Raw genomic sequence first — 72,089 nt, 5'->3', positions numbered from 1 at the left:
TATTCTATTAGGTTATTCTATTTAGTTGTGTTGCTGTAGTGGTTAGGAGTGCAGACTTCTAATCTGGCATGCTGGGTTCGATTCTGCGCTCCCCCACATGCAACCAGCTGGGTGACCTTGGGCTCGCCACCGCACTGATAAAGCTGTTCTGACCGGGCAGTGATATCAGGGCTCTCTCAGCCTCACCCACCCCACAGGATGTCTATTGGGGGGAGAGGAAAGGGAAGGCTAATGTAAGCCACTTTGAGACTCCTTCAGGTAGAGAAAAGCGGCATATATGAACCAACTCTTCTTCTTCTTCTTCTTCTTCTTCTTCTTCTTCTTCTTCTTCTATTCATCACTGGCTACCTATTCAGTCACAAACAAAGGCAAACTGAGGCATTCAACTTAAGTATATGCTTATGATATAATTTATTTTTTTAATCTCTCCTGTCATCTATGGAGTTCAAGATTGTGTACATCATTCTTCACCTTTCCCATTTCACCAACCTTGCAAGGTCAGTTAGAATTAGATTAAGAGATACCCCAAACCATCACATGATTTTCATGGTAAAGTGGGGATTTCAGCCTAAGTCTACCATAGTTTAGTCTAGGTCTTCCTACTGTGGCCTGCTGACACATTTTCTGGGGCTCACCAATTGTTTTTAGAAAGTGGGTGAGGTTAGGTGGATTTTCACTATATGACTGAAGGTAAGATGTGTGAATGCACTTGTATGTGCCTGTTGTTACATACCCTGAGCCAACCAGAAAGGACGGGCTAGAAAAATACAGTTGCTGTGACTAAAAAGACATTATGTTAAGTAGACCATGTGCCTGAAATGTTGAAATATTTCTGTTAGAGCGACATCTAACTTTATCTCCTGACATTCGGTGGTTGGCCCTGCCTCCTGCAGTAGCCATTTTGTGCCTGGCTCCACCTCCTGCAGCAGCCATTTTTTAGTTGCACTCACTATCCTGTGTCAAAACTCCAAAGTTGCCCACAGGCTGAAAAATTCCTTCTGCTTTCCACTACCCTTATCTCAACATCATGAGATCCCAGCATAGATTAATAAAATGCAAATAACCAGACTGGGGGAAAAATGAATACTGATTGAAGAAACGATTGTCCAAATGAAATATGAGAAAGGAATCTTGCATTCACTTCTTTAAAATGTGAACATATACTTGTGCTATCAAGACAAAAATGGAACGGTTCTCAGAATAGTCCAGCACGTCACTTTGAGCAATGAGATAAAAGATTTTATCACAGGGTAGTGCTAAAGAGAAATCAGTGGTGCCAAAACAATTAAGTCAAAGAACTGGAAATGGTTTTGATAGTTCATATAGTCTGAACAAAGGAAAAATTATTGTAAGTTAATTGAAACACGCACCATAAGCCAGCAAGTATCAAATTCAAAAAAGCTAACCCTGTCAGCCAGAACTCATGTTTGGAAAGCAGAAAGAAAATTTAATGTGTACAAAATGAAGTTTTCTTGAACATCAGCTTCTGGATCACAGTGTTTAGCTCAGTGGTTCACAACCTGGGGGTCTGGACCCCATCCACACAACAGCCTTGCGGGGTAGATCGAGATAGAGCGTTCATCTGTCTGGAGCAGTGGGAAAGAATGAGGTCGGCATGGTGGGACAAGAGGCAGAACTGAACTGGGAAACCCTGGGAGGGGGGAACCAATTTATATACAGTCATGAACAATGGATCTTCATGCCATTAAATTTTGGTTTAATTTCTGTGAAAGAACACTTGCATAATTTTATGATTGGGGGGGTCACCACAACATGAGGAACTGTATTAAAGGGATTAGGAAGGTTGAGAACCACTGCTTTAGCTTGACAGGAGAAAGCCTCACATGTGTGTATATGAGAGTCTGATGTGACAGGAGTGAGGAATACTTCCCCTTTCACACAAAGGAGACCTCTTCTTGTTTCTTACATTTGAAGCCTCAAGACAGGCCTCAAGACCTGTAGCTATGGCACATGCTATTACTGATTTGTATTGAACTGCACTTCAAGGAGAAAAGGGTTTTCATCATTACATGACATCTCTCCCCCTGCTAAAGGTCTCCTCCTACCACTCGCTCACCATTCCTATCACAATAAGGATCTCTCTAACAATAAAGAGTATCCATTTATTTTCAAAGGTCTTTGTATGGACATTAATTTTTAAAGCAGCTCTCACTTCTACTAGTCTACATTCAGCTCCTGCTCATATTAACGACTGGAGCAGTGGTGATCAGCAAGAACATTAGCAAAGAGTACTTCCATTCATCTTCAGACCATAGTGGTTTTACAGTCCTCATCTTTCTTTCTCTACTGTCAACAGATTTCCCTCCAGGAACCTAGGTTTGTTATTGAAGGTTTTAACCTCTGAACCAGAGTAATTTTGTTTCCTATTACTTAACCTCTAGTGATTTAACAGTGGCAGTTTCAGATAAAATGGGCTTTGACTCCTGTGGAGACTCTCAAGTTCTGTCTCAGCAGAGTCATTAGAAGAGGTCATTCTGAGGAACTTCAAAGTATTATTTTGTCATAGAAATATCTTATTTACACTATTTATTGTAAGCTGCTTTGAATATCTGTGAGAAAATTTGGGGTTTAAATAATTTAAGTGAAATAAATCGATGATTTCCCCATCCATAGAGTATGACCTTTATCATAATCCAGTTTTTAAGACCAAGGTGCTCTCAAGTCATCAGTTGGTGGCCTGTCACTTATGAGGAGGAAATGAGAATGTTCATCATCAGGGCCAAGTCCCTTCAGAAGATTCCACATTAAATTCCTGTATTATGGAAGCCTATCAGCATTTAAGTGTGTGTGTGTGGGGGGGGGGGGCTGCCATTCCACAGCTTCCTGAGCCTTACAACCCCCTAGAGCAGGTTTTCTTAACCAGGGTTTCATGACACAGTGAAGTTTCTTGATGGCCCTGGAAGGGTTTCCCAAATGGGTGGGAGTTATTTATATATATACTAGCTTAAAAGCCTGTTCCTAAGAACGGGCCTTGAAAGGGTTCCCCTCCCCTAGACACCCAGCCAGGCAGATTAAGGTGGCCTTGGGTGGCAGCTCACAGCCAGACCAAGTAGGATGGGTGGGGCTGGGCAGCTCGTTAGCAGGGCCAGGACAGAGTTCCCTAGCAGTCAGCTAGTCAGCTCCTTAGCAGTCCTTAACAAGCAATCAGCAGGCCCGGGAGGCCCTCATCAGTAGGCCCAGCCTAGTAGGCCAAAAGGCCCTCGTTAGGAGGCCCTTCACCACGATGCTTTGCCCAGGGCCTCTCCCCTTAACTGCTGCTGGCTCCAGGCACTGAGGCATCTGAGAGCAAAGGGGCTAGAGTCCAGGGACAGAGGGTGGGAGCTGCAGGGGCAGGGCCAATCAGGGCAAAGCTGGCTGCACCCAGATTGGCCCTATTCAGACTTGGACAGCCAGACATGTCCCACCCCCTAGGCTGTTTCATAAATATATAGAGGAATAACAATGGGTAAGGATAATTTGCTAAACATTTAGTGGATTATATGATCATATATGGTAATGTTGACCAACCCACTCCTCTCCCAAATGGCCAGTGATGGGCCTTGAGGGGATGGGAAGGGGAGGGGTCCCAAGTGAGCTACCCAATGGTATTCTGCATGGTGACACCATTTCTGGGTTTCTCAAAGCCTGAACAATGTTGAAGGGTTTCTCAATAGTAAAAAAGTTGATAAAGGCTGCTTTAAGGCATTCTCCCATAATGCATCTACATCTCTGAGACGCTGTAAAATAACTTTGTACAATGCCTTGAGCAGCAAAGGTAGACTTCATGTTCCAAGTTGCTGTTGGTAGTCTTGAACTGTTTAAGTTCTCTTGTATTCTCTCTAAGATTCTCTGTGCTGTCCAAATTGTTCCTCAAATTCTAGCTATACTACTTTGGAAGAAGGCAGAAGGGATAGTTGGCATGTGAGAAAGGGCTGGTTAGCTATGAAGAAGAATTGGGTTTTATACCATGCTTTTTTCTACCCTAAGGAGTCTCTATGTAGCTTAAAACTGCCTTCCATTCCTTTTCCCCACAACAGTCACCTTGTGAGATAGATAGGGTGGAGAATGTTCTAAGAAAACTGTGACTAGCTCAAGGTCACCCAGCAGACTTCATGTGGATGAATGAGGAATCAAACTCGTTTCTCCAGATTATAGTCTGCCACTCTTAACCACTACACTATACTGGCTCTGGAAATCAGGAAGTATGCTTTTCTGAAAGTATGTGACTGTTTGTTTTCTGTGCACCTTGAACAAAAAAATCTCACTTGTGCAAAATATAGGGCAATATGGGAAGCAAGGATGGACTCTTTCCATTATTCTATGTAGTTGTTTTTGAAATTCTAAAAGTGTTTAGTTATTTTGTAAAAACAATGGATAACACTTTAATACAAAAAAACCCCTCTGCAGCAAGATAAAGATAATTAATTCTATCATATTTTATGTCAGCATTCATTGTATCTTTTAATCAGAGTCTTCTTTTTTGAAGACACTTGTTTCAATTCTTACTCTAGACATACCACAGGAAGTTTTAAATAAGCAAATCATGTGGGCATTCAAACTCACCTTATCATGAAATATGCATTAAGAGGCAATGCAAATGAATTATAAAATGTTACAAATATTTACATTTCTACTGTCCTCCAGAGTGGTTGCATTTTTGATTGACTGGAAAAACAAGTATGAACTTGTTTGTCATACATAATAATGTAAAAAGCTATATGTGTTTCTCCAAATGTTAATAAATGGTGTTTTTTTAACATGCCTCACAAAACTAGGGCAACGGTGTCCTCTGTATCCGTTCTGTGACATGAAACTATATGATGGAAGCAGCTGAACCTTGACAATAATCTGCCTACCACATGTTGTGCTAATTGAAGCTTCTGAAGCCATCTTTATAGGTATCCCTAATTAGAACATGTTATAGTCAATTAACAACAAGTCCTCTAACTTGCAGGAATATTTTGCAAGGCATGAGGCGGACCTGGCTTGTGTGACCGAAAGCTGGGTGCGCAAAGGCAAGACAGTTGCCTTGAAAGAACTCATGCCACCCAACTTTTCGTTCCTACATCAACGCTGGCTCTAGGGGAGGGGATGGGGGATAGCAATCTTGGTCAGAGTGTCTTTCTCATTCAGGGCCCTCCTTGCGCCTTCGATCTCGGGGATTGTGTCGGCCTAGAGTGGGAATTGGTCGAGAACATGGTGATCTGGTTGGTGTACCGAGCACCCACTGCCCCTCCGGATTCCCTGCCAGACCTGCTGGAGGCGGTGACTGCCTGGACGTTGCAGTACCCAAGACTTCTGGTCCTGGGGGACTTCAATGTCCATGCGGATGTGCCACCAGGACATGGCCTGGACCTGGTGTCTGCCATGGAGACACTAGGGTTCTCGCAATTTGTTGCTAGTCCCACTCATCAGACTGGTCATACCCTCGATTTGATCTTTGGCGCAGGAGTAGCAGTAGATCTGGTGGCGAATAACGTCGTTCCATGGTCAGATCACCATGCCCTCAAGGCTCGACTTAAGATACCACCCCCTCCCTGTTTGGGTGACGGACATATTTTGGTCCACCCGTGGAGACTTACGGAATACCAGAGATTCCTGAATGCCCTGCGGGACCCGATGCCCTCCGGCAACTCATTGTCAGCCTTGGTGGAGGACTGGCAGTCCCGCCTGACGGCCGCTATCGACAGGATTGCTCCTAGGTGCCCTCTCTGCCTTTGCCTCAAACAGGCTCTGTGATTCTCCCAGGAGCTTCTGGAGAGGAAGAAGGAAGTGAGACGGCTTGAGCGAGTGTGGAGGAAGACTCGCGACGAAGTGACAAGGACAACTCATCGAACATTTATGAAGGGTTAGTGTTTGATGGCTTTAGGCGGTCCTCTTTAACCGAAGTGCACAAGTTACTAGGATCAGGGAGGGCTACCACGTGCCCCTTGGATCCTTGTCCATCCTGGTTGCTTAAACAGGGTGACCAACAGATAGGAGGCCCCCTGAGGTAGATTATCAACCTCTCTTTGACATCTGGAGAGTTCCCCAAGGGGCTTAAGGAAGCCGAGGTTCGCCTTCTGCTGAAAAAATCATCACTGGACAGGCGGGACCCCGCCAGCTACCGTCCTGTCTCACATCTTGCATTTCTAGGGAAGGTAGTATAGCGGGCTGCAGCAGACCAGTTCCTAGTTTTCTTGGATGAAACTTCGGCCCTCGACCCATACCAGTCTGGTTTCTGTCCTGGCCATGGGGTGGAGACCGCACTGGTCACTCTGACAGATGATATCCGACGCTAGCTGGATCTAGGCGGGTCCGCCATTCTCGTGTTATTAGATCTGTCAGCCGCATTTGATGTGGTCGACCACAAGCTATTGGTTCACTGCCTCGCCGGGACCGGAATTAGGGGGACTGCGCTGCAATGGCTAGTTTCCTTCCTCCGGAACCGGATGCAGAGGGTGGCAGTGGGGGATGAGATGTCAGATCCCTGCGAGCTCCCTTGTGGGGTTCTGCAGGGGGCGGTAATCTCTCCCATGTTGTTCAACATCTACATGCGCCTTCTGGCCCAGCTGTTCGGGGTTATGGGCTAGGGTGTCACCCATATTCAGATGACACCCAGCTCTATCTCCTAACGGCCGGCTGGCTGGACTCCCCCCCAGATACATTCACCAGTTGTTTGGAAGCAGTGGCTGGATGGCTCAGGCAGAGTCGCCTGAAACTCAACCCCTCCAAGACGGAGGTCCTGTGGCTGGGAAGAAGGGAACAGGATCAGGAAGTGCATTTCCCATGCCTGAATGGTGTACAATTAACATCTACACCAATGGTCAGGAATTTGGGAGTGATTTTTGATGCCTCCTGTCTATGGAGACTCAGGTCACAAAAGTAGCCCAGATGGCTTTTTTTCATCTTCGCCAGGCCCGACTACTAGCGCCCTACCTGTCCTCAGAACACCTAGCCACTGTGATCCATGCAATGGTCACTTCCAGACTAGACTACTGTTAATCGCTCTATGCAGGCCTATCCTTGACTCTGATCTGGAAGTTATAGCTGGTACAAAATGCGACAGCTAGGGTCCTCACTAGGACACCTTGGAAGGCCCATATTCAGCTGGTACTTCGTCATCTCCATTGGTTACCAGACTGTTTCTGGGTCAAGTTTAAGGTGTTGGTATTAATCTTTAAGGCCATATGCAGCTTGGGTCCTACCTACCTGCGGGACTGTTGGGTTGCTTATGCCCCCCGCAGGGCCCTCCGCTCTGCAGCTTTGAATCTACTGACTGTCCCGGGCCCCGGGACATATGCCTGGCCTCAACCAGGGACAGGGCATTTTCAGTCCTGGCCCCAACCTGGTGGAATGAGCTCCTGGAGGAGCTAAGGGCCCTGTTGGAACTACCATCTTTCCACAAGGCCTGTAAGATGGAGCTCTTCCTCCAGGCATATGGTTGAAGCCAGGGCAGAGCCCAGGTTCCATCCAAGATTCCTAATCCATCAGCCAGTTCTTCTCTCCTCTCTCTCTTACGGAACTAACGTCTGACCTCTCTCTGAACAAGCAGGGAAAGTGGGGAGAGATAGAATAGAATGCCATCTTTTTATTGTAATAATGGGCATTTATGGGGTTTCATGTTATTTTACTGTGATTTTATATTTTATTGTGAACCGCTGTGAGACCTTTTGGCTAATGGCGGTATATAAATACAACTATAAATAAATAAATAAATAAAATAAACAGTAGTCTAATCATGACCAGCTAGTAATGTGGAACATCAGTAACGTGGACCAGCATGGCAGCAGAATCCAAATGAAGGGTTCAGCTAACAAAATAGATGTAATTGAAATAATGGTTCTAGCAACTGTACTGATCTGTTTATTCATTGACAAGGCCAGGACCAAGAATACATCCTAAACTCTTACCTTAATGCCTTTAAAAAAAACGTAATCCCACCAAAGGCTTAATCAGCCAAACATTCTGCCTTGCAAGCCAGCATCAGTCCTGCTTTGGAAGAATTAGGCTAGTTTTTCACCCTCAGTTGCTTGACCATGGCTCCAAGTCACTGGCCAAGGATGTTCACAGCTACTTCCAAACAGCTGAGGTAATACCAGGATTGGCAAGGATCCAACATAGGAAGTGGTCTTCACAACACCAAGTATTCTGTCAAGATTGATCAGAGACACCAATCTGAACTATCCATAGGAAATAAGGAAGATTCCTAACTTGACTTTGAATACTAGTTACCTGTTTTTTTAAATTTCTCTCTGCCTTCATTGTGCTGCAGTAAATGTGTGTCTGTGTAGATGATGCTCTCCAGCTGTCATACAAAGAACATCTCCTTTCCAATCTGCCCCTCCTCCAATGCACTGACTGAAATTCCTGACCAATCAGAGTTCAGAAATCCCGACTCCTGAGACCTGACAGAACACAGCAGTCAATGGTCAGGTGTTTATCACCCTATTAGCTGCCGCATCCTGGCAGGAATCACCAGTCTGGATTGCAGAACACAGACTGGCTAGAACCTTCAATGCTCAGGCAGGGGCAGACTGGTAGCCATGGATTCAAAAAGGGCCTGAGAGACAGCTTCAAGTACTGCCTCAGGGCTCCAAGAGAGGACCAATGAGACTGAGGTGGGTTTAACAGGGAGGTTCATCCATGGAGTCTCCTGACATATGGATGATGGGAGAAACTCCATCCTTTCTTGGCGCGCTATATGGCTGAAATGGGAGGCCACTTGCCTTTTCATGCTACTGGTACTCAAACCATTATCTCAACCCACCTGAAAGGAAAGCAGATCACCCACTTTAGCTTAGCATGGATCTAAGCCATCCTCCAAGCCAGGACTGAAAGACTTGCCAAATAGTTATATCCTCAATTGTTGTGTCAGGCAGAACCTTCCTAGAGGCTACTAGGGTGTCTATAAACTTGTCAGGGAAACCTTTTTGAATTGCAGACGCTCAGTCTCCAGACAGAGGCTTAGAATCTCAGGCTGAGCATGAAGTATGGGCCCTTGGTGAAGGAGGTGCTTCCTGATGGGAAGAGACCATGGATCCCTGGGAACTTTCAACATTCTGCAAGGCCTGTATTTATTTATTTCATTTATTTCTTCAATTTGTATCCCGCCACTCCCCATTGGGCTCGTGGCGGTTAACATGGTTTTAAAACCCCATTAAAACACCCCCATTAAAAGACTTAAAAACCCATAACATGGTGGATGATCTCCCAAACTACTTCCCCATCCCAACTAGAAGCATTGAGAGCATGGGGCGGCATGATGCCCACAGGCCCACAACCTCCCTTCGCCGGGGGGGGGGGGGCAGCCAATCTCATCCGCTGGTTCCAGCCTCAACCATAAACCCGGCGGAAGAGCTCCGTTTTGCAGGCCCTGTGGAAAGATGTCAAATCTCGCAGGGCCTGCAGCTCACCTGGGAGCTCATTCCACCAGTTAGAGTCCAGGACTGAAAAGGCCCTGGCCCTGGCCCTGGTCAATGCTAGGCACGCATCCCTGGGGCCAGGAACAACCAATAGGTTTCCCCCCGCAGACCGTAAGGCCCTACGGGGAACATAGGGTGGTAGGTGGTCCCGCAGGTATGTGGGGCCTAACCCGTGTATAGAAGGTTAAAACCAACAATTTGAACTGAATCCGGGCAGCAATGGACAACCAGTGCTGTCTCAGCACAGGCTGGATGCGGGGCCTCCAAGGTGTCCCAGTGAGGACTCTAGCAGCTGCATTCTACACTAGCTGAAGTTTCCGGATTAAGGTCAAGGGTAGGCCCGTGTAGAGCGAGTTACAGTAATCTATTCTGGAGGTGACCGTCACATGGATCATTGTGGCCAAGTGTTCAGGGGACAGGTAGGGTGCTAGTAGCCGGGCCTGGTGAAGATGGAAAAATGCCTGGCCCACTACTCTTTTGACCTGTGGCTCCATGGTCAGGGAGGCATCAATGGTCTCCCCCAAATTCCTGGCTTGGGCCATGATAGTGAGTTGCACTCCTGCCAAGGTGGGTAAGCGCGCTTCCTGATCCTGGCTCCTTCTTCCCAGCCACAGGACCTCCATCTTGGAGGGGTTGAGTTTCAGGCGACTCTGCTTGAACCATTCAGACACTGCTTCCAAACATCTGGCAAATGGTTCCAAGGGGGAGTCTGGGCGGCCGTCCATAAGGAGATAGAGCTGGGTGTCATCAGCGTACTGATGGCAACCCAGTCCATAGCTCCGCACCAGCTGTTCCAGAGGGCACATGAAGATGTTAAACAATGTAGGGGAGAGAACCACGGCCTGTGGGACCCCACAAGGGAGTCTATAAGGATTCAAGAACTCCTCCCCCACTGCTACCCTCTGGGTTCAGTTCTGGACAAAGGACCATATCCAGCGCAAGGCTGTGCCCCCTACCCCATGCCAGAGGGGCGGTGGACCAGCAAGTCATGATCCACGATGTCAAAGGCCACCGATAGGTCCAGAAGAACCAATATGGCTGACCCGCCTCTATCCAGCTGGTGACGGAGATCATCCAATAGGGCGACCAACACGGTCTCCACCCCGTGGCCAGGACAGAAGCCAGACTGATATGGATCGAGCGCCGAAGTTTCCTCCAAGAAAGCTAGGAGCTGGTCTGCCACAGCCCTCTCCAGCACCATGCCTAGGAACGCTAAATGCAACACTGGGCAGTAGCTGGCAGGGTCCCGCGGGTCCAGCATAGATTTTTTTAGGAGAGGGCGAACCACCTCCTTCTTGAGCTGCTCAGGGAACTCCCCAGACTCCAAGGAGAGGTTGATGATGTCCCTGAGTTGGCCTCCTATCTCCTGGCCCCCTTCTTTGAGGAGCCAAGAGGGGCAGGGTTCAAGGGGGCAAGTGGTCACCCTGACAGACCCCAGCAACGTGTTCACTTCAGAAGAAGAGAGCCACCTGAAGCCATCAAACCTCACTACCAAAGGTGGCCAGTGGGTCTCCAGTTCATTAACTGTATTAATTGTGGCCGGAAGGTCATGGCAGAGTGACAAGACTTTATCCGCAAAAGAGCTCTCTAATACCTCATAGCCAAGTTCCAACTGACTAACATTTTGGCGCCCCTCAAGGGCATTGAGTGACCTAACTGCCCTAAATAATTGGCCTGGGTGAGAGCTTGTGGTCGTGATATCTGTGGCAAAAAATCCTCGTTTTGCCACTTTCACCGCCATCTCATATGCCCTCATGTGTGCGATAAGATGTTCTTGTAGCTTCGTCACAAGTCTTCCTCCACACTTGCTCTAGTCGTCTCACCTCCCTTTTCCACTCACGGAGCTCCCCCGTATACCAGGGGCCCCATTTGAGTCGAGGGCAGAGAGGACGTTTAGGAGCGATTTCATCTATAGCGGCCATTAGGCGGGACTGCCAGTCCTCCACTATGGCCGCCAGTGAGTCACCAGGAAGCATCGGGTCCCACAGAGCATTCCAGAAGCCAATTGGATCCATAACTCTCCGCAGGTGGGCTAAAATACACCCATCGCCCAACTGGGGAGGGGTGGGATCTTGAGTCGAGCCAGCAGGGCATAGTGGTCTGACCATGGCACAGCCAGAGCTGCATCCAGATCCACCTCTATCCCGGCACGAAAAATCAAGTGTGTGGCCGGCGCAAATTGCGAGAGCCCTAGTGTCGCCATGGATGACACCAGGTCCCCACCTAAGCCTGAAGAGTGTGCGTCTGCATGGACATTGAAGTCACCCAGGATTAAGTCTAGGAAACTGCAACGCCCAGGAGGCGGGGCAGGGCGTCTGGTGGTGCGTTGGACGGACGGTATACCAGCTAGACTCTCGACTGAGTCCCACCCAATACCGACACACTCCATTCCACTGATTTCCGGCACCGGGAGAGCCCTGTAGGAGAAAGCCTCCCATACGGAGGCTCTTCCGCCAGGTCAGTGGTTGAGGCTGGGCCACAAGGTCAATCTGGCCCCCCCATAATATCTATACTAGCTATAGCAGTAGTAGCTAAGGCCAACTTGCACCCTCATTCTCCCACTCGGTTGGGTATTAGCAGTGGGTTAGTCTAGGTTCATGTTTTGCCACATCTTGGTTTACTTCGGGGAGAGGTAACAAATATCATCATCATCATCATCATCTCAGTAGGCCTTGGAACTAGGACCATTGTGGCCAGACAGGGCCATGACTGGAGCTTGGAAGAGAAGCCCCTCCCACAAGAAATCACAAAGTTCAGCAACCGTACCTGCCTATAGGAAGACACTGCTTCCCAGACAGCCCCCCCCCCCAAGACCACCAGGGAAAGAGCTGTTCTACCTTCATTTGTGTATCCATCAATGACCAGAAAATATCATCTACACATTTGCTCCAGTTTTATAGAATTGTTTAAGTGGAAAGGTGACTGCCTTGATTCCTATTTGTGAACCTTGCCAGATCCCTCTAGGCATGAAACTGAAGAGAGGGGTGCATTTCCAGGTGATGGTGGCAGCTTCTAATGGAAAGGCCCCCGAAAACTTTTAGAAGAGTTGGAGAGCAGTGAAAGATCCCCACAGGATTCCCCCACAGGGAAGACAGGATTTTCATCAAATCCCTCTAGCATCTGGGTGGGGCTGCATCTCACCCAGCTACTTGCTGGCTGGTTGCACAAGCTGTGAGCAACCTGATAGACACCTGGATGGGAAATGTTACATACTCCTAAACAGGATCTATGCTCAAACTGGCATCTATGCTGCCTTATGGAAATGAATCAGAAACAAAAGCCTGGTTGATTAAAATTTTGTTTATGTGTGCACTTTAGAACCGATTCTAACAGTTTTGTCTTTAAAGCCCATGGATAGTCTATATCTAAATGCCTAAGATGCACTGAACAAAGATCAGATCTATGGGTATTTCCCTAGATTCCTTATTTAAAGCAGCCAAATCCTAGGCATACGGAAGCCTAAAGCATAGACATGGAATTACAAAATCAGTGAGAAAGCCAGAGGATCATGTTCTCCTTTGAGTTTGAAGCATTTGCCAAGTTATGGATCCCTTGCCTCATATTCCTACAATCTAACCATCCTCCAACTGTGGTACTTATGTTAGTGAGATTTAATACTCTCTCCTCTGCTGTTCTTTTATAGGGAGGTTCTTGAAAATGCCCTATTATGAAAAAACTAGCTTCGAAGACCGTTCCTAAGAACAGGCCATGAATTGGTCCCCTCCCCTGGCCCATGGCCAAGCAGCTTAAAGTGGCTTTGGGCTGCAGCTTGCAGCCAGATCAAATGGGGTGGGCAGGGGCTGGGCAGCTTGTTAGCAGGGCCAGTACAGAGCTCTGTAGCAGGCAGTCAGCAGGCCAGGAGGCCCTTGTCAGCAGGCCCAGCCTAGCAGGCCAAGAGGCCCTCATTAGCAAACCCTGCTTAGCAGGCCAAGAGGCCCTCATTAGAAGGCCCTCCACCATGACTCTTTGCCCAGGGCCCTCTCCCCTTTCCTGCTGCTGGCTCCAGGCACTATTCCAACTTGGACAGCTGGACATGTCCCACCCCCTAGGCTGCTTCACAAATATATAGAGCAGTGGTCCCCAACCTTTCTGAGGCTGGGGACCGGCAGGGCATCGGGCCGCGCCTGCGCGGACCGCGCCCGCTCATCGGGCCGCGCCCGCACGGCCCGGCCCTGATTCCCTCTCCCCACCCTCCCGCAGTAAGAAGCTTCCCGGGCCGCAAGCCTGAGGCCTAGGAAGTTTTTTACTGCGGGGGGGGGCGGGGAGAGGGAGCCGCAGCCCGGCGCCATGGCCTTCACGGCCCGGCACCAGGCCGCGGCCCGCAGGTTGGGGACCACTGATATAGAGGAACAACAATGGATAAGGATACGTGCTTGTAATCAGGCTGTGTTGAAACCATCCTATATTTTTTTCTATTATCCACTCTCCATCACTATTTTTGGTTGAGATGTGATCAGTGCGACACCATCTCCACCTTATACGTCTTCAAATGGATTCCACAGCATATTCCACACAAAATGATTAGAATCATAGAGTTGTAGAATCATAGAGTTGGAAGGGGCCACACAGGCCATCTAGTCCAACCCCCTGCTCAACGCAGGATTAGGCCAAAGCATCCTAAAGCATCCAAGAAAAGTATGTATCCAACCTTTGCTTGAAGACTGCCAGTGAGGGGGAACTCACAACCTCCTTAGGCAGCCTATTCCACTGCTGAACTACTCTACTGTGAAATTTTTTCCCTGATATCTAGCCTATATCGTTGTACTTGTAGTTTAAACCCATTATTGCATGTCCTCTCCTCTGCAGCCAACGGGAACAGCATCCTGCCCTCCTCCAAGTGACAACCTTTCAAATACTTAAAGAGGGCTATCATGTCCCCTCTCAACCTCCTTTTCTCCAGGCTGAACATTCCCAAGTCCCTCAACCTATCTTCATAAGGCTTGGTCCCTTGGCCCCAGATCATCTTCGTCGCTCTCCTCTGTACCCTTTCAATTTTATCTACGTCCTTCTTGAAGTGAGGCCTCCAGAACTGCACACAGTACTCCTGGTGTGGTCTGATCAGTGCCGTATACAATGGGACTATGACATCTTGTGATATTGATGCGATGCCCCTGTTGATACAGTCCAAAATGGCATTCACCTTTTTTACCGCTGCATCACACTGCCTGCGCATGTTTAGCTTACAATCCACACGTACCCCAAGGTCTCATTCACACACAGTGTTACCTAGAAGCATATCCCCCATCCAGTAGGCATGCTTTTCATTTTTCTGATCCAGATGCAGAACTTTACACTTATCTTTATTAAATTGCATCTTGTTCTCATTTGCCCATTTGCCCATTGTGTTCAGACCTCGTTGAACTCTGTCTCTATCTTCTGTAGTATTTGGTGTCATCTGCAAACTTGATGTGTAGTCCCTCCTCCCCCTCATGTAGATCATTAATAAATATGTTAAAAAGTACCGGACTGATCACCGAGCCCTGAGGTACCCCTGCTACTCACCTCCCTCCAGTCTGATGAAACACCATTGACAACAACTCTTCAAGTGCGGTTCTCTAACCAATTCCCTATCCACCTAACTATCTGAGAATCCAGATTGCAGTCCTTCAATTTAGCCATCAGAACATCATGGGGAACCTTATCAAAAGCTTTACTAAAATCCAAGTAAACGACATCAACTGAATTTCCACGGTCCAGCAAACCTGTTACTTGGTCAAAAAAGGAAACCAGGTTGGTCTGACAGGACATGTTGGAGACAAATCCATGCTGACTTCCTTGGATCACCAAATAGTCCTCCAGATGTTTGCAGATCGCTCCCTTTAATATCTGCTCCATTATCTTTCCCACAACAGAGGTCAGACTCACTGGTCTGTAGTTTCCCGGGTCATCCTTCCTCCCCTTTTTTGAAGATCGGAATAACGTTTGCTCTCTTCCAGTCCTCTGGACATCTCCAGTACTTAAAGAGGTCCCGAAGATGATGGATAAGGGTTCTACAAGTTCTCCGGAAAGTTCTTTGAGCACTCTCGGGTGCATTTCATCCAGCTCATGGGAATTGAACTCATCCAGTGCAACTAAATGCCTCTCGACAACCTCTCTGTCCATGTCAACCTGCCACCCAGACACTATCCCTTGGCTACTGTCCGGGCGAGGATGGAGAGTTAGGGACCAACGGATACGAACGCGGGGAGGGAGGCTGTAGAGAGGCGCCCGGACTTCAAACCTGGAATGAGGATGCTAAGCGCAAGGGACTTATAGCAGCCAAACCGGTCCTCGCGTTGAGTGCCCGGCCAGCCTGGGAAGGGGGCGGGGGAAAAGGGAGTTGTGATCAGGGGCACCTCCCTACTCGCTCACCCCGAGGAAGGGCCCGCCCGAGAAGTCGCCGGCGCTGGAACCTAGAAAGAAACGCTTACCTGAAAGTCGAAAGTAACTTCCGGACGCCGACGAGCGACTAGGACGGAAGGGCGGCGGCGGCAAGACGGGTTATGTAGGGGGGCGGGGTCCAAGGCGGGAAATATAAGGTGGGGAATACACCGGGGTGGTGGTTGGTGTGGATGAGAGAAAAGGACGTTGCGAGTGTACGGGGAGGAGAGAATAAAAGACGGTGTTTGGAAAATCCAGCAGACTTTGTGATTCTTGGGCGGAAGAAGAGGGGACGCCACGGCTGAGAAGGGTGAGCCTCGCGGAGGGGCCAGGAAAAGCCCCACAGTGGTGGAGAATGCGGGCACTGCCCGGACCCATACGAAACCCCTTCCGACGCTCCCAATCCCTGCGGGGTGGAACCCCCCCGAGAGGTATCGCACCGAGAAAACTATCCCACTGACCGGAGCGCCGAGCAGCTCAGAGGACGAGAGCTCAGACGCGTCGTCCACCGGGTCCGTGATGGAGAGAAAGCCTGAAGCTAACCCCATGGATTTCGCACAGTTTGGTAAATGGCTGGTGGAGCACCAAACCAGGGCGTGGCAAGATATCATGGAGAGGCAAACGGTTGCCCAGGAACGCATGATGCAGGAAATGAGGAGAACGTGGGAGGATAGGAGAAGCGGCATTGGTGGGGAGGAAGGAAACCCTTCAGCCAACCCGTTAGGTAAGGTGCCCTGGCCGTCTTTAGCCCGTCTGGGAGCGGAAGATGATGTAGAAGCTTACCTAGATGCTTTTGAGCGGACCGCAGAGGCGGCACAGTGGCCCAGGACTCAATGGTCGTTTATAATTGGGCCCTATCTTACGGGAGAAGCCCAGGCCGCTTTAAAGGATTTAGACAAGGAAGAGTCGGCAGATTATGAGGTGTTGAAGAAGGCAGTTTTGGACAGATACGCTATTTCCCCTGAGACTTACCGGCAAAAGTTCCGAGCCATAACCTTCACGATGGGGGTGAGACCCAGAGTCATTATTAACAAGCTGAGAGATGCTGAAAAGAGATGGCTACTGCCCAAGACAGATGGAGAGAGACTAATTATGGAGAAGGTGGTATTAGAGCAACTTTTCCAGATTTTACCCGGACGTATGCGGCATTGGCTGTCCTGTCAGAAGCCCTCAACTTTGACTCAGGCTGCAGAAGATTTGGAGACGTATCTATCGGCAGACCAAAGAGAGACTTTGAAAGAAGGGTTTCGCGCAGGGGCCAACGCCCAAGGGTCCAGGGGGAGTCTGGGAGGCGCTGGACAATCGGGTGGGACACCTGGGAAAGTAGGCAGAGCTCGGGTTCCCGCTCACCCTTCTCCACGACCGCTGTGGGCGAACAAAGGGTCGAAGGAAGTAAGGCCAGTTCCCGGGGGCCAACCTGAGAGTGCAGGGAAAGGGTTAATCGAAGGCAAACCAAAAGAGGGTGGGGAAAAAGGTCCTTGTTTTACATGTGGCCAGTGGGGGCATTACCGGCGGGATTGTCCGTTAATGGAGTGTGACATGGGATGGGACGTATCCATGCACAGTCAGGCAAGCGGCTCCGTCAACCCCCCCCGGTTGCTGCCCATATTTATAGAAGGTCAACCTCGACGCGCATTAGTAGATAGCGGAAGCTCGGTGTCCATGGTGAGGTCCGATCAGGTACCATCCCAGGGAAAGGTGGTTCGGTGGGTAGGAGTCACTTGTTGCCATGGACATATGGAGCAGTTCCCGATGGTGCGAGTACGGGCGGAGTACCTGGGTAGACAGTGGAACTTAGAGGTAGCTTTAGTTCCTCGGCTACCCTATGCCGTGCTTCTAGGAAGAGACGCACCCAAGTTCAAACAGGCATTATCCTGGACAACCAGGCAGCCAGAGGGTATAAGGTGTCTTGCAGCTGAAAGGGAGGAAGCAGCAGACCGGGGCGACCTAAAAGAGCCGGAAGTCGCCCTTCAAGAAAACCTGCAAAATGACCCGGACTTGCTGAACTTGCAGGAAGAGGACGAGACCTTGCAGGTTTTACGAACCCGAGTAGCCATAGAGGAAGGAGAGGTAAGAGATACCCGAAGGAGTGGGCGATGGCCGCAGGTGGTTAAAGAAGGCGGGGTTTGGTTCAGGTGTCAGAAGGATAAGGGGGTTATCATAAAGCAGGTGTTGGTACCATCCGGTTATCGTAGAGAGGTACTGGAAACTGCACATGATCACCCGTGGGCGGGGCACCAGGGAAGTAAAGCTACCCTAACCCGAATTTTGAGGAAGTTTTTCTGGCCTAATGTGGCCCAGGATGTATTAGAATACTGTAAATCTTGTGAAGCCTGTCAACGCACGACAGGACGGGGACCCTCAAAGGCTCCCTTACAACCCTTGCCCGTCATTGACACCCCATTCGAAAGGATTGGAATGGACTTTGTGGGGCCGTTACCCAGAACACCCCGAGGTTCTAGATATTTGTTAGTGGTAATGGATTATTCTACACGGTACCCGGAAGCCATTCCTATGCGGAGCATGCGGAGTGAAGGGGTAGCCAGGGCATTGATGCGCTTCTTTGCGCAGGTAGGTTTACCCAAAGAAATTTTGACTGATCAGGGAACCCCATTTACGTCTTCATGCATGAAGAGGGTATACCAAACTTTAGGTATTGCGCAAGTGTTTACAACAGTCTATCACCCGCAGACGGATGGTCTCACGGAGAGAATGAATCAGACACTAAAAAGTAAATTGCGAGCCTTAGCGTATGGCAAACCCACTACGTGGGACCTGTTTATAGATCCCATTTTGTTTGCGTTGAGGGAATCGAAGCAAGCGTCGACAGGGTACTCCCCCTTTGAGTTACTGTATGGCCGCCAGCCCAGAGGGGTCCTAGACTTAGTGGGAGAAAAGTGGGTGCAAGATCAGCCCAAAAACAAAGTAAGCCCCCAGACGTATGTACAAGAGCTACAAGAACACCTGTCGAGAGTAAGGGAGGAGGCAAAAGGGAACCTAATGGCTGCGCAGCAGTATCAAAAAGAGTACTATGACAGACACGCACAAGAGAGGCATTTTGCTGTAGGGGATTTGGTTTTAATAAATCGGCGTGGTTTAGGCAGTAACACCGGGGATAGGTGGCGAGGACCCTTCAAGATATCACGCGTATTGGGTCCTGTAACCTATGAAATAACTTCGGGAACGGGAAGCGGGCTATCCCGTAGAATGCATGTCAATCATTTGAAGACATGGCATACCAGAGCCGCGGGAGAATGTGCATTAGAAATAAGTGAGGAATTATTGTCCGACGGAAGCCCTCCGTGGAGAGATAAGGCAGAAGGGGCTGAGACCCCGCCGGTAGATGACTCATTATCCCCCCCTCAGAGGGAAGAGGTGTTAAGTCTGGTGCGACGGTTTCCAAAATTGTTCGCTAGAAAACCAGGGAAAACATCACTGTTAGAACATGCCATCAGAACCGACCCGGGAGCGGTAGTACGGGTACCGTGGAGGCCTATTCCTTTCAAAAAGTGGCCCACAGTTCAGAAAGAAGTCGAGGAAATGTTATCTCTCGGGGTGATAGAGCCTTCTAGTAGTGCCTGGAGGAGTCCTATTGTGTTAGTCCCAAAACCGGATGGGTCAACCCGCTTCTGCGTGGACTTCAGGGCCGTTAATTTAAAAGCGCAGTTTGACGCTTATCCCATGCCCCGTGCTGAGCATTTAGTAAATCAATTGGGAGGGGCCCGGATTATATCGGCACTCGACCTAACTAAGGGTTACTGGCAGGTGCCTCTCCGCCGGGAGGATAGAGAAAAAACGGCATTTGCCACTCCCCGGGGATTATATCAATTCACCGTAATGCCTTTTGGTTTACACGGAGCGGCTGCCACGTTTCAGAGATTGGTAGATGTAGCTTTAAGAGAGTGTGCTGCGTTTGCTTTTGCGTACATAGATGATATAATAATATGTAGTGTTGATTGGGCAAGTCATATAAAACATTTGGAAGCCGTTTTTCAAGCATTGAGTCAGGCGGGACTGGTAGTAAATCCAAGTAAAAGCAAGCTTGGCTTCAGACAGCTCAAGTATTTAGGTTTTATAGTCGGGAATGGGCAGGTAAAACCCCTACCGGAGAAAATAGCCAGGTTAGAACAGTATGAACAGCCAAAAACCAAACGACAGATGCGACAATTTCTAGGGTTTGTGGGGTATTATCAGAGGTTTATTCCCCGGTTCTCTAGTAGAGCGGCACCCTTAACAGATACCCTGGCTAAGACTCAACCTAATAGGGTCGTGTGGAATACAGACCGAGAACGGGCTTTCCGAGATTTGTGTGGATGTTTATCAAAAGGTCCAGTACTCCACAATCCCGATTTTCACAAGCCGTTTGTCGTGCAAACGGATGCATCCGGCTCAGGTATAGGGGCTGTGCTGGCTCAAGAACAGGATGGGGTAGAGAAACCTATATGGTTTCTAAGCCGTAAGCTCACCCCTGCGGAAGCCCGATACTCTACCATTGAGAGAGAGGCTTTAGCGATATTCTGGGCCGTTGGGTCATTGAAGTTCTATCTGACAGATCATCCCTTTATCCTGGTGACGGATCACGAACCCCTCAAGTGGATGGATAAGGCCAAAGACAATAACACGCGGGTCTTGAGGTGGTATATGGCCCTCTCCCCTTTTTCCTTTCAGGTAGTCCATCGCCCAGGCCGCTTGGGGACCAATGCTGATTTTTTGTCTCGATTATTCGAAGAGCCCCCAGATACGAGGATGGACTTAAGGGGGGAAGTATGTCCGGGCGAGGATGGAGAGTTAGGGACCAACGGATACGAACGCGGGGAGGGAGGCTGTAGAGAGGCGCCCGGACTTCAAACCTGGAATGAGGATGCTAAGCGCAAGGGACTTATAGCAGCCAAACCGGTCCTCGCGTTGAGTGCCCGGCCAGCCTGGGAAGGGGGCGGGGGAAAAGGGAGTTGTGATCAGGGGCACCTCCCTACTCGCTCACCCCGAGGAAGGGCCCGCCCGAGAAGTCGCCGGCGCTGGAACCTAGAAAGAAACGCTTACCTGAAAGTCGAAAGTAACTTCCGGACGCCGACGAGCGACTAGGACGGAAGGGCGGCGGCGGCAAGACGGGTTATGTAGGGGGGCGGGGTCCAAGGCGGGAAATATAAGGTGGGGAATACACCGGGGTGGTGGTTGGTGTGGATGAGAGAAAAGGACGTTGCGAGTGTACGGGGAGGAGAGAATAAAAGACGGTGTTTGGAAAATCCAGCAGACTTTGTGATTCTTGGGCGGAAGAAGAGGGGACGCCACGGCTGAGAAGGGTGAGCCTCGCGGAGGGGCCAGGAAAAGCCCCACAGCTACCATCTCTAGATGTGCCCAAACCCTTTGACCTGTGGGAAAAAAACAGATGTAAAATAGGCACTGAGCCTTTCTGCTTTCTCTGCATCCTCCATAAGAGTTTGTCCATCTGTACCCAACAGTGGGCAGATTCATGTATGTACCCAACAGATTCATGTATGTTTGAGCACAATTTTGCTAGCCATGCTTTAGGTAAACCAAGAAGCTGGAGTGTTTCTCAGAGGAAGAAAAGGCACCAATGAGCAACTCTGTCAATAGCTGTCTGGGTGAACTAGCATTTTAGTTACCATCCAGACTTACAAAATTCCACCGGGCAATCTGAAAACCATCTTCAGATTACACAGATCAATGCCTGTCAACTGTAAGGGTCTCTGCAGGAATAAATTATGCTACTGACAACCATGCCCCATAGATCTAGCCAGTCTTCACCAGCCCAGTTAGGAGGACGTGCTTATGGCCAGTGCCATTCCTGGATGCCATCTGTGTGCAAATCTCCCCCTTCCTCCTGGCCACGTCAGGCGACCCCTGAGGGCTCAGTTCACAGACGAGGAGACAGAGAACCAGATGGCAAATAGCTCAACTCTCCCTTCCCTTGATAGATGTTAAGTAGTTTGGCTGTGTGCCCCTCTTAATTGCTCAGTGTGCACATACAGTGTGGACCCACTAGCAGCATTTAATCCAGCAAGATGGACCTGCCTTGCTTGCCTACTGGTCATCAGGCTGATGACCGTTAAGATGAGCAATTCAGTTTGTGCTGATGGTTGGTAAAGTATGTTTTAATTCTTTCCACTGTGCACTTTATTATTATTATTATTATTATTATTATTATTATTATTATTATTATTATTATTATTATTATTATTATTATTATTATTATTATTATTATTATTATTATTATTTCCCGCCTCCTCCCAGAGGCTCGAGGCGGGTCACAATCACATAAAATCCTCAAAACCCCCTAAAAACAATAAAACTAATACAGACAAAATAGCCTATCGACCAAGAGTTGTGGCAAAAAAAACTCATCCTAGACTAAGTCCCACATCCCTTCTAAAAAGGGAGGTGGAGGGTTGCTGAAGCTCGCTACCGCCAATTTATGAGGAGGAAGGCATGATCTCCTTGCTGCCCGGCCTCAACCGTTGGTCTGGCAGAAGAGCTCAGCTCTTCCGGGAGCTCATTCCATCAGGTTGGGGCCAGGACCGAAAAAGCCTTGGCCCAGGTCGAGGCCAGGTGAACTTCCATGGGGCCGGGGATGACCAAAAGGTTAGCAACCGCAGAGTGTAAAGCCCTGCAGGGGGCATAGCGGGACAGGCAGTCCCTCATATACACTGTGCCCAGACCGCAGATAGCCTTGAAGGTTAAAACCAAAACCTTGAACCTGATCCAGAAAATAACTGGCAACAAATGCAGCTGCCTCAACACTGGCTGTATATGGGCCCTCCAAGATGTACCTGTGAGGGCCCTAGCAGCTGTGTTTTGGACCAGCTGTACCTTCTGGATCAAGCCCAAAGGCCGCCAGCGTACAGCAAGTTACAGAAATCTATTCTGGATGTGACCGTTGCATGAATCACTGTGGCCAGGTGTTCTGGGGACAGATAGGGTGCTAGTAGCCGGGCCTGGCGAAGATGGAAAAATGCCTGGCCAGCTTCTCGTTTGACCTGTGTCTCGAGTGTTAGTGAGGCCTCAATAATAACTCCCAAATTTCTGGCCTGGGACACACTCCCATCAGAAAGGGTAAGTGCGCTTCCTGGTCTGCCCCCCTATGGCCCAGCCACAAGGCCTCCGTCTTGGAGGGGTTGAGTTTCAGGCAACTCTGCTCGAGCCATCCAGGGGCTTCCAAACATCTGGCGAATGGTTCCGGGGGGGGGGAATCCGGGTGGCCTTTTAAATGCACAACAGTAAGCCCAGGGCACAGCAAGTATTCTCAACACACAAGCAAACATTTTGGTACTTCCATTTTTTATTGAATTAAAGAGAAAATGGAGATCAATAAAGTATTTGTTTGATCATTTTCAACAGGCTATATATTCAACAACACAAAAAGTCTCCAGTAAAAGAGGTTGGCCAGTTAAAGAACCCCTCCCCCATAATATTACTGAGCAATCCTATAACAAAATATTTGAAAAATGAACATTTAATGAACATATGATCCTAAGGAAGTGACGCTACATTTCACAATCTCCGAACACTGATCAAGATTTTTCTTGATTCTGTAAAATTTCTCAACGTACTCAGAACGACTCAAAAGTTCCACAAAATCTTCATCGTGTGTTATCACAAGTAGCTGAAAATTATGCTGTTGGGATCTATTCTTAATTATCCTGTTAAAATATGTGAAAAAATAGAATAGTTAGAACATATAAACAAAACTTGTGTCCTATCTTTTGACAGCTACCAGATGTGCAGCAGAACAAAACAAAGTTATCTATAGTTAAATTATTTTATTCTATGTTGTAAGAACCAACTTTTCAGTTTATTGTAAGTCATTATTATACTACTTAGGAATACAAAGCTTTATTATATATTTAACTGTTTAAATGTTATGCACTTAAGCAGAAACGTAATAAAGTATTATGGGTCATGGAGAAACCATTCTCTATTTCATGGATATCTTAGGGGAGGATTCATGGCTCAGTGCTACAGTATTTGGTTTGCATGACTCAGGTTCAAAAGCTGGCATTTCCAGTTAAAATATTCAGGTAGCAGATGATGTGAAAGATCTTTGCCAGATACCCTGGAGAGCTGCTGACAGTCAGAACAAATATGGCTTCTAATCTCTGGGAGACATCCCTTGCAGTCCAGGAGTTGAGCAAGTAGAAGTCAATCTGGTTGCAGCCTTGTGCTGCCTTCAGGCTGTAGGAGTGGGCCAGCAGCAGTGACTGGGCCCCTGCAGTTACAGACATGGCTGAAGAGAGCAGGGGATGAGAGCCCAAGTAGCCCACACCTCCAACTAACTTGTCCTCTCTTCGTTTTTCTACAGCTTGAATCTGCAGCACACTAGGAATGCTTCCAGATCATGTGCTCTGCCCCAGCTCTTCCTTTTTTCCTTCCTAAGGATTTAAAGTGCTCTGCAGCTGATCAGTGTGCCACTCACGTTTCAGCTGTTAAGCAGAGGTCAGTCAGCTCATCTCCTTAAATTTGATCCGATCTTCTCTGCTTCTTCAGTTTGCTTCTTATCACTGATATTTAAAAGACCAGCTGATCAACAGGCCACATGCTCTTGTGGCTCAGCTGCTCATTGGGAGTCGGCTCCTCTCTTTCAATTTGTTTAGATCTTTTTGCTGTGGTGGCTTGCTTTCTCAGTTGAGATTGGCAGGCCATGTGCTCCAATGTTTTAGTTGTGTAGCAGCAAGAACATTTGGGAGACTCTCAGGCAGTAGAGCAATAGGTGGTAAGGGAACCATACAGAGGTCAATGCCCACATGAATCACCCGTCTTGCCACGCCATGGTTTTATCCCCCATTACAGGGGTATGATATTGGGTGGCAGGTGGGAGGCTCAATTGTATCTGTCCCCAAGCTACACCAGTGCTCCTTTGACTGTAATCAATAAAGCTGTGGCCATATATTTTATCCAAACGCTGCTTTCACCCTCTATCACCCTAGACTTGGAAAGACATTAATAGTCAGTCTACAGAGATCTGCAACTCATGGGTCAAAATGTGCCTCTACAAGCTGCCATCAGGCACCCAATTAAATCACTGACTAATGAAGTGTATTGAAGCTGCAATACTGAGATCTCCTGCAGGACTAGGTGTTGCATACTTACAATGGTCTTCCAGAAAAACTAACTGCTGACATCCTGAATTGATCAGAAATGGAACTAGAAAAGTTCATGCACTGGCGAGATCTAAGGAACAGCCTTCCTGGGCAAGTCCAGTAGGCACCACTGTTGTACACTTTCAGCAAGACAATCAGGACCTTTGCAAATAACAAGGAGACTTTAGGTTTTCCACCACTGCTTTTGTCATATGCATGTTTTTACTGATGGCTTGTTGATTTTTAAATATTTAAAATAGGATAATGGTATATTATGGCTGATCTTCTAACCCTCCCCTCTCAAAAGAAAAAAAAAACTTTGGACAGATTTGTCTTAAAGGCTTCTCACTGGAATCTGAAGACACTTACTCCACCAAGGCATGAGCAAGGGATTCAATATTTTCTCGATCGAGGTTAGTGGTGGGCTCATCCAATGCAAGAATTCCACAGTTGAGGCAAAAGGATTCTGCTAGAGCCAGGCGAATAATGAGGGAAGCAAGAACCTAAAACCAAAACAGAGCCCCATAGCTCAGTTCCTTTGCCAAATACAAGCATTCCCAAAATAAATGCATCTAGAGCTTTGTTATTGATATAGCAAATTGTACAATTTTAAACGTGGGTGCAGATGTAACTAAATGCTCTCGCATACCAAAATATTTCCTCAATATTTTTTTAAAAAGTTACAGGGAAGCTCCTACTCATGTTGACTTTCCACATGAAGAAGATTCTTTGCTATAAATGACCAGATGTAGGTTCAGTGTTACCATTTCATTGAAAATTAATATATAGGTGCAGAAAAGCAAACACTTTAGATGGTCACTTAAATTAAATGTAAAGAACATCTTAATTTTTAGAAAAGTCATTCCAAATTAAAATGGTAAAAAAGGAGGTCTCAACTGGAGTCAACTCAAACATTTAAGTCAGAAAACGCCATACTAAAATTATTCCTATAACCTTAACTCTGTATTATGTATCTACTGGTGAACTCCACATACTGGATCAAATCAGTTTCCACTTACATACATTCCACATACATACACAAACAAAGGCCATGTCTCTTCAGATCTCTGTTGTACTATCAAACAGAAAGAAAATAAAATTGTAAATCTTTAACCCAAATTTGTCTGCACGGATCCCAAGACTAGCATAGGACTATATTATCTACTTGGTTTAAATTCACAAAGTTTCAGCTGGTTTTTAGATTAAGATCCTTTATATAGCTGTGACTAGTTCACAGTCCCAAGAATGTCATTGTTTCATATTTCAAGTAACAATAACAAAAGCCATTGATATTTGAGCTGAGATTTTGCTATAGGACTCAAGACTTCTGGCCAAAAAAGCTGTTAATAAAGGAAAGGCTTCGTCCATATCAAGCCAGGATTCAGAATTGTCATTGGACTTGTTGTTTGAACTCAAAACAGACCGTTTATCCTGCCAGCTACAAATTACCTGATTACAAGGACTATTCATGCTTTATCTTCTGGCCATTCCAGTGAAGAATAGCTAGCTATATCATTACATGAATTTCAGAGTCAGAATTAAAATATCAAGTCCTTGGCTGATTAAAAAAATGATACTAGAGACCAACACCCAAGATTTAGTCTGACCCTTTTCTCAACAAGAGAGAACATCTTCATCCTGTTCTATTTGTCTTCCTAACTCCCTTCAACCTCCCACCTCTCTCCACACCACACCTCATCCCAAGATCCTAAGACACAACTATTCTTTCCATCTCGCTCCAGCTATCCTCTATTTCAACTCTATACAAAGTATCTCATTCCTCTCACTTCTTGTCTCTGACACATGGTAATGTTAGCAAGATTTCTCAGCAATAAATTCCAAACTCTAGCAATCGCTCACTACTATAAAGAGACACGGTAAGTATAGTTTTCATATACAATGACCTTGGGGTATCTAATGAGACCTCACTCCCCACCACCACCTACTTTTTGCTCAAGAAACAATTTATCCAATGACTTACTATGCTTTCACTGGTTAATACAACAGATATTTAAACCAGAACAAAATATTGAATGTATTGCCTCCATTGCTTTTTTAAAAATTAAATCACTGCAGCTAAATTTAATCCTTAAATTTAAGGAGCAAGATTTATATTAAACTAGAGGCTAAGCGCATTGCGTCCAGGAATACAACGGGTGATAGATTAGGGGAATGGAGTGGAAGAACTCTGCAGACGGCCTCCCACCAGGACTTGGAAAGGCTTCAGGCAGCTGTTAGGGAACTCACCAGCAGGAGCAACTGTCACGCAGCAGGGATCTGCAACCTCCGAGCCTTAGAGTGGAAGGAGGAAGGGGTGGTTAGGGGTGGGGGACGGAAGGCAATTGGCTGGCCATTGGACAGGCAAGCTGGTTGGAGGAGGAGGCACTCAGGGGCGGGACAGCTGCCCTGAGTGGGTGTTAAGAAATTAACGTGGTATGGTAGGTAGGAGGATCTGGATAAAAGCAAATGCTTGCTCAGCCATGGGCCAAGTACTTTGCCTTACCTCAGATTTCTCTGGTATTATAGGATCAATCTGTTTCAGTCCACAAAGGATTCTAATTGATAAGTGTTAATCTAAACACAACACATCCCAAGAACTGACATCAGAGCCAATGTACTACAACAATACTGAACATGTACACAAAGTAAAAAAATCCAGTGTCCTATTACCTACCTTTTGGCCTGCACTGCATCTGCCCCTCATATCTAGAGCTGTGTCCCCTTTTATCATTACCACTCTATAATTGTAACTCCTTCTCTTCACTGAAGCAGAAGCATTCTCATCTGCATCAGACCGAATTTCTATGTATTCAATATCTATAGCAGGAAGAAAATACACCAGTACATAATGGGAAACCAAAGTTCTAGATATTGAGGCTTGGAAGCAACCTGATAACTATCCTTAAGTCCACCTTTTGCATCAATGCCCCAAAAGTCTCATATGATTAACTAATAATACAACCATGCTACATGTATACAGCTAGAAAAAAATATTCTGGGTTAATGATACATGCACATTTTTATGGTTGTTTCTGCTATCCATAGAGAAAATTCTGCTTAGATGCCCCAGCTGTCTCCTCCATGAATTGCTGACACATTTCTCTCCATAGGCATTAGCGATAAAACCTTGTATCCCAGCATTCCACAAAATACAGAAACCATTATGACCCTGATCTTATGCCAGATAGGGAATAACCAGCATACATTATTAGAGCAACACTAAGAGGATTTTCCTGGGAGTAAACACTATTGAACAGACCACAGTATTATTCCGAGTCGACCTTCTTAGAGTGCTCTGATCTGCTCTGGTTCGGCCTCACTTGAAATACTGTGTTCAGTTTTGGGCACCCCAGTTGAGGAGGGAGGTAGACAAACTGGAGTGTGTCCAGAAGAGGGCAACAAAGATGGTGAGGGGTTTGGAGACCAAGACATATGAAGAAAGCCTGGGGAGCTTGGTCTGTTTAGCCTGGAGGGGTCTGTTTAGCCTATCAGGGGATCTGATAACCATAAAGTATTTAAAAGGGTGCCATACAGACTGGAGCAGAGTTGTTCTCTATTGCCTCGGAGGGATGGACCAGAACCAATGGGATGAAATTAATTCAAAAGAAATTCTGTCTAAACAACAGGAAGAAGTTCGTAATAGTTAGAGCGGTTTCTCAGTGGAACAGGCTTCCTCAGGAGATGGTGGGTTCTCCATCTTTGGAAATTTTTAAACAGAGGCTAGATAGCCATCTGACGGAGAGGCTGATTCTGTGAAGGCTCAAGGGAGTGGCAGGCTACAGTGGATGAGTGATAGGGTTGTGAGTGTCCTGCATAGTGCAGAGGGTTGGGCTAGATGACCCATGAGGTCCCTTCCAACTCTATGATTCTATGATTCTCTAAAACTAAGCTTTCTCAATCAGGGTTCCGTGAAACCCTGGGGTTTCTTGATGGCCCTGGGTTTCCCGAATGGGCAGGAGTTCATTAATTTTTATATATTGATACATTGTTAAGCCTTTACTGGGTGATATAACTATAAATGGTCATGTTGACCTACCCACCCTCCCGAAATGGCCAATGAGGGGATTGGAAGGGGGGGAAAGGGGAATAGGCCCAGGCAAGCATGTACACAGCTATGCTGTCCAACCATATTCTGCACAATTGTGCCACTTCTCGGGTTTCTCGAGGCCTAAGGAATGTTGAGATAGGCTAATACAGTAAGATAAGAAATACGTTTAATGGGAAAAGCCAGGATGGTTCTACTATGCAAGCCAAGATGACACTACAGGTTATTAATAAGGGGAAGAGTCTCTTCAGGCTCCACCCTGGAATGCTATCTTTAATATAACTTGCTTGTATGCCTCCCCCCTTCTAGATAGTTAATGCTAGAAATGGTATTAGAACTGTTTTAATTCTACATGTATTTCTTATTTCCATATATGTCAGTTGTCTTTGACCATCCAATACCTTTAAAATAATATATAATTCAAAATTAAGGAGACTAAGTTATTTTTTCCATACCTTGCCCCCTGTAGGTGCTTCGCCAAAGATCACGAATTATCTTGTTGATTTCTTCCATTTTCATGCTGTGAAACGTCATTATTGCACTAAAGGAAAAGGAGAAAGCCACTTCAGCTCATTAAGCTCACTGTTTTTTAAAGCATATCAACTTGTGCTAGAATATTTTAGAAATACATGTCAGTAACACCACAAGTTGAATCTAGAAATCACTTCTAAAATATATGAACACTGTTTTCCTTGTTCTTGTCAAAAGCTTACCAGGCTTACCACGATTAAATCCCATTCCCGTGTTTTTCATATTGCAAGCCACTGTGTCCCACTGTGGGAAATAACTGTGGTCTAAACCTGTGTTCCCCAACCCGGTACTGGGCTGTGAGGCCCTCAGTACTGGGCCGTGGCGGGGAGAGGAAGGCGCAGGTGCACCAGTGTTTGCGCCCGCCGGTGAGCACCATGCTGAGAGGAGGAGGCGCCGGCGCAAACGTGCCCGCCCCTCCTTCTCCCCCTGTCCCCGGCCCAAAGAAGGCTGGGAACCACTAAACAATGGTAAGTACACTTTATAACAAGTCTTGTGGTACATTAAAAACTAAGAAATTTATGAGTCCACTTTGTCAGCTGCATTATACTTTGACATGTGAAAATTTAGCTCACAACAGATTCCTTCTGGAATGAAGTACAATAAATCCCATTAGCCCTGTACTAACAATTAAAGTTGCAAGGTCTTAAGTGTGTTGTCTCTGTATTAGCCCATTATTTAAGCATTTAGAACGCACCAAAACTAAAGGCATAACACAAAAACAAAAAATCCAGTGTATTTTCATAAGCCTTTTAAATGTCCTGAAGATTCTGAGTTTCAAACAAGCATTTTTTTGTTGCTTCAAAACAAAATATTTGTGTAGTCATGATATTATACATGCAATATAGGCTATCTAAAGAATGGAGTAAAAGGTCATGCACAGCCAAAGTTTTAAAATGTTGTCGAATAACTCCATTCCTAACAGGAATACAAGTATGTAAAAAAATTTTTGATCAAGCTAACATGCCGAAAACCCAAAACTATAATAATATAATTTATTGTTTGCAAATGTGTTGATTTCAGTACTAGACATGAAACAGCAGATCTATGCTGACACACAGGAGCTTTCTTTCCTGTGAACTCCATCCCTGGGGATAAGCTGCATACATTACATTTTATAAGATGAGAGGTTCCCTAAATGAAGTCAGTATTGATCTCCTACATACGGGAACTCTATTGTGCATTTAAACAGCTGGATCACGCTTGGCATAAGATATATCTGTGCCAATTAGCGTATCAGAGGTCACTGCATTTGTTAGCATGTGTGTAAAATGCCATCATGTTGCAGTTGACTTATGGCAACCTCAGCAAAGTAGTTTCATGGCAAGTGAGAAGTGGAAGTGATCAGTCATTGCTTTCAGAGTCTTTCTTGGTGTTCTTCCTTCCATGTACTGACCCCCTGTTTAACTTCCAAGATTGAACTATACCATACAACCTTCCCCCACCCCTCAGATGGCATGGCACTTGGAAAAACTGCATGCCATTTCATTGGTTAAGCAAATAGCATTAAGGAAGGAAGAAGTATTAATGGAAAGTGAAAACTCAGCATGGAACACCCTCATTCTCCATTATACCCAGAAGTACAGTTTCTGTTATTCCTGTTACCTATATTTAGTCATAACTGCCAGTATAGTAAAGGCTTACACAGCAGCTCTCCATCTGATAATATCAAGCATGTTTAATGTTGAGTCATGGTTATTTTTGCCGGTGAAACAAGTTGCGTATTTATGCTGCATCAGATAAGAATGCAGAAATAGAAAATGGTAGCAATACGTTGTTTTTTAAAAGATGCTAATATTACTTTTCTTTCCCATAACTATTTCCCCCCCTCTTTGGGCTAGATAAAACTTCTCATTGCTAGAGCTTAAGAACATGTCTTTTACATTCTGATACATGCATTAAAGTTTCCTAGTGAAATCTGAAGCGTTTTGAAATTGCAGTCACATGAAAGTTGAACACCTTTTTTTGAACATTTGTGGTGGAAAACCTCCCAGTTTGCAGCAGCTGTTATGAACCATGGCTGATTCTGCTTGATCAGAAGTGACCCTCTCAAATAGAACTGCTCTGGACACATGTGGTGTTAAGAAGATAGTCTTTATTGAAAGGTTTCATAAAATGATGTGAAGTACAGCATGGTAGGCGCAGGAGATGCACTCATAGAGAAAGGGATGGATCACCTCCATAGGGGTATTTATAGGGGGGTAATTTAGGGAGGAAGAGGGGTTCACATAGGAAAAGGCTATTGATCTAAAAAGGTGCGAATAGTTGAAGACATCTGGTCTGGCCTTACTGTTCTCAACAGTAAATTTCCAGCATCCTCCAAACAGACCAAGGGCACAGGGTGATAAGAGAGGGTTTCTCAGTGTTCTCACAGCGGGGGAGGGAAAGCCTCCCAGAGCAATAAAACCTGGCCATAGAGGAGAGAAGGTTAAAAGAAATGCCAGGAAGCTCACCAAGGTGGAGCTTAATAAACTTCTAACTAAACTTTCCTGGCTCCGGCAGAGAGCGGACACGACAGCAGCTTCATTCAAAGCTATTTAAAATAGTTCCACACTCACGTTGTAATTGTGAAACTGTAGTTGCCAGGACTTACTTTCACAAATTGCAGAGCTGCCTCCTTTATGGAAATGTCTCACATAGAACATTTGTTCCACAGTAAACTGCTATACAACAGTTTTTACATATAAATGAATAACTCCACTGGTTTAATTATAGGAGGTCTACTCCTAACTGGTAGAAATAATAAACACTGGCCTGTGTTTTGCTTTATGCTGTTTTTATTTATGATGCTTCTGAATTTAATTTTTGTATAAATTCTGTGTTGTAAGCTCCCTGAAGACTGCTGTGCAGGGAGGGGCAGCCTAGAAATCAAATATTTAATAACAATAATAAAAACAGGTCAGGAAACAAGAAATTATGTGCAATGGGAAAGTTTATTAAAGGAGTTTCCACACATACGTCAGTGCCAAAGTCCCACAAATGGTTTTCCCACACTGACCATTCCTGAAGTGTTCCTGGGAGCTGGCTGTTTAAGATGGCAGCGCATTAGGACAGCTTTTGCTTCCTCTCTGACCGGGCGTGGGCCGTTCTATCCCATGAAGTTTTTCAAAGCTATTTGCTGAAATTAAATGATAATCTTTCTAGCAGGGGCCTATTTGTATAATAAATACTGGGTTGGTTCCCCTGAACAGAAGAAGTGAAAGGGACAGATCTCCCTCTTCGCCTTGTAACCCTCTATGCTTCCCAAAAGCTGCTTCCAAAGCTTTGAGTTTCTCCTTAGTAGAGTAGAATTCAGTGTGAGGAGGATGAGGTTTAAAGGGAATTAGCTGAACTTACTGTCTCCTTTTTTGTGAAAAGGGTCTTTTGTGAACAGAGTAAACACTTGTTCAAGGTGGGAGGGGGATTTCTGTCCATTCCTTCTCAGTCTTCAGCATCCCACACTTCACCCGATTTATGCTACTAACTGTCATTCAATTCTTAGCAGCGGGTTTAGGGGGATGCAGGAAGAAAGGTCACATCCATCCACTCAGTTTATATGGTACAATTTACCAATAAATGTTTTGCCAGTCAGTTGTGCAGAATGTGAATTCGAGCTGCAGCTATTGGAAGTAAATTTTCCACACCAATTTGCTCAAGTGATCCTAAGCATTTTTTTTCTCCCTTAAACAAGACTAATATGCAAATGACTTTTGAAACTCAAAAATAAAATTAAAAGTCTAAATTCATGGCTGATGTTCTGTTTTGCAAAATAAAACGTATCTGTACTTTACAATGAACTTTATTTTAAAATGCAGATGCATGCATAGGTTAACCTCATCCCAAATATTGTAGATCAGTAGCAGACTAAAAAAACTACACATAGAGAATACAAAGCTAGTTACTAAATCAGAAAAGTAGATACTAAATCCACCTAATGTTTTGCACTCTAGGAACGATGAGATTAAATCTCTAGCTAGAATAGGCACGCCCACTCCCTTAGAAAGTACTACAATTCTAGTTGTACATATCCATTGGTTGTATTCAGATGCCACCAAGTCATGGCTTATATTTATGATAAAAATCAGCCACAATATTCTCACAGTGTTCACACTCCTCATAGTTACCTTAAGACAGACACCTTCCTGGTTTAAAACTAGCTATGTTATTGTGCTATCCAAGGAACTGTTTATTTCTTGCCTACAAAGTAGGATTTCAAACCACAATTCATAATAAGATATTAGTTTGAGAGAAAGAAACAAACTGCAATTTGTTAAACTATTCCGTTCAAGCATCACAACAAATTGCAATTCAGCCATTTCCCATTCCAATCTGTTACTGAAATTCTTTTGCAATAAAATAGCTACTTTCAGGTTCCTCACTGAATGACCTGGGAGGTTGAGATATCCTGAAGTGAACTATAGATGCCAATGGTTCCTGATGACCCTTTGATTACCAGATGGGAAATTTGAGAAAGGCATTAGATATTTCTAAATTAAGGCAACTGTATGCACGGGAAGTAAGACTGGGATCTGATGAATACGCCCTTCACCCAAACGGGGAGGAGTTGGTAGCCTTGTCACCAGATCTACCTCTACCCCAGGGCCAAAGAACAACTCAAGGGTATGGCCAGCCTGGTGAGTAGGGCCAGCAACAAATTGCGAGAACCCCAATGCCACCATGGCCGACATCATGTCCAAGCCAAGTCCCAGAAATGGCAAGTCTGCGTGGATATTGAAGTCCCTCAGAATCAAAAGTCTAGGGAATTGCAATGCCCAGGCGGCCACCACCTTCAGCAAGCTTGACAGGGCATCTGGAGGTGGTGGGTGAACAGTACACCAATCAGATGGCCATGTTCTCAGCCAATTCCCATCCTAGGCTGACACATTCAACTCCCGGGATCGATGGCGCTGGGAGAGCCCTGAATGTGTAAGCCTCCCGAATCAGGACCAACCCCTCCCCACACACGGAGCTGAGGCTGATGAAGGACCAATAACCCAAGTGGGACCAGATCTTTCAGGATGACCATTTTGCCCTCCCGTGTCCAAGTTTCAGTCACACATGCCAGGTCAACCTTGTGCCTTACAAAATAGTCCTGCAATGTCAAGGATTTGTTATTGACCTGGAGTTGATGATGTCTTTCTGCCAACTGAATACAATATTTTACACACCTGACAGTAAATTCTGTCTCATGAAAGGTTATGCCAAAATACATTTGCCAGTCTTTAAGCTTGTTGTTAATTTCACTGGGCCCCAATTGCTGAAGGGGGAGGGGCAGGATAAAAATAAAATGAAATAAATAAGATGCAAGAAGATACTTTACTGATTTAAAGTACTGTATGTTATTGGCTTGTGAAAAGAAAGCAAAAGACTATTTGTGTTACTTTGTATGGGAAAGATAACAACCACACAGAATTACTCACTGATCCAGTGCTTTGTAGTAAATGTCGAGATCTTTGTTTGCCAGCTCTGTTGTTCTCATAACAATCATCTTTTTCCTGTATTCTTCCTCTGCATCCTTAAACTGTGGATCTCTCAGTTCTTTCTTAAACCTAAGGATCTCTTCCTCAAATCCATGCTGTCGACCCAGCGCTAAGCTGTGATTTCTTTTCAAATCTTCTATTTTCTCCTCTAACTGTTGGCGTTCCCTAGGAAGTAATCAGTTAGTCATAAGTGAAAGACAAAAGGAATCAGGGAGCACTGCAACTCTGAACATGAGAAACTGACAGTTTGGATTACATAAAAATGCAGGGGTATAATGGAAAAGTTATTAAGAGAAATATTGAAGTTAAAATTGAGACAGAGAAATAATTTAAGGACATTGAAGTGAATATGGTTTATAGAAGGACAGACATTGGCTCAATTCAAATGTGGTGATCAGGAATTCCCAGGGTGGATTCCTTCCTTTTCTTCTGCCTCCATATACATTGCTTTCCTCCTCATCTTCCATAGCAGCAAAATTAGAGGAGTCCAGAGGTACCTTAAAGACAAAATGCATCCCAGCATAAGCTTTCTCAATTCAAAGCTCACTTCTTCAGATGCAGAGGTTGTGTATCTAACTCAGGCCTGATGCATTTACACTCCCAGGCATGTGAATAAGGTTGTTATAACTCATGAAAAATTATGATGGAATGCATTTTGTTAGTTTTTAAGATACCTCAAATATTATCCTGCATAAACTGAGACCTCTAAGGCTTGCTCCCATTCATAATTACTCTCACCACCTGCTCTCCAAATGCATTCGACTGCACAGCATTTCAAAACCACTTTTTTTAAGCAGTCAAATGGTTTGTGCTGTCTCTGCCGCAGAGACAACCATACATAGAGCTACCTACAGTTAAGAGATTATCTGAACAAAAGAAGATGGTTTTGTCTAATAGCGATACCCCTGTCAGGATGTGGCAAATCATATGCAAATACCCACAACCTGCTGTTTGGCAATTTTAAGTATTTTTTGTTTAAAAATGGAAGATGAGATTATACTTTTTCAGTTGTGGGACTTGCAGTTCTCCCATCTCTTTCAAATACTGCTTTATGTTATCTTCAACTTCTTTTAGATCTTCATTCCTTTTTCTTAATGTAAGATTATCTTCCAACCACCGCTCCTGGATCTAAATTCAAATGATATGTATTAATGGTTTTTTTTTTTAAAAAAACATCTTTTTTTACAGTTATTATCTGATAAACATAAGCATTAGTTTGAGTTAGCAGGCTATGTACTCAACTATATGAAACCTAAGTGAACTTTGACATCAATGGCACTTCTGGACAGCTTTAAGTGAAATCTGAGATGAACAGCTTTACTGGTTGTTTGTGGGTGTTAGTGGATAGCATTTGCATGTTCAATGGCTGTATATAAGCAAGGCTGAGCAGCCAAACTAGATTTCATTTATTTTACAGAAATGAAATACTTTAAATTTTGTTTTTAAATGGCTCTGACATAAGTACACTACGGGGTCTCTAAGTAAATCATATTAGCCCATCACACAAATTTAAATTTTTACCCTATGTGCAATGCCTAGAAAAGGCCATGGTAAAATACTCCAGAGTAAGCATAAAGCTCAATAACTGACATTGACTAAAACAGCTTGGCAGATTATTATTGTTATAAATTCATTGTCTATAAACAGAGGAGATCCCTTCCTCAGAATCTGGTCTGCTGTCAGCAATTTGGTATAATACAAAAGGCAGCAAATATCCATCTAATATTGGGAATAATTTTTAAAACAAGTGAAAAATACCTTCTGAGTATCAATATCTTGCCTAACAGTTCCCATTTCTTTATTTATCTTCTCTTTCTTTTTCTCACATTCAGCTAACTGATCTTTGACTTCATCGAGTTCAGATTCCTTTTGCTACAGCAGAAAAAAAAGGTAGTTAAAATCTTACTACTCTGAAACATAAATATCAACTTGATTTAGAGATTACCTGTTTGTATTCTTCTTTCCTTTCGTGAACGTAATTCTCAATTTCTTTTACGTAGTTATGAATATTTTTAACTTTTTCTTTAATTTCATTTATCTGTTGGAAAATATATTAAACATAGGGTTGCTTCAGAGAAATACATAAACATTATTTATAGATGACAGCATGTTAACTAAAGAACACTTGAAAGAATGTTTATCATAATCATTCAATTCAACTAGAGCTACCTGAAAGGTCGACAATTAAGGATATGCACATGAGCTGAAAATCTACCTGAAAAATATTTTACCGTTTTTGAGTAGATTTCCACATCCCAAATGTACCCAGGCTTTCTAAAAAAAAACCTGACACTCTCCCTCCCCTGGACTCTGGATATATTCAAGAATTACCATGTTGATCCAAAAACAGCAGCTGTTTCTCAGGCTTCTACTGTAGTCCCTTTAAATTTTATAGAAATTTTAAATTTTAAAGGGACTGCAAAAAACAGCCTGAAGATCAACTGTGTCACCAGGGTGCAGACTGTTCTTGCCAGTTTTACTTGGGGCTAACTTCTTATGCATTGCTATTTTTCTTCTCTTCTTTCTGGACCTCAAAGAAAAAAAATCAGAATTTTGGGGACATTTTTTCTCAGGTCCAATAGACCCAAGAAACAGCCTGCTACAGGATCTGCTGTGCTTCTGGGAACAGATTGTTCCTTACAGGCTGGGCTTTACAATGGCTTCTCCTGCAGCCTGGTTTAAAGTGGGCTGCAGAAGTGAGGCAAGCCAGGAGTTCCAGAGCCATGTACTCTGCACAGCATAGCAACTCCTAAAGCTGGCTTCTCCAGCAGCCTGGTTTAATCCAGACTGCAGCAGAAGTGAGCCCAGCCAGGACTGGCTGTGTCCATGTGGAGCAGATTTGTTCCCCATTGACTTAGCTTTGCACTGCCTTTAAAAAAAATGGTATTTTGCCTCTCAGGTCTATTTGGCCTGGAGGGAAAATCAGAATTAAAAAAAAATTTTTTTTCCAGGTCTATCAGACCCAAAAAAAAATACCTGCACAAAACTGAGCTGGTGGGTAACAATCCAGGATCTTTTTGGAAATCCTGAAATTTTTCCAGGTCCAACAGACCTGTACCAAAAAAAATATCACACACCCCAATTGACAATTAGCCAAAATTATGATTGTTCTAAGAAAATGCGTGCCTATCAAAAAAAGATATTATCTTGAAAATAATAGCTAGACAGCATTCTGCTTAATCTTCATGTTGATTTTTATGGTGACTTGTTTTTGCTTGATTTCTAAGGCATTTTATTAAAATTTAACAAGCCATATTCACTAGTTGATTTGGCAATTGATGGTCAACATAGTTTTGTGTAAATTTCATCTGCTTAACTGTTCTCTTTGAACTAGCAGCTTGAAGAAGAGGAGTTTGAGAGGGGACATGACTCCTATCTTTAAGAATCTGAAAGGTTGTCACTTAGAGGAGGTTCCTATTGGCAGGAGAGGATAGGACCCACAGTAATGGCTTCAAACTACATGTAGAATGGTACTGACTACATATAAGAATTTTTTTTTCAGTCAAGAGTAATTCAGGAATGGAATTGGATTTAGGCTGCTCCTGCATGGAGCAGGGGTTGGATTAGATGGCCTGTGTGAGCCCTTCCTGTTCTATGATTCTATGCATTCATTTCTCTTTGCTTCCCAATTTTATACCTGCAAGGACCAAAAATAGATAGCAACTTTTTCATTGAGGACCATTCCAGTGTACCTCATAAAGACTTTATTCATGGGCAGCCTATCTTATGATGTATCAAATTATTACTGGTTTGGAAATATATTTATAAGAATTATTTTTGTAAAGTCATTGCAAAAGTCATTTGCCATTATTGCAAAAGGATTTTTAATGCTCCTACTCAACAGTGTATTCTAGCAACATGCTCTATGTCCAAATGCTACTCAAATAATAATTTATTTTCCACGTTATTTGTGAACATAAGTAGTCTTTACTAGGCAGTGTGTGCATGCAGGATGCAATTCACGGCTCAGTGGCAGGGACAGCAAAAAATGGTAATAGGTAAGAGGAGGGAAGGGGAGAGAGGCTGTGGGGATTGTGAGGCACAGGGAAAAGAGGCTGTGGGAAAGTGGGTATGTGGGAAATGTGACTCCCTCCTCTCCCCATGATTCCTCTGGGGTGCCCCAGCTGAAAATTCTAACCTTCTCCTGTGTTATTTTGTAACTTGTATTCTTTTTGTTCATTAATTCTTCTTTTTCTTCTTTTAATTTTTCTAAAGTTGCTCCCAAAGGACTTATCTGTTCCTTTGCTTCCTGGAAGAGAAAACACCAAAGTATATATTTTGCTTTACAAGTCTGTCTTTACCTTCATCATTTTTGTATGCTAGAATCTTTTATTATCTGGCATTGTTTTGTAAAATCAAAACAAACGTGAATTACAGAGAATAAAACAACCACCAAAACTTGCATTAGTCATTTGTCTTACTTTGAGATCTCTGTTCAAAGATTGAATCTCAGTAGTCAACTCCACAGTTTGCTCCTCCAGCTGTTGTCGGCGTTGTAGGCAACTGAAAATCTGAAGTTTCTCTGCTTTAAGCTCATTGACTGTACTCTTTAGATGATGGATCTGATTTTGTTGGTCTTGTTTAAGACTCTGCTTCAGTTCAATTTTGCCAGTAACTGTAGGTATGTTCAAAAGTACAATTTAATCTTTAAAAAGAGTAAAACATTTAAAAAACAGAGGGCTATGGCATAACAGACATCTACACATGTCTAAAAGTTGTGTGTTTCTTGGTATGAATTGTTATAGCTGAAGCTGCTTAGGCAAATTCCTTTGTTTTGCTGCCAGGGACCTTTTGTTTCAATCATTGGGTATTGAAACCTTAGGCAAGAAGCCCATTTAGCTATCAATCTGATCTAAAATACCACCAGTTTTGAAGGTTGAAGTATTATCTAAGGTCATATTTTAAATGAGGGGGGGGGAAAGAGATTATCTGCTGTAGTCAAGAACAAGATGGCAATAAACTTACCTAACACACTTGTAAACAGACACTGGGAAAAGGTTCCAGTTGTCATTTGTATTACCAAACATATATCTTATGGCCAGAGCCTGTTGAAGTACTATTACATTTCTCAAAGATTAGAACTGTGAAATTACAGGAGGAAAAATTCTGGATAGCTTAACTGGACTTCAAATATTATAGATGTGGTGGTGTTAATCTATTATAATGACTGTGACAAACAGCCTGGTGCTTTTTATTACCTGTATCCAACTGGTGCTTCTTTTCTTGCTTTTCCTGGCTTACTTGTAATAGAGTTCGACCTAAATCCACTCCCTGTAACTTAGTAGCTTGCTGAGCAATTTTTCGCTCAACATCTCTTAGATCAGTCTGAAAATAACAAAAATATACTGGTATCAGTATCACTTTTGGAGGCCTGTCCAGTCCAATGCAAGTTCCCAGCTGCTCAGGGCGTAACAGAATCCTGCCATCCAGCCCCTTTCCCCACAGCATTCACAAACAAGCACTAAATGTGACAAGGCAGGCATTATGGAGAATAGGTGCTCCATTCTTACCTTCCACATCTACATCAAGTCCTCCTTTTACTTTATATACCTCTTTATGTAAAAGAAGGACAGATAGACGGGGATTCAGGAAGTAAACACAGGATTTGTATTCACCATAACCACCTGTGAACAGCTGAAGGGCATTTCTTGATTTTGGAGTGTTTCAATTGATATAAGCAGGACAAACATTGTCTTGGTAGTCTTTCTGAGATTAGTAAAATGGTGAAGTGAGAGATAAGATTACTTTTCCCAATCTGAATCAGGACTGCTTTCACACAGCTGGTCTCTAGGTGGTTAGAAAGTTCTGACAAGAGTACCTAAGTCCAGTCCTTCCCTATTTCTAGTGCTTTGCAACAGCATGTAGTTGTAACAAACTATGACTTTTTTACTGTAATAATGGGGTATTTATGGGATTTTATGTGATTTTACTTTGATTTTATATTTTATTGTGAACCACCATGAGACCTTTTGGCGAACGGCGGTATATAAATCCAATTATAAATAAATAAACAAACAAACAAACAAATAAATAAAATGACAACTGTTCCCAATAAAAGAGCATTATGCTGCTCTACAAAGAAAATAGCTGAAATAAATTCAGCTATCGTAATTGTTGAGCTGAGACCCAATCTTTTTTGATGATGCTACAATCCAAAGAAACATTATTTTAAGCTTATAAACAAGAACTTTGTATTTTCTACTAAAAATGTGAGCATTATGTCATTTATAACTTGCATATTAGTGTAAATGAGTTCACTAAAGGAAAATTGTTCAGAAAAACACAGTACATGAGCCAGAAAGTCAAAACTGACTAAAACTTCAGGTGCATGTTTACCATGTATTCACAGAAGGTATTTCTGTTGCAAAATCTGTGAGGACCTTAGCATCTTCAGCCAACAGAAATACCAGCCTTTCCTCTGAGAATGAATTTTGAAGATGCTTAGACATTCCTTAATTTACTACCCTTACCTGGTATCTTTCCATAAGTGTAACATCTTGGAGACATGCTTTGGCACTTTCTTCTTCAGGCATAAGAGTACCCAGGAGGGTTTCCTGTTCTTCTAGATCACCTTTAAGGCGCTGAATATCTCTGTTGAGAGTCTGGAGTCTGTTTCTTAAATCGGGTATATCCTTTTCTTTGAGATCTTCTACAGTTTCCCTTGGAAAGAAATAGAAATTCATAAGTTTTTCCTACAATAACAGCAGCAGAATCTGTTTCAAGTAGATAGCTGTGTTGGTCTGCAATAAAAGAGCAAGATTTTAGTCCAGTTGCACACTGAAGACCTACAAGACTTTCATGGTGCAAGCATCTAAAAGTCAAAGAGTCAATATATCTGACAAAGCTTATAACATCAAAATCTTGTTGAAGGTACTATTGGACTTGAATCTTTCTTAACAGCAGAATTGGTTCAATATAACAGGTAGTTGTGCTTGCATTTCCAAGAAAAGCTTGTTCAGAAAAATAGGGTTAGTCTCTGAAAACATTTCCTAAAAGAAAAAGACAAATTTTACTGTGCTTTTTCTGCCTCACCTGACAGGTTTAAGCCCAATCATTTCATCCCGTCTCCTCTCTCTCCTCTTCAGCTCAGACTCTGTCGACTTCAATTTGTCTGGGGCAAGGCGCAACTTGGATTGAAGGTCACTTATCACATCCTGTAGTTCTGCCTCTGTCTGAAAGACCCTCTGACAGACTGGACAACAGGACTGATTCTCGTCAGTTAACTGTGTGATGAACTGTGAATAAACTGCTGTGGCTCCTGCAAGCATAGCTGTTTTGGAGAATAAACATTTATTATCAAAAGTGATACTGGGATTGGTAGAAATGTATCAAATTTGCCAACTACAGTCTGATTCTATGATGTCCGTGCTGGCAAAGGCGTGCAATTATCACTGAGGTGATTCAGACCATTTCATTTTATTCTATCCATCTATTGGCCTTGGAACTGAAAAACATGAAACACCACATTATGCATCCATGTTCCTTGAAACAAAAGGAAATAAGAGGATGGGGCTGTGAGGAAGAACTTGACATCTTTGACCCACTTGTCATGTACAGCATCTTGATTTAGTAACAAGCTGCTCTTTGTACCATAACAACTGAACTTTATCTGTAATTAGGCCAGGATCTTCAAATCATTTATGATGGAAAGATCCAAATACCTTCACAGGCTTCAATTTTAAGTAAAGTGGAAAATTTTGCAATACTTTTGTAAAGAATACAATAGCTTACTAAATTCATAGTATCAGGTCAGAATGCAGAACTGTTAAATCCAATACATCAACATTAAGAATTCTCACGGGTTTTTATGAGATGAAACAGCAGAACACATCTATTATCGTACATATTAAAATGAATCTGCAATAATTACAATGAATCTGTTCATGTCACATCAACTTACCTCGTTGCTTGGATGTTTTTTCAATTTCATCTTCAAGTTTATGTAGATCACTTTCAAAATCCTGGCTTCCACAAACATTAAAGAGCTTTTCTTCATAGCTGGTCAACTGCTCCTCTTTTTTTCTTAGTTCAGCACTAACATGACTTTTGTTCTGCTCAGCTGAAACAAGTTCTTTGCTGAAATGTATCATTACAATCAGAAATAAGACGATGTTACACTTGCAATTTCAAGTGTGTTTCATTTTTCACTTGTCCATTTCAAAATGCTACTTTTTAAACACAATAATAAACAAATATCTAATTATAAGGTCGCCAATCTGGAGCAGTTAATAGCTGCTTGTCAGATAATAGCCTCCAAATAAAAATATTCTATTTCTTGTCACATAAGCCTTATGTGAAAGTATTGGCAAGTTTACCAGACTCCAATATAAGCTCAGACAAAAAACCTTCTAAACCATCAGTGGATGCCTCTTGTAATATGTGGTAAATATGTAGTAGAGCCTGGAAATTCTGGGTACAAGTACATACTTGCATACAAAGGATTTTAAATACTAATATATGTTTGAGATCCAAAGCATTTTTGTTGATTCTGATTGATAATGAACTGGAAAAGAATCATGTCACTGTTTAATTTTTTACATGCACAGAACTGGAAAAACACAAGTTGACCTACAATAGAAAACTAGATTGTCAAGTTGTTAGAATTGGGTGAAAAGGTTAAACTTACTGCTTTGGTTAGAGAAAAAGCAACATTTACTTTTGTGACACAATGGAAACCTTTTACTGACCTTTTTACAGGAAAGGGAAAAACAGATGGATAATCTATGGATTTGAAGATTAAAGAATGCAGATCTTTAAACATTTACAATATAGTGAAAAGTGACTAATGATAGAGGGTGGACTAGACTTAATTTGGTTAGAGGTAAAATAATGATGTATCAATATCGATTAATTTAATCCTACATTCTAATGTAAAAAAAATAAGATCTCCGTACTTTGTTCTTTTTCTTATAATCTTTTCCTAAGCTGTTCTATCTTCTGTTAAAATTTTGACCAATCATTAAAAAAACAAACCATCACTCCACGAATCATGCCATCGGTCCATACATTGCACCTTCATACCCTGATTCTCACCTCCTTTTTCCAGGACAGACTGACGAGGTTGCTATGACATCTAAATCTGGCAACTACAGGGAGTACTGGCTTTCAAGTCATGATCCGCTAACCTTCTTGAAACCTATAATCTACTTTGTTGCGTACATACCAGTAGAGAAGTCTGTTTTAAAAACTGGCAGGGAGGGGGCTGGTGCCCCTTCCCAACTCTCCTGGCATCTAGGAAGCCAGTGTGGGAGAGCAGATTGTGGCCACCCAGTCTCCCGGTCCCTTCCTTAGAAGGCAGGAGGATCATAGAAGCACTGGGGCTGGGGCAGAGCAGACAGGCAGGCTCCTGCCCCCTTCCCGGAGAGCTGCAGGGTGGTGGGGAGACCAGGAGAACTGCAGGGTGGTGGGGCCGGGCCGGAGCATGCACCTGGCTTCCTGCAAACTTCACTGGAGGCCAGGAGGGCAGCAGGTATGTTGGGGTCAGGGGAGAGTGCATGCCCGGCTTCCCGCCACCTTTCTCAAAGGCCAGGAGGGCAACAGGAGCAGCAGGGCCGGGTTGAGGCGGAGGCTGGCAGTGCCCCCTGCCACATGTGGATGTGGGGAGGCCAGCCAAAATGGTGGGTGACTGAGGCAGAGACTGGTGGTGCTTCCTACCCCACATGGAGGAGGGGAGGTTGGCCAGAATGGCGGGGTCCCACGGTGGAGTCCACCTGTGCTCCTTGCCTTGCACAGAAACAGGGGAGAGCCTCTGATCAGCTCTCGGGGCAGGAGAGACGGGACCTACCAATGAGGACAACTCAGAGGCCCCCTGGTGGTTCTTGACAATGTACGAGTTCCTCTGAGTGGCTCTCAGGAGGAGAGCCCACCCCCTCCCGAGGTCCAATCAGAGGTCCAGCATGTCATCAGAAGAACCCTGCACATTTTATTAGGGATGATGTTGATGATATACATACACATGCAGCAAGAATCTATAATATACTTCTCTTAGCAATTCTGTGTTCCTCTCTTTCAACCCATTCCCTTCACCTGTCTCTTTTCCTATCTTCTCCCTCTGTCTTCCATTTGCTTTCCCTTAGATGGGCATGCTCTGCTTGTGGTAAAACCCCACTGCCACAAGCACATTACAATCTGTGATCAGTGTGATTTATTAATGCCTACAAATTAGTCAAAACTGACACCATATTACTGATTTTGGAGTACCATCCACCATGCAGTCATTTAAATCAAAATCACTACAGCAAGAAGTTTGTTCAGCAGCAATATATTATACATTGCAATGTAAATAAACAGAACTGAAAAAGTAACCAGATGCAAACACAGAGACCCATGCATCAAGTTGTATGTACTTTTCGTAATATGTACTCACTTAAGCTTAGCAAGTTTGTCTCTTGTCTGATTAATCTCCCTCACTTTAGAATGAAGCCAGTCTTCAAGCTGTCTTTTATTTGGAAAATATCCCAGTAAGGCGATTAACTCATCACTGTGTCTTGATTTGATTTTCCTAATTTGTTCCTCTTTGTCAGCCTTTTTTAAAAAAAAGAACATCAACATATGACATAACAGTAATGCTTTGTTTTGTTTAGCAGATAAAGGTACTTTAAGAATACTTGATAAACAGTTAAATTAACTTTAATTCTGAAGATGTAATATTAATGGAACATTCAATATATGACAGCTGTAGAACAAAGAGACTATTCAGAAAATAAGAGAAAATACACTACTTTATCTTTCTTCAGCATGTCCATCTGGGTTATTATTGCAGTATTAAAGTTCAACTGCTCCATCTCTTTATCCAGTTTCCGAAGAATGCTGTCTAAATTTGACTTCTCACTTTGTAACTCTTTTATTTCCATTTCCAGGCCTTCTACATTGCTATTCCTTTCAGCTTCTTCTAATTCACGTTTCTAAACAGAGATATAAGAGCCAGAATACATTTTATACATTTTCAACTAGTAGAAACAGACTCAGGGAGCAAGATTGAAATAGTACTCAATGAACTGCGCAGCAAATGCCAGTGGTATAAGAAGCAATGGATCAGTTCAATCCTGCGTTGAGCAGGGGGTTGGACTAGATGGCCTGTATGGCCCCTTCCAACTCTATGATTCTATGAAACCACTTAGTTTTGAATTTCCTGCATTCTGCAGGCAGCTGGACTAGATAACCCTGGAGGTCCCTCCAACTCTACGATTCTATAATTCTATGTGTCAGCATAATGAGCATCCTTAGACATTTAACCAGACATGGTTCAGAATCCCATTTACAGCCTAACAATACCTAATGTGGTGGTGCAGGTTTTGACAATCAATTGTGATTTGTTCAATTAAACTGTAATTTCTCACTGTCCGAACTGACCCAGTGAAATTTTAAAACTTTTATTTGAACAGACTTTCTTTTTTGTTCACAATTACCTGTCTAGTTCTTATTTGTTCTAGTCACGTTGTCTTCTCTTCTTTTTTGCAGTTTTATGAGCGTGTAATATCAATGAGTTTATATTGTGGTAATGAACAACAGCCCTGACCTGAATAACCCAGGATAGCCTGATCTTGTCAGATTTTGGAAGCTAAACAAGGTTGGCTCTGATAAATACTTGGATTGGAGATCATCATGAAATACCAAGGTCGTTATGCAGAGGCAGGCAATGGCAAACCACCTCTGAATATTTCTTCCCTTGAAAACCCCTATAGTGTCACCATGAGCCAGTTGTGACTTGACAGCAAAAAAGGAAAAACTCAACAAAAAATAATCCTCCTTCTCCACTAAATGTTCTTTGCCAGTATATGAGCTCAAAGCTCCACAGAGGAGAGTGATGGGAATGATATTGGCTAGGTACCAGGGGGATAATTTTCATGGTCAGAGTAGTTCAGCAGTGGAATCAACTGCCTGAGGGGTTGGCAGTCTTCAAGCAGCAGCTGGACAGATACTTATCCTGAATGCTTAAGGCTGATCCTGCATTGAGCAGGGGGTTGGACTAGAAGGCCTGTATGGCCCCCTCTATGCTTCTATGATTCTAGATATATTTAAGCTTAGTGAAAGGCTGAAGAGAAGGAAAAGCATAGGCCTCATCCTCTTGCATTGGCATCAAGTATAGAACATAGGTGTGTAATGCCAAGAAACTTTGGGGGACAGATGACCTAACCTGTTTCGATGACCCTCCCCCCCATCCCACTGTAGTAGAAATCTCATGCTACTGGTTGTTCTAAGTAACTTCTTACTATGTAATTTCTGCTTTTATTTCATGTGCCATGTTTAACACTTATTGAGTGCTCAACCTCTAGTTGGTTTCTACAAATCAAATCTTACGGCATTGTCTTGTGGATGTACAACTCTGTTGATTATACTGATTTATGCTCTGTAATCTACCTTAAATCCCAGCAAGAAAGGCAGGCTACAAATAAATAATTTCTTACCTCTTTGGCAAGTTCCTGGTCCAGCTCCAAAAGCCTATCTGATGACCCTTCAAGCTGACGTAGTTCATGTTTCAGCTTCTTCTCTTCAAGCTGTTTTTTATTTCGAATGTCTGACTTCAGGTCAATAAGTCTTTCGAGCCCAGTTTTTTTATCTCTTATTTCATCTAATTGCTTTTGCTTCATCACTTCCTTCTCTCCAAATTCTCTCTGGAAAAGCCACAGGAGTTATTTAATGAAGAATCTGATCCTCAGCATATTTGTTTGGAAGTTAATCTCACAGAAATCAATAGGACCCACATCTAAGTATATGTAAAAGAATTATAAACCGTCAGGTACAACTACATTATTCGGCAACTCTCCTACTCTATAAATACAAATGCACAGAATCCTATGCAGAGGCACCTTCAGCCTCCCTGACTTATTGTCTCTCTTAACTATGAATTAGGCATGCACATCTAAGTAAAAATCCCAAAAAGTTCCACTCTTCATGTGCTCTTCTGCTCAATGTCACCAGATTCTACTTTTCAATGCAGCCCCTGTTCTGCAAAGCTTCTGTCAATGGAAAATCTGGCAGGATCCAGGCCCATAGCCTTTAACCATGTTAAGCAAGGTTAGATTTTATCACTGAAGATATAAATGGCAGACATTTGAGAATAGACAGACTTTATAAAAACGTCTACCATCCATGAGTTGGACCCCTCAAGTGAGTTGCACAACTGCACCGAGTGGAGTGCAAGCCCCAATAGAGAAGCCATTTCCCCCTGCTTTTCTAGTATGTGTACACAAAAAGCAAAAATGCCAGACTTCTTGTTTCGCTTTGCACACATGCTGAGAAGGCACTAGGACAGCAAGGGGAATCTGGGTACTCAGTAAAGACTTGTTCTTAGCAGAAGCAGATTCAGAAACCTCCATGCCCTGTAAATGCCTTCTTGCTTCCTTTTCCTTCCCTGGCCAAAGGATCCTTCAATGGTCATTGCCCACAGAGCCCCCTCTACCTGAGAATACTATGACTTATTTTGGAGGTTTTTATGTTCCTTCCTGCTGGCTTTTCTGGCAGGGGGTGGGTGGATCTCCATAGGCAAGCACAAGCACAGAGCATTAGCTGATTGGGTGGGATGGGGTGAGACTAAAAACAGAAAAAAGGTCATGCACCTTAAAATTTACACTAATACCCCAAATCTAAATTTACCTAGCAGTCCCATTGGTTTCAAAAGTAACTTACATCAAAGAGAGAAAACATAAGTTTGCATCATAACATCACAATTGATTTGGCAAGTGATTGCTTTTGTTGTTCTATATTAGCAGAGCCTTTCTGGAACACGGTTAATTAAATATTTACCATCAGCTGATTAGCTGCTTCAGTGTCTTTGTCTTGTCGGTCCTTTACAAGCCTGTGAAAACTGTTAATTTGTCTTTCATTGAAAGGTGCTCTTTCAAATCCTTCCAATTCCAACTGAACAGCCAAAGACTGAATTAACGAATCTCTGGTTCTAATGTGCTGCTGGTGACGATCTGCTTGCAGCTGAAGACGACCTTGTAACACAACAATGAAGTTTAAAAGTGTTTTCATAATTCAAAAATGACTTACAAATAAGGCTACAAAAGATTCCAGGTCATCTGAAAATAAATGTCCAACTGAAATATAAAAACAAAACTGAAAACACAGTCGGTGGTACAGTGATTAGATCACTGGACTAAACCTAAAAATACAGAGCTCATGACTCCACTCAGAAGAAAAGTTGGTTTTTAAATCCCGCTTTTCACAACCCGAAGGAGTCTCAAAGTGGCTTACAATAATCTTCCCATTCTCTCCCCAAAACAGACACCCTGTAAGGTAGATGTAGCTGAGGCAAACTGCTCTGTAAGAACAGCTCTAACTGGACTGTGACCAGCCCAAGGTCACTCAGCAGGCTGCGTATGGAGGAATGGGGAATCAAACCCAGCAGTCCAGATTAGAAGTCATCACTCTTAACTGCTACACCAAGCTGGCTTCAGCTATAAAGCTCAATGAATTACTCTGACAAGTTATTCACTCACACACACTCTCTCTCTCCCTATTTCACAGGCTTCTCATAAGTCTTGCCCATGGAGCAAGGAGGAGGCACACTCCATACAAGGATACCTTCCTTCATTGACGAAAAACCACATTTCAGTACATTAAAAGAAAAAAAATCCAGTTTCACAATGAGTGAAAAGTTTTGAGTTTTGTCTTTGATACAAGGGAATGAAATATGTCTTCTTAGACGTTACCTCAATACACTGATCCCCCCACCCCACCCTCCATTGTGGTTGTATAGAAACTTTGTTATCCAGCCTCCTTGGGGAATGCAGACTGAAAAATAATCAAATGTGCTGGATCCTGAGATATGTTTGCCTGCCTTGCCCCTTCTCAAGAGAAATCCACAGCAACCAAATCCCACTGCTTTGGTAATGACCCGGACAGTCCCTTTTTCTTTCTCCCTCAAACCACAGAGCCATCCTGCACAACAGGCAAGCTGACTGGGACCCCTTCAGCTCAGCAGATTTCTCCATCAGCACAAGGCCAGTTGATAGGAAAAGCACCAGAGATTACATAAACTGGCTGCATTGTCTGTCAGAGTAGCTATGTCAGGAGGCATCAAACTGGCTGGCCGGGGGGGGGGGGGAGAAATGGGGCAGCATGCTCCCAGACACAAAGATTTAAGCTGGCCATGGGGAGGAGCTTACCTACTAACAAAGCTTTTAGTGTTTTACTTTTCCTTCTTGCAGTTAAGCTTTGCTCAGATAAATTTTCAAGAAAATCTACATTTGCTGAATACTATGCTGTCCATTTTTCAAGGAGGAATTTCAATGAGAGGTATCCAGATAGACACAAATTACTAACATTTTCATCAAACTGTTATGACATTTCAGTGGCAATGTTCTTTCAATTTGTATAAACAATGTATCTGAACTTATCTAAATGCCCAGCAATGAAATTGAAATATAATTTAAGGGTAATCTTAAATTTTTAAAAATTCTACAAAATCATTTTCTAACTAGTAATCAAGCCCGCTGTAATCTAAATACAGCGGGCGCTTGACCAGGGAGCCTCCGGCAGTCGCGCGGAATGCGGCTGCCGGGGGCTCCCTTGCCGGCGGCCTGACGCGTCGGAGGCGCTTCGCGCCTCCCGAAGCGTCAGGCGGCCATCAAGGGAGCAACTGCTTCCTTGTCAGCAGGGCGGGAATTGGCCCGGCCGATGGTCTGTCCGGAGGAAGGGGCCAATCAGGCCCCTTCCTCATCACGGACAAAGCCCGCCCTAACTCCTCCCACCAAGCTCTTACCGAATTATTTAGTCCGCGGCACCCGTGGCGCCGCGGGCGTGTTAAGGATAAGATATAGTTTGTGTAGGCAGCTTGAAAAATAAGAGCTGGCACCACCTAAGAACCACCACTGCATGGTGATCCCCATCCTCAGGGCTTTCCAGGTAAGAGACAAAAGCTGTTTGCCACCGCCTTCCTATCCAAGTACACCAAGCTTCCTATAGACTGTTTTATGTATTGTTCTTTATTCTTATGTAAACAGCTCTGAGCCTTCAGGGAGGGCGGTATATAAATATAATAAATAAATAAAGTAGTGACCGTAGCCAACACTGCTAGCTCCCAAGATCTGCCCACCTGGGCTTTTGGGGCTGCTGGAACCTCCAACTTGGCCATAATTCAGGAATAGTCTACTTCCATTTACTTGCAACTTGACAATATTGGCCTGCACTCTATTACTTCTCTCAACCAGACGTAGCCCAAGGCCAACCAGCTGGCAATGTAAGGTATGTGGGTAAAAGAATAACAATCTTCATTAAGAACTACCAAGAAGAGAATTGTTATAAAAGAACCAAAAAATCACCCAGAGAAACTTAATGCATGAACTGATGTGTTTACAGTCACCAGGCAATATAAACACATTTCTTAAATACTTTGTTTTAAACAGGGCCTCAATACCTTGCTCAATCAACAGTTCTGATTTTTCTCTGTTGAACTTTTGGCACTCCTTGTTCGACCTCTCCAGTTCTCTCTGACATTCTGTTAGTCTCTTCTCCTTTTCTCTCACAGTTTTCTGGTGGTTTTGATACATATCCCTAAGCTGCTCATCAGTTCCTTGAAAAACCTGGTTACATAAGAGGAAAAAGAAAGATAGCTTTTAAAATACTTCATCATGTTTCTGTCTGTGCACCTTTCTATGAAAGATTCAAACCAATAGTTTCCATGTATACAAATGAATTAATAATGAAGTTCACACTTGCCTGATATGTACATGAAGAAGAAACTTGAAAAGAAAATTAGAGATCGATACAAGAGGTTAATCTAAATTGTACACTGATCTAGGGATGCCTAATCTGGTGTAAATATGGATGTACTGAACAACACCTTGCACTCTCCTTTTTGCTTCTTTGAAAACATGGCAAATACCTCAGTAAGCCTGATTTGGAGGGCAGGAGCCAAAGAAGGTTGTTGTTGTTTATTTTGCAAAATCATCCACCCACTTGGCAATTTTTCAATGACTGGAACTAAAGGGACCAATAGCGTTCACCAACTCAAAATGTAACACCTGACTCCAATTAATTTTGTTTGTATTTCCATGTTTAATCATCTATGGTGTACCACAATGTCATGTTATTAATTACTGAACTCTGATTGGCTGGAATAGACCACTTGGCCATTTTCAAAAAGATGATAGCCTACTATTTACAAGCAAAAAAATGACACAAACCCAACAGTAGATTTGAGAAACAACAGTAAACTGTACAGAAAAAAACCTGAATGTTCACACAAGTTTTTTCCTCCAGGAAATGTGTTTGCTCTGCTTAAGGCACTATTTTCAACCAGAAAATTCCAACTAAGAGATAACTCAGCACAAAACTAGTAACGAATACATTACCCAAGCCAATACATCAGAATTGGATTATAAGAAGATTTTAAAAATAAAACAACAGGCAAGAAGAGATGTAAATAATACAGTTAAAGTTAAGGTAATATGGCTCACTAATCAATAAACACAATTGCAGGGTAAGGAGGGGGAAAAATCAATGTTTTCTTCCAAGTCAATGTAGATTCTACTCTGAAATGCTCCACCTGGGTCAGTAAAAATAATTCAAACACAGATATACTATCAAGCAAACCTTCTCCATCTTTTGTTGTAAATCTTGGTTATCTTTTTCCATCTGTTTTTTCCGGCTTTCCAGAGCTTTAATTTCATTATCAAGTTTCACCACTTTTATGAGCTTATGCTCTATTTCTGAAAGACGATCCTGAAAAGAAGAGAATTCAGTTATAATTATGGGGTATATAAAACAAACTATATACAACAAACTAATTATAATTAATGAGGAGATTCCACATCAAACTAACCAGATAATCAAACTGGCCACAAAAATGTCTGTATTAATAAGGGAGCAGATTGAATCATTCATCATTCTACAGTCAAAAAAGTTTTTGGGTTCCTTATTGGTGCACCAGTATTATCTCAAAATGACCTTCAGTGGGTAGAGAATTACCTTTAATGGTTCAAGCTGGTTCTCGATAGATCTAACATTTTCCCGTGAAGCTGCCAGTTGAGTTTCTCTACTAGTAAGAAGACTCTGAATCTCTTGTGCCTTTTCTTTATTCTGTTTTAGAAACTTCAGTGTCTCCTGACACACTTTAACCTGTTGACCTTGCTTCATACGAACTTGACGAAGTGTTTCCAGTGCTTTAATGTACCTTTTAAAAAAATAATTAAAAAATTATACTTTGCTATATGAAATTTTATTATAGTAGGCTTAATTGGCATTTTAAATGGCATGATTTCAAAAAATCTAATGTGTTATTTCACTTAAGAAGCTTTGGATAAAAGTTAACCTTGTTGCTGAAAAGATTTCATCAAATTTTTGCTTCAGGGCCTTTCCTTCACTTAACGGCCAATTGGATTCTTCTTGATGGCAGAAGATGACATTATTAATCACGGACTTGGAAACACCAAGGGCGCTGATCATCTCTCGGTCAATTTCTGCACACTTGGAGCTCAGACTGACCTTCTCCCCATGTCTGCATGATCAGACAAGGAAAACATACGTTTGACAACTCATTTCAATTCAGTAGTAATACAAAGGAAGGCTACTAGACACGCTCAGTCTAATGTTTAGAAGGCTGATTCATAAAACAGTCTGTTTTAATATGTAAACTACACACAGTTAAAAGGTACATACGGATACAACATTTTCTATTATTTTCCCATTCTTCCCGAAGGCTCCTGTGCACTATAATTTGCCGTCAATTAAATAAGACAAAAAAATGAATGCATATTATCCGATAGGTAATCTACTATAAGACTAAAATAAAACACTGGAAGCGTCAGCAAGAATATAATTTTAAACAAGGGTTCTAAATGCAAACATTTTGAATGCATCGCAATACGAAAGCAAGGACTGATTAGAACTCTCATTGCCATGGAGAAATGGAAGTCAGGTTTAGGATTTGTCATTGTACTAACTTCTTCTATAGAATTACATTGGAATCCAGTATCCAATATAAATTCAGGATGTAGCCACTTCCCATTAACAAGAATCCCAATATTTTCTTTTGATTTTAATTTTGCCTGATTGACAGTACAAGGATGTTTGAAAGAAAGAGCAGCTCTAAAGAATTTTCACATATGCATACAACAAAGCATGTAAATGTCAACTCTTCACTCACTTTGTTCTTGTTATGACTCCTTCAAGTGTTTTAAATTCTGTTTTCTTCCCTTTCTGAGTGCATACCATGGACCGTTGGACAGCTACAAGTTCTCCTTTAACATCACGAAACTGAAGTCGAATCTGAGCCCTCACATCTGTTTCATTAGCTACCTTAAGCAACAAAAAGGTAACAATATTTTTCAACATTTCATCATTTACAAACACTAATCACCTGTCCTCCAACACATGTTCAGCCTGCCCGATTCATTTACATAGAGGAGATCTGGACCCAAAACCTAAGATGCCCACAGACCTACAACCCCTACTGGAATCAATGGTGTCAGCCCTTGTGGTGGGGACACACTGTGAGCACAATCAACATTCCTGTGCTTGTAAGAGAACCCTGGAACAAATGTACATAGAACAGGTAGCTTATTCTTATTATATGTACATATAATATTTTAAATATTTCTTCATTTCTTCTTTTAAGATTTCGACACTTGGAGTTGGGAGAAGGAGGAAGTGGATCTCAGGAGCTGACTGTTAACTCCACCCTTTGCTCAGTGGGCCTTTGTACCATAAAACGCTCTTGCTTGCCAGAGGCGCATGCAATACTACAAAAACTCTTGGGTTCTGGATCAAGCCAGAAGATTCTGTAAGGAGTCAAAGTAATGGACTCTTGGCTGTTGGCTCTTCCATGGCGGTTCAAGCCAAAGGATTCAGTGAAGTGCAGGACTGTTTGAGAAGTTTTGGATGGATCAAAGTGGCATGAAGACTGAAGGAGCTGAGGTAGTGACATGTTCCATCTGCGCCATGTTTGTCTTCCTACCTTGTGGGGACAGTTTTTACACATGCAGCGTGTAAATTAGTGGCTCTACCGAAGGAGAAGGTAAGGGGATTAGACAAACACTTGAACACGCTGCAATATATAAAGGAGCGTGAAGAGTTCGTGGACAGAACTCATAAAACACTCTTGAGAGAGCAAGTGCAGGAGGAGGGAAAGTTATCAAAACAAACACTGGAGCACCATACACAGGAGGGTATTAAATGGAAGGCTGTTACGCATAGGAGTAGAAGAATAAGGAGAAGCTCTGCCCCATTGATGCTCAGCAATTGTTTTAAGGATCTGCCAGAAGATGTTTATTCAGGAACACAGGACCATGAGCAATTCCCCACAAAGACCAGGAAACAAGTCACAGGCCCCCACAGGTAAGAATCATAGAATCATAGAGTTGGAAGGGGCCATACAGGCCATCTAGTCCAACCCTCTGCTCAACGCAGAATCAGCCCTAAGCATCCTAAAGCATCTAAGAAAAGTGTGTATCCAACCTTTGCTTGAAGACTGCCAGTAAGGGGGAGCTCACCACCTCCTTAGGTAGCCTATTCCACTGCTGAACTACTCTGTGAAAAAGTTTTTCCTGATATCTAGCCTAAAGATATATAGCCTAAAGCTAAGAGTTCTAGCACTTCTCCCCCACAGACCCCACAAAGCCCAAGAAACACTTCACAGGCCCCCACAGGTGAGAGTTCAAAGTCTGCTCCCTAAGGTACAAAGAAACGGGCACTGGTAATTGGGGATTCCCTGCTGAGAGGCGTAGAGCCCGAAGTATGTAGACCAGACTTGTTGTCTCATGAGGTCTGCTGCCTACCTGGCACATGATCAAGGATGCCACAGAATGGCTGGACAGGCTCATCAAACCCACAGATTATTACCTCTTCCTTCTTATCCATCGAGGAACAAATAATACTGCCCAGGACAAGATGGAACATATTAAGAAAGACTTTGTGGACCTGAGGGGAAAGGACCTGGGAGCACAAGTTGTGTTTTCATAAGTCCTTCCTGTAAGTAGGCATGGCTTAGGAAGGGAAAGAAAAATCATGCAACTGGCTACGTCACTGGTGTCGTTGGGAAAGGTTTGGATTTCTGGATCATGGTCTACGATGTTAATATGAAGGGCTACTATCAGGTGATGGTGTGCACCTCACAAGGGATGGAAAATATTTTTGGGAGAACCCTTGCACAACTGGTGAAGAGGGCTTTAAACTAAATCCAAAGAGGGAGCGAGACGTAAATTCAGAACCTGGTGTGATGGCAAGAACTCAAGATGGGAAGATTGCAAAGCTACAGGGAACGACATATAAGCAGGGAACTATTAACTTAAAACAAAGTTCAAAAGCCAAAACCATGGGGCACATAAAGGATGGACTATGATGTCTCTACACTAATGCACAGAGTATGGGAAAAAAGCAGGAGGAACTAGTAGTCCTAATAGAGAAGGAGACTATGACCTAATAGGATTCACAGAAACTCGGTGAGATAATACTCACAACTGGAATTAGGGATGGGTGCTTTGGCACCCAAAGTGGCCATTCGCTCCCAACGCAGCCAGCACCGCGCCGCGGGGGTGGGGGGGAGGCATGGGTGTCAGTGGGCGCACACACAGAGGTGCGGAGTTCTGCGCCTGCGTGTGTGCTCCCGCCAGCGCTCCGATGCCGGCTTGCTACGTCGGGAGCAAATGGCCGCTTTGGGTGCCAAAGCACCCAACCCTAATTGGAATACTAGAATTGAGGGCTACAATCTATTCAAAAGGGACAGACAAGTAAAGTAGTGGGGAGGAGTAGCAATATAACATATATGCATATAAGCTGAGTTTTTCAGCACAGCATTTCACACTGGAAAAGCGCTCTTCAACTTATACGCGGGTATATAGGTAATTGAAATAACTGCCTGCTCCCAACCAGCCAATCGTAGCACTGCCTTCTGCAAAGGTCTTGAAAGCTAAGCTTGGTGCTTCCACCCAGCCAATCATAGCATTGCCTTCTTAAAAGCTGACCTTGCTCCGGCAGTTTGTAGGACATCAACGGTTTGACTGACAGACTCCAATATTCTGTCAGTCCCAATTGTCACGAACCATGGCTGGTCCCGCTCGATCAGAAGAGACCCACTCGAACAAAACTGCTCTGGACACATGTGGTGCTAAGAAGCTAGTGTTTATTGAAAGGTCCCATTAGATGATGCAAAACACAGCATAGTAGGCACAGGGAAACATTGACTGAGACAGGGATGGGTTGCCCCCATAGGGGTATTTATAGGAGAGTAGTTCAGGCGGGAAGAGAGGTTCACATAGGAAGAAACTATTGATCTAAAAAGGTGCAAACAGCACGGAGACATCTGGTCTGCCCTTACAGTTGTTCTCAGCAGTAAATTTACAGCATTCCCCAAGCAAACCAGTTCTCGGCAGTACATTTTTCAGCATCTCCCAAACAAAGCAAGGACAAATGGTGTGATAAGGGAAGATTCTCTGAGTTCTTGTGGCAGAGGAAGAAGAGTTTGGCAAAAAGGCCAGGTGAGGTTCAAAGAGTAAAAGAACGGGGGGTGGAGCTCAGTAAGCTTCTAACAACTCTTCTGGCTTTGGCTGGAGATTGGATATGACACTAATGTAGGGCTGCATCACAAGACAGAAAAAGAAGTAGTGGCGCAAAATAACATGTGAAAGACAGGGGATAAACTAAAGCATTTTGGGCCACAAACTATACAATAACATCATGCAGAAAACCCCTATGACATTATGTCTAGGGTCATAAATTTACGGTGTTCACAGAGTTTAATATACATTAAAGTGTCTGCAGATCATAGAACCATTACCAATTTCAACATTACGGCCGTCAAGATAAATGGCACATGTTTACACAGAATATCAATGTTTTTTACCAGAATACATGATACAAGCAAACAAGACCATTTCACAACGGGTTTTCTGCTTATAACATATTCTAGGGACAAACCCTGTTGCATTCAGGAATACAACGGGTGCTAGATTGAGGGGGGGGGCGGTGTGTTGAAGAACTCAGCAGATGGCCTCTTCCTTTCCACAGGACCTGAAAAGGCAGGAGGCAGGAGGCCTCACTGGAATGGGCAGCTCACACACAGCGGGGATCTGCAGCCTCTGAGCCTTGGAGGGAAGTAGAAGGAGGAGGGGGTAGTCAGGGATGGGGGACAGAAGGCAATTGGCTGGACGCTGGACAGACAGGCAAGCTGGTTGGAGGAGGAGGCACTCAGGGTGGGACAGCCGCCCAGAGTAGGTGTTAATTGCTGAGTGGCACTTAAGCCATGAGACCAGCTCCTCCTCCTAGTCCTTACCAGCAATATTAAGTGGAACAGATCATGGAATAAGAATTACTTTTCTCCAATATATATCACTTCTGTAATGGTCTCTAATACAGTGTTTTCCTTACACTTTGGTGTATTGTATACTCTCAGAACATTCCAATACTCTCCTTTCTTACCTTTGGATCATGAACAAATGATTTTCCTTGAGTGCCAGGTGGGAAATCCCCAGTGCAAATATACTTGAGGCATTCTATGATAGTCTAATGAAAACAGAAATAAGCTTAAGTAATTGCTCTGTTCTTTTCTAGAAAGTAAGATGAGGCAGTTCACTCTTTACTTCCATTGACTTTATTACACATTTAATAGCTCATACAACTCATTTACTTTCATGAATAGCACAACTGTGTGTCAATAGGTCCCATGTATCTCTTCAGATCAGCTACTGTTTCAAAGTTCACCAAAGTTACAGGGGCTAATCTGCAGTGTTCTTCAAGACCCTCACACCAGAACCAAATTGCTTATTTGAGCTCACTCTTCAAGCTGCTAAACAAGCAAAAAAGACAGGTGAAAATTTTACTATGGGAATTATGGAATTTTACTGTAATCTATTTTGTTCTGTAAACCGCCATGACCCCAAAGGGAATGGCAGTATATAAATGTAACAAATAAATAGTGTCTTCTGTCTGCTTCTGTATTTTGCCATAGCTTACTTTTATTGTTTATTGAATTGTTTTGTGAGTGATCCTTTTAGTGCATTTTTATTAATGCATTCCATGCTGAGAACCATACAGGTTATTGTTGTTGTTGTTGTTAGGTGCAAAGTCATGTCCGACCCATTGCGACTCCATGGACAATGATCCTCCAGGCCTTAGGATATAAATATTTAAATTTTAAATAAATATAAAAAGAACTAAAAGCTGCAACTGGCTGTTGTAGCATGATAGTGAGATGTCTCACTGAAGAAAGTTGATTGCATCTCTTTTAACTTGGATACTCTCTTAGATGCACTACAAATGAAAGATGTTCTTAGAGAACCAGCCAATCCCACTCATTTGTATTAATGCAATGACCACAACTCTAAGCTATGGGCTTGAAGGAGTGCAAGTATACCACCTATCAAGTTGATCAGTTTGATTTTTTTAAATTGATAATATCTAAAAAGGAGAGAATAACCAGTTGGTTGCAGAATACTGCACGTTCATGCTGTGGATAGTCAATCCCTCTCACATTAAGTAAAGTGGCCCTTAGGACAGAAGATGGACTGTCTTATATAATCATCACCTTTGCCTATTTTTGTCCAGCTCAGCTATGTAAGACAGTTCATTATTTGACCACATCTCAGTCCAGATTGGTTAATGATAATTTGGCCCCTAGCTGTGATTTCTGTGAGGCTCTGGTGATAAAAATCATTGTGATCTTGTTCTGACTTAAGTTCAAAGTAAATATGGTATCTAGGATGCTAGAAAAACCTGTTTTTAAAACAGATACAGCCTAGTTATCATCAAGGCTGCCGACAGCAATATATCTTCCTTATTCTAAAATTGTTTGCTAATTTGTTTCTTGTTGATTATAAACTGCTGATTATAAATTTATAAATAAAAATCTTGTATAGTTCTCCTGATAAGTCTCTGTGCACCAGTTATACTCTTCTAGTTGTCAGTTTGGTGCAGTGCCTAGGAGCAGCATTGATTCCCCACTCCTCCACGTGCAACCAGCTTGGTGACCTTGGGCTAATCCCAGTTCTCTCAAGCTCTCTCAGTCTCACCTGCCTCATATGGAAAGGATGGCGAGGCAACTGTAAGCCACACTGAGACTCCTTCAGGTAATTAAAAGCAGGGTACAACCCCCCAGTTCTTCTTTCCCCACCCACTGCATCCATCATGGGGTTTCTTTTTCCACAGTGATTATCACTTCATGAGATGATCTTGCTGAACAAGTGGCATCAGTATGTATTGTAACACTGCTTCATCTGCAATGGCACTGATAAATTGAGGTGCAGACATTCATTCTATGAGGTATTTTTAATGGTTTTTACACATTGAGACCTCGAGGGTTATGTCCTTAAGGTAGTCTTTCTCAACTTCTTCACTTTTGAGAAACCCCTGAAACATTCTTCAAGAAACTCCAAGAGTGGCACAATGGTACAGAATATGGTTGGGAAGCATACCCTGGGTCCCTCCCCATCCCACCCACTCCAGGCCTATCACTGGCCAGTTTGGGAGGGGGGAGGGTCAACATAACCATATATTTGCCATGAACCCCTGGTTCCTGCCCCAGTTTCCATAGTCTTCCTCCCAATGCTTCCCGGGCTCCCGCCTGATTCTGGAATCTCCATGGGGCTCGGTGCGCCACCCCTCCCCTTGGTCTCAGCTTGCATTTCAAAGGCTTCCCCTGGCTTCCACGGTGCCTCACTACCTTCCTTTTTAAAGGCTGCCTTCTCCGGAGCACAAAACAAGGCTGCTGTGGTCCTACTTTCCTGTGTAAATGCCCAATTCCCCACCTAAGTTGATTTATTGCCTTGTCCCTTTCCCATAGCCCATACCCCCTACTACGGTTTCTCTGTCAGAACTTGCTGTCTGTAAGCATATGCTTTACTTTGCTGACTTTCCCAAATAAAGACTTTCACTTAAAACTTTCTACTGAAGCCCAACAGTGATGTCTATGGAGTGAGTTTGCTTGGTACCTGCTTGGTACCTGACAATATTACAGATTATCAATTTGGACCTTTTCGGGTTCAGAGAAACCCGATTCGGACTGTTAAAGAGATGTCCGAATCAACTGATTCTGATCAGCTTCAGCTGCATTGATTCAGACCTCTCCAAAGCAATTCGGCCATTACGGTCAATAGCATAATAGACTTTAATGGCAATGTTCAGGTTTCCATCTTGTCTGTAGCCTTTAGGGAGGGTGAGTTAGAGTCTCCAATCTTTCAGTGTAGATTTTTCTCTGACTCAATCCCCCACCCAAGTTTCACGAAGAATGGACAAGGGGGGGGTCAATTCTAGGGGCTCCCAAAGAGGGTGCCCCATCCTACATCCATTATATCCTGTGTTGAGAAAAAAATAGACTCTGTTCTGACAATAATCACACTTTGAGACTCCTCTGGGTAGTGAAAAGCAGGATATAAAAACAACCTCGTCTTCCACTTAACTGTTTTTTTTTATGGTGGGGGGAGGATGGGAGAGCCTGTTATGATGTAAGCACGGATTCAGTGCTTAGGCCACCTAGAGCTCCTCCTCTGAGGCAATGAGGATTGGTGCACATGCTGAGGAGGAGGAGGAAGGTGTTCACGTGACATGACCCCCTCTTGCTTTCTGAGGCTTGCCCAGGGCAAATGGATTGTCTTTTTGCATGTCAGACATCATGATGGGCAGTTTAAGAAGTGTGCTTCTGTGGTGTTGGCATATGTATAGTCACATGGATAGGCATGGATGTGTTTGTCTGGTTTGTTCCCTAGTTTAATTCTGAGATGTGGAGGCTAGCATCCCTTGAGACTCCTAGTGTGCTGCTAGCCCCCACCCCCCACCTTGCTATTAAGCAAGCATCCCCTCCTCTCTCTCTCTCTCTGCTGTGGTATAATTTCAGTGGGTCTCCAGGTGCCACCTAGGGGCTGGCATCCCTTGAGAGTGAGACCCCTAGTATGCTGTGAGTTTCCCCCTCCCCAACCTTGCCAGTAAACAGGCATTCCCTTCTCTCTCTCTCTCTGTGGTGGAATTTCAGTGTGTCTCCAGGACATTTTTCGGCCTACCATATATGGTCATGGAGAGCCAATTCGGTGTAGTGGTTAGGAATGCTGACTTCTAATCTGGTGAGCTGGGTTTGATTCCCTGCTCCCCCACATGCAGCCAGCTGGGTGACCTTGGGCTGCGACAGCACTGATAAAGCTGTTCTGACCGAGCAGTAATATCAGGGCTCTCTCAGCCTCACCCACCTCACAGAGTGTCTGTTGTGGGGAGAGAAAAGGGAAGGCAAATGTAAGCTGCTTTGAGACTCCTTCGGGTAGAGAAAAGCGGCATATAAGAACCAACTCTTCTTCTTCATATCACCCGATAAATGTGTGTCAAATTTAAAAAATATATTTAAAATTATTTAATATATATTTATTCAGGAAACCCTTCCAGGGCTGTCAAATTTGGGTTAGTTACATACTCATGCAATTTGGGAAGTATGAAAATAAAGCTTATATTTGCAAAGGAAATAAAACAAATTTCTTACCGTTTTTCCAGCACCATTTGGCCCCACCAAGATAGTTAAAGGGTTCAAGAAAGTGATTACTTGCTTATCTTTGTCCTCTACCCCAAAGCTCCTCACACCAAGGATACTCATTTTATCAATCCTAGACATGTCTGCAGAATATTCCACCTTCTTTGAGTACTAATATTCTAATTATCCTACAAAAAAAAAAAAAAAAAGAACATAAAGGGGGGATCAAATATACAATTTTTCCCTCTGGGAGAGGGGAATATTTTGGAATATGTAATTTCTGAAAGCAGAACCAAGTGTTTTTATTACCTATGGTTGTTGAAATGCTGTCTAGTACTTTTTGTCTGTGTCCTATCTTAGACTTAAGGTAGTTCCTCTAGACTATAGAGCCTTCCTCCAACTTAGGTGATGTCAGGGTCCCCAGTCTTGGTGAGCCTGTGAGCATTTTTTGGAATTTTTTGGAGAATAGGAATGGGCACCAGCTCAAAATGGCTACAATAGGGGACTGAGAGCAATCAGAAAACATTGGGGAGTTGCAAGCCAAGCATTCTTATACTATAAAGTCAATTATTTCTGGGTTGTCCTGCTCCAATGAGGTAGGAAGTCCAGTCTGGTTCTTTGCTTTGGGAAATTACCACATGGGGATCAGGAACCAACTGGCATGTGCCATGGTGCCCACAGACTGGGGATGAGTATATATAGAATGAGCCATCTGTTGGAGGAAGGCTCCACTTTGCTCAGTGCAAGGATCATACATCGCCTTTCAACAGATTTACAACTCATTCCAGGTGCATAACTAGGGAGGAAATATTACATCACAGGAGAAAATATCATGCAATACACTAGGTAAGATTTGGAGCAACTGTTTCGAAGTTACCCCTTTCTAAGATCTGGTGCACGAGTACCCAGGAATTATGACTGCAGGTCGCAAAGCCCAAGGCACAACTGAGTGAAAATGGAGAATGCATTAAGATGAACTACCAAGAGGTTACTGAGACCTTGCAAATATCTAGCATATGGCCAAGCAGGGTGAATACATGTTACAAGGGGGTAGGTATCTATCTTCCCAGAATCATAGGGTTAAGAGAACAGCCATCTTCAGAACAAAGATTCTCGGTGCAGGCTGTGAGTCAATGCCATTTTCTATTTATTATATGAACCTGGGCATTTCCATAGGTTATTTGTACTGAGTTCAATGCTGTTGCAATGCACTCCCCCCCCCTATATATTCATGCATCGCTGGGGGTTCCCTGTGTTCTTTTCCAATCATTCTGAAATCCACTTTGCTATGAAATTATGGGAAAGATTACAGCAAAGCCTGGATGGCTGCCACATGGATGGGAAAGTTCTGGTTTTCTCAGTCCCACCCACACCACACTGGTTTTCCCTGCCCCCCCCCCTTCCATTTTTCTCCTGCCACTGAAGGCAAGGGTCTGTTTTGTTTTTTAAAGCAGAAACTGAAGATTATTGTAACAATCTGTGTAAACAGGTTCTCTGAATTTCCAACTCTCAATTTTAAAGTCTCTTGTCCAGGGGTCCCCAACCTGAGGCCCACTTCTCTGCGGCCTTCTTTCTGTGGGCCCTCCAACCTGTTTGTCTGCTGCTATCAACACTCAAGGAATTTCGCTTCAGTCCCATACTGTTCTTCCTGCCTCAAGAGGGATCATCTACTGCTGTTTATCCCGTCCCTTTAACTTTTTTCAGATGGAATTAATTGATTTCGCAGCCAGTGATCATCTCAGAGACATTTACAAAGAAAATAGTCTGTTAGATTTCTATTCTGGCCTACCTGATATGTTTCTCAACCTAAAAAAAATTGTTGCAGGTATGTTCACAGTCTCTGGCACCACATACATCTGTGAACAAACCTTTTCCAAGATGAAAATTGTGAAATTGAAGTGTAGATCAAGTGTAGAAATTGAAGTGTAGAAAATTGTGAAATTGAAATGTAGATGAACATTTGCATGACATTTTAAGAGTGTCGGTCACAAACCTTGACTTGAACATCAATGTCTTGGCTAATAGAAAACAGCCACAAATAGCACACTGACTAGGTAAGCATGTGTAGCTAAATAAAAGGATTCCACAGTAAAATATTGTTCCAAAATGGATTGCATTAAAGTTAACATTCCTTTGAGTGTTTACTTTTGAATTAAATAAGTAGGTTAATAATTTTGTTATATTTTTGTTTAAGATGTGGCCCTCTTTATGGCCACGCTAATGCAGTCCCCATGTGCCAAAAGGTTGGGGACCCCATCTAGCACCTTTTGTTGTGGAGATATAGGGAAAAGCCATATTTTTTTTCTTAAGAAATGAAAGCTGAGATTTCAAAGAAAGTGATACACAGACTGTTCTAGCGTTCCATTCAATCACAATTTTTTTCAAGCACCTGGAAAAGCCTGGTAGTATAGGAATGATTGCTACCAGGAGAGCAAGGCAGAAACTGTGGAGAAACCTGCTTCTTGTTAATGTGTTTTTAAAGCCTCTCTAGGTTTTCTTTCTTTCTTCCCAGAACTGCTGGGCTATTTACCACTTTATTCTGTGGTTTCAGAATAAAGGGATTTTCCAGTGTGTGTCATTCTGGATTTTATTTTTGAAAACAATCAGCAGATTGGTTTACAAGAAGGTTAGTTAGCTCACAATTGTTGTTGACTTGTTTACAAAGCTGATCTCAGTTTAGATATTTTAGAAAGAATTCATTTACAGAAACCTTCAAAGGATAAATATCAGTGTGTACAATAGTGCTCCTATTGATGCTAACATATCTCACTTATGGAGGGGGGGGTAATGGATAGGAACTTTTGAGAGAAATCCCACAGAATAAAAAATACAGAAATTGTCTTGCATTTTTTGTTCTCTGGGCATGAGATCACTGGTGTATATGCAGATCATAACCACAATTAGTAGTGGTGGAGAACACAAAGCTTAAATATATGTAGCCTAACATTTTAATTTTAAATTAAGCCCTCTGAATCTATTTTTAAAGAAATTATTCAAAGTTTTACCAAAATCAAAAATTACCGTCAAGTAATTTACAACCTTATGTTGCAACTTCCATGGCCTGTCTTCTCTTTTAAGCCAGTGCATTTATACTAAAGTTACCACTTTTGGAGGGACATCTGGAGGCACCTGGCAAATTGTACTCACGTTGAAATTAAAATATATATATATTACGATACTATTTTTGTGTTCTATGAAAATTTTTGTTGCTCCATATAGACCAAATTTTTAATGAAGAACTCCCCCTCCCCCGGTCAATGGTGTCCCGCTTTACCAATGTTAAAATCTGGTCACCTTAATTTATACTATAGTCTATCTATACACACAAGGTTTACTCCTTAGTGAGGAAGCGGCTAGCAAAGCGTCTGCTTTATATCAGCACTAGAAAGAAAGCCCGTTGTACGTTTAAATACAACGGGCGCTAGAGAGGGTGGATTAGAGAGTGTCCTTTGTGGCGGGGTGTTTGTGTAAGTGGAATTGTAGGTGTTTGGGCAGTATGGATTGGAGCGGTTCAGGATGTGCAGTGATGTCCCCTGGAAGCAGGAAGGTGCTTTCTGGTGGCAGCAGAGGGATCTTTGGTGGAAAGAGAAAAAGAGTGGTAATCATGCAATGGCCACCAAAATGTGGATGCATAGTCAGAGGGCACATGCTCATGTCTTTGGGGCTCGTTTCATAGTCAGTGATGTGCGCAGGGGAGCCTGATGTCATGAGAGGACAGAAGCTAAGGAGGGCTGTGCGTGGCCAGTATTTGGATGGGAGACCTTATAGGAGTAGGGGTTATCACTGGCTGTGTAGCTCTATTTGTGTCTGTCTGTCTGTCTGTCTGTCTGTCTGTGTTTCTGCCATCTATTATTCAACGCACCTGTCCACCCATCCATCTGTTTACCTGGTTTCTGTGTCCCATCCATCCCTGTGTGTTCTAAATGTCTGGCTTTCTGCATGTCTTCCATTATTGGCCCCATCCGTGTATCCCCCTTTGTGTCCCTCCCTCCTTCCTTCTTGACTTCCTTCTTTCCTGTCCTCCTTCCTTCTTAGCTTGCTTGTTTTTACTCTCCTGTGTTTTGTTTCCTGTACCAGTCTCGCCATCTCTCTTTCTCTCTCTTGGTGTCTTCCTTCCGTCTTTCATTCTATCCTTCCATCCCAGCAGCCATCTATCCCTTTATCTCTTGTATTTCTGCCAGCGATCCCAATCTCTGTGAACTTTCTTACTGCCTGTATTTCTGCCCTTCTTTCTGGCAGCCCTATCTCCATGTCTGGTTCTGTCTGTGTTATCGCTGGAGGGGATGCGTGATCTCTCTATGTCTTTTGTGTCTATTTCTGTCTATCTGTGCTTGTATCTCTCCATATGTCTTTCTGTCTCTCTGTCTTTCTCCCTTCCTTCCCGGTTTCCCTCCCTCCTTCCATCCATGCATCCTTGGGTCTGTATTCTGTCTCCCAGCCATCCTTCTCCTGGCTAACTTTCTCACTGTCTGCCTGTCTGCGTGGGGTGGGAGAGAGGGGGGTGAAGGGCTGTAGCATGGACTGGCTGGGATCTCTGCCTGTATATCTCCATGCATCCTTGTATCGCAATGCTGTCTCCCATGTTCTCACTCTCTGTCTTTGTGGCCTGCATTCTGCTATCCCTGCATCTGTCCATCTGGGTTTTTCTCTCTGTTAAGGGGAGTGGGTGGGGAAAATGTGAGCTCTCTTTCTCCTGTGTGTATATGTCTGTCTCTCTCTATTTGTCTATTGGTGTGCCTCTACCTTGGTCTCTTCTATTGGTGTGTCTCTGGCTTGGTTTCTTCGTTCCCTGCATGCTGGGCTCTCCATGCTGTCTGGCAAAGATCCGTCTCTCTGCTTTCATGCTAAACTGTCTAGCTGGCTAGGGGAGGGGGAAGAGGAAGGAGGAAGGGCTGTATCAGGGACTGCTTTGGACCTCTGGCCGTTCCTTTGAGCTCTCTATCTCCTGTGTGTGTATGTCTGTGTCTCTCTGTCTATTAGTGTGTCTCTACCTTGGTCTCTTTATTCCCTGCTTGCTGGGCTCTCCATGCTGTCTGGCAGAGATCCATCTCTCTGCTTTCATTGTAAACTGTCTGGCTAGCTAGAGGAGGGGGGAGGAGGGAGGGGGAAGGCTTTAGCAGGGACTGCTTAGGAAGCTAGCACCTCTGGCCACTCCTGTGAGCTCTCTCTCCTTGCCGTTGCTGTCTCTGTGTCTTTCCAATCTATTGGTGTCTGCCTGCGTCTCTGCGTTCCCTGCATGCTGGGCTCCCCATGCTGTCTGGCAAACCTCAGTCACTCAGTTTTCTGGCTGGCTAGGGGAGGGCGGAGGGGGGAGGAGGGAAGGGCTCCTGGCTTTGCAGGCTAGAAAGGGGCTTTGCCGGACGCAGAGGGCTCTCCCCGCCCCCTCCCCACCCCAGACTCCAGGCTCTGCAGGGAGGAAAGTTGCTTTGCTGGTTGCAGAGGGCTCTCGCTGGCTCCCCCCCCCCCCCCGCTCCTGGGTTTGTGGGCGGGAAAGGAGTTTTGCCGGCTGCAGAGGGCTCTCGCTGGCTCCCCCCCCCCCCCCGGCTCCTGGGTCTGCAGAAAGTTGAAGAAAGTTGCTTTGGCAGCTGCAGAGGACTCTCCCTGGTGCCCTCCCTCCCCAGGCTCCTGGCTTTGTGGGCGGGAAAGGAACTTCCCTGTCCTCAGAGGACTCTCCCCGGCTCCCTCCCACCCCAGGCTCCCGGCTTCAGCTGCAAAGCCCTCTCCAAGGCCCCCTCCTAACTGCTGCCTCTGCAAATCGTTTCAATGGCCACTGAGTTCAAATTTCACCGCCCGGGATGCGTAAGGCACGTTGCCTGAACTGCAGCGCGATCCTTCCACGCACACGCCACGCGACACCTACGCGGCAGAAAAGGTCACAGAAAACTCTTCCCCGGCGCCTCCTCATGAGCCAGTCGCCACGGCGCCTGGAGGAGGGGCTACTGTGAGGAGCGCGACCCCGGAATCTCCCCTCCTCCACCCTCGCGGGGAGGCGGCGTGCTTCGACTGATGGAGATCTGCTCGCGCCCAAGAGTGACGGAGTCTCCTTTTCTTAGAAAGCGCAAGGGGCGATTACCTGGCGGGGAGTGGGCGGGGGCAGCTGGGATGGCCGGGCGGCAGCGTCGTGGAGGGACGGGGGTTCGGCCCCCGCAGGAGTACCTAGAACCGCTCCTTCCCACACCATCCGCTAAGCCCAAAAGTAGCGCCGGTGAGCCGACTGAGGCGTCCGCCAGAGGAGCCTCCTCCCCTCGTGACGCAGCACACCGCCAGGCCAAGCTTCAGCGATTTGTGCCAAGGGGGTTGGCGTCACGTGCCCTGAGGAGAAGACGATCAATCACGACGTCCTCCCTTCGAGGAAGCGGCGCCTCTCAGCCTACTCCACCCCCCACCCCCCGCTTCATCGGTCGAGGAAGGGCGCGCGCAAAGGGAGTTGGCACCGCGTGGCCCTCTCGACTCTTCCGGTATCGAGTTGAAGCGCGGCTAGCTGCAGAAGGGCTCGAAAATACGGAACGGGTGACTCATACGGAACGGTGACTCCTTGAGATTGCTTTGCGGAGATGTTCGATACCTTCCCCGCCTCCACCCCCTCCCTTTGCTTCTTCGTTTATGGGGCAAAAGGCGAGGTTTCGTTCCTAGAAAGCAAACGAGGCATTTCCTCTGCTTCACCTGCGCCAGTCCTACCAGCAACACTGGAAGACAAGTCAAGTGTTTCTTTTGGTGCTTAGAATTTTTTAAAGATTAATACTGTTTATCTACCGATGCAAATGGCGATCCACTTGGCAGTTATCTTATTCCAGGGGGGAGGTGGAACTGAAGAATGATGATAGTCCTGCAGTTGGTGCTGCCAATCTCCAGGTGGGGTCTGGAGATCTCCCAAAATTGCAACTGATCAGAGATCAGTCCTCCCCTGGAGGAGCTGACGGCTTTAGAGGGTGGGCTCTAATGGCATAACGTCCCAGCTAACCTCCCTCCCCAATATCTGCCCTTTTCAGGCTCTGCGCCAAATTTCTAGGAGTTTCCTAAGCAACGAATTTCCCAACCTGCAATTATATTCCACTCAGTTTATGCTCACATATTGGTCATAAGCAAACAGAGAAAGATACTCAATTGTAAATACAGTATTTTCCTTGCAGGCTAAGGGTGGCCAAACTGGGTCTCCAGATGTCCACAGACTACAATTACAATGAACCCCTGCCAGCAGCTTGGCAATTGTAGTCCATGGACATCTGGAGAACCAAAGTTTGGCCATCCCTGTTGTAGGCTATCATTATTAAATGCTGTGGACAAAAAAAAGTTACTACTGAAAAGAGTCAAATGAAGGTCAGCATCAACTAACAGCTAACATCTCTGGTTCTGATGCTCAGTTCCCTTTTTTTGAATGTAAACTGTAATCCATTTTATTTGGCACTTTTCCAAAGAGAGTTTGAAATCCTCCATTAGGGCAGCGGTCCGCAACCTTTTCTGGTTTGGGGACCACTATGAGGGGATGTGTGGGAGGGAGTGACCCAGGGCGCCGCGCCTGCTCTGCAGCCATGCACAAACAAGCATGCACAGAGTTGCCCACATGCATGTTTGCGCCTGCCGGCATGCCAGCAGCCACGCCTCCCTCTCCCCCCCTCCCGCAGGGCTGATCATTAGCTTGGGGCAGCTCTCTCTGTGTGTCTCTCTGCCTCCCTCGCAGCAGGAGCGATAGGAGGGAATGAGGGCTCGTGTTCAGCCTGGTAGGGCTCTGTGTGTCTCCCTCTGTCTCTGGCATAGCTTAGAGGAACGTGGCTAGCGTTCAGGGAAGAAGGGCGGGAGCTGTAGGGGCAGGGCTGATCAGGGTGCAGCCAGCATTGCTGTCTGCACCCTGATTGGCCCTATTCCAACTTGGACAGCTGTACACGTTCCACCCCCCAGGCTGTTTCACAAATATATAGAGGAACCGTGGATAAGGATTATAACTCGGATAGCCGGACACGTTCTACCCTCCCCCCCAGCTGTTTTAGAAATATATAGAGGAACCATGGATAACTTTAGCAAGTTAAAAAGAGCAGCTTAATACAGTAAACATTTTAAAAGCATAGTTTTTACATTTTTCATTTCTCTTTCTGTAAGATTACTCAATTTAGAGTTATCTACAAGTTCCCTCCTAGTACTTTTCTTAGTAGTTAGAGGTCAACAAATTAACAGTTTGCATCCCATGTATCACTTTTCTATTGTCTAACTGATATCTGATGTTATATTGCATACCTTTTTTCATTATGAGTGAATTCAGCACAATATGAGTAACAGCTATGACAGATTATCAGTGACTTGTTAATGATGTATGCACTTCTTTCCAGTAATGAAGTTGCTTGACAGCTTCTTTGTAGAGGTGGGGAAATACCTTGATATAGGTCATTGTAAGTCATTCATCTTATTCCAGTTAGGAAAAATTTGTGTATGTTAATTTATTTTTATTTTTAAATCATGTCCTGGTTAGTATGAGATGGTTTATGCTAAAATGACAAATATGCTAAAAACTTCTTACAATTTTAAAAAACTCAGCAAATACTAATTTAAATTAATGATACCAAAAAACTGAGTAGGGATGGGCACAAAACTGTTCACTTCAGCACAAACTGATGTTCAGGTAAGGCGACTTCTCTGTTCATGAGCCAAGCAGGTGCCGTCCCTGAGTATTAACTGGTCTGCTTCAGTTGTTTGGGCCATTTAAATCTAAAAGCTAAGTAGGGCAGGTCTGCCTGTCAGATGTTAGGTTTAAATGGCTGTAAGCTGTTAAACCCATCAGTCCCCCCCCCCCCCGCCTCTGCTGCCTTCAAAGTGAGGGGAGGGAAGCAAAACAGACAGGTTAAATGGCTGCCAACCTTTAAACTCTTCCTAGGTGATCCCCCAACCCAGCACCCATATGAAGGTGGAGGACCTGGAGGGGGCTGAGCCACTTCCTCCCATGCTGAACCTCTGTGTGATTCCAGTGCCCTTCCTCTCACCGCCTAAGAAGCCCCACCTTGTACCAAACTTTGCTAATCTGTGGCTTCCCCATGCCCCGCAAGCTCTTATCATTTTGCTGGTGTCTGCCTAAGTGGTGCCTGTGGCCCCAATGCTCTGCCCGCCTGGGGTTACCCTGCACATAAAGCACGCCAAGCGGGGCAAGACCTCCATAGACCATGATGCAGGCAGGGTTGTCAGAAAACCAGCTGTCTGACATTTAACTCTTCCTGTGCAACCACACACACCACAAACTAGGGGAAAGGAGTATCCAAAACTGTCTGGTTCAGTTCAGGGCATTTTTTGTTTGGTTCGTTGTTCAGTTTGGGGGCCACCCTGAACCCTAAACCAAACCAGAATGTTTAGATTTGTGCCCATCCCTAGCACTGACATCCAACAAGCTGCAATAGAGTTTTACAAAGTGTTTACAATCTAAATTGTACATTTTATTGTATTGATTGTTCTATTGATTAAGAATGATGTAGCACCAAATAAATTAAAGGCTGAGTGCCAAGAGAGAAATGTTCTAATCCATGTGCTGAATCAGGAACCATATGCGTAAATCAAATACTGTCTGCCTCCACTCCACTGCTTTCAATCCGGCAGAACTAGTCAATTGTAAATTCTTTAAGAAACCATCTAGCCTGAACCCCAGTTCAATCCAGGATCATCCTAAATCATCCATGATAAGTATCTGTCCCAGTGCTGCTTGAAAATTGATGGGGAGCTCACCACCTCCTTAGGTAGTCGATTCCATTGCTGAACTACTCTGACTTGGGGGGGGGGGATTGGATTGGCTATCTAACCAGTACAATTCTACACATAGTTTAAAGCAATTACTGT

At 44.0% G+C, this 72,089-nt stretch overlaps 1 protein-coding gene across 3 annotated transcripts; it reads right to left on the bottom strand.

Moving 5' to 3' along the window:
- Positions 1-23,049: 23,049 nt before the first annotated feature.
- RAD50 (RAD50 double strand break repair protein) lies at positions 23,050-68,639 on the bottom strand. 3 transcript variants are annotated; one of them, XM_077326905.1, is made up of 26 exons: positions 68,353-68,638; positions 62,292-62,467; positions 58,253-58,336; positions 53,985-54,136; positions 53,151-53,336; positions 52,808-53,012; positions 52,433-52,561; positions 51,255-51,420; positions 48,638-48,831; positions 47,299-47,505; positions 45,613-45,795; positions 45,258-45,415; positions 42,792-42,967; positions 41,924-42,161; positions 41,362-41,551; positions 40,090-40,216; positions 39,313-39,506; positions 39,030-39,140; positions 36,837-36,929; positions 36,650-36,763; positions 35,892-36,019; positions 34,832-35,056; positions 29,360-29,445; positions 27,534-27,676; positions 25,229-25,362; positions 23,050-23,422 (listed from the first exon to the last, which is right to left on the bottom strand). In XM_077326905.1, the coding sequence occupies exons 2-26, from the start codon at positions 62,418-62,420 to the stop codon at positions 23,236-23,238; spliced, it is 3,939 nt and encodes a 1,312-aa protein (XP_077183020.1). In that variant the 5' UTR covers positions 62,421-62,467; positions 68,353-68,638; the 3' UTR covers positions 23,050-23,235. The 3 variants fall into 3 exon arrangements, with proteins under 3 accessions (XP_077183020.1, XP_077183021.1, XP_077183022.1); XM_077326906.1 differs by lacking the exon at positions 68,353-68,638 and adding an exon at positions 67,023-67,141; XM_077326907.1 differs by lacking the exon at positions 62,292-62,467 and having other exon boundaries at positions 68,353-68,639.
- Positions 68,640-72,089: the final 3,450 nt, after the last annotated feature.

This window comes from Paroedura picta, chromosome 3, assembly GCF_049243985.1.
Source record: "Paroedura picta isolate Pp20150507F chromosome 3, Ppicta_v3.0, whole genome shotgun sequence".
NCBI lineage: Eukaryota > Metazoa > Chordata > Lepidosauria > Squamata > Gekkonidae > Paroedura > Paroedura picta.
Note: the sequence above shows the minus strand (reverse complement) of the source record. Positions and strands in the feature narration are given on the sequence as shown.

Coding starts and splice junctions, on each gene's coding strand:
- RAD50 (XM_077326905.1), bottom strand. CDS start 62,420: ATGTCTAGGATTGATAAAATGAGTATCCTTGGTGTGAGGAGCTTTGGG. Junction 39,141..39,312: donor CTTTGAACAGAGATCTCAAA/GTAAGACAAATG, acceptor TTTCTCTTCCAG/GAAGCAAAGGAACAGATAAG. Junction 23,423..25,228: donor CTTGCTCATGCCTTGGTGGA/GTAAGTGTCTTC, acceptor ATATTTTAACAG/GATAATTAAGAATAGATCCC.